This window comes from Octopus bimaculoides, chromosome 20, assembly GCF_046866305.1.
Source record: "Octopus bimaculoides isolate indiv1 chromosome 20, ASM4686630v1, whole genome shotgun sequence".
Taxonomy (NCBI): Eukaryota; Metazoa; Mollusca; class Cephalopoda; order Octopoda; family Octopodidae; genus Octopus; species Octopus bimaculoides.
In genome coordinates this window covers 46356140-46417835 of record NC_142947.1, presented here as the reverse complement: position 1 = coordinate 46417835, position 61696 = coordinate 46356140, and the positions used below count along the sequence as shown (strand labels likewise).

Below are 61696 nucleotides of genomic sequence, written 5' to 3'. Positions count from 1 at the left end.
CCAAGATGGCGGATTGGTAGAATCATAATAAAGTCGAACGGATTCGTTACGATATTTGTTGTGTGTCTCTGCGTTCTGTGTTCAAATCCCGACATGGGGAATGGGAGTCTATGGGGTTGGGGTAGACTTCATCCCTCATTCGGATTACGTCTACGCCACTAAATGACACTTCGGGCTATCTTTAGTAGAATCTATTCTGTTGCAAATATTTGGGGCGAATCTCCCTTCCATCAGTCCAGGGAAAGGGGCCCCGGTAAAGATGGAGTATGAAAATTGGTAAGTGAAGTTATGCAATCTCCCTTTTAGCTGCAAATAAGCGCGCGCGTGCACACATACACACACACACACACACACATACACACATACACACACACTCGATTATACATATACAGATAATGTTATAAACTGTCATACACACAGATTCACAGACACACAAAGGTAAGTATATACACAATACATATGTATATGTATACATACATATATATATGCGTATATGCGTGTGTGTATAGATAAATATACATACATACGTGTGTGTGTGTGTGTGTGTGCGTGCGAGAGTATCTCAGTGTGCGTATGTAATCCAAAGAGCTAGTGGCAACTATTTACATATTTAACAAGTGTGTACTGAATGTCGTACACGATAATTTCTTAATTTATTTCACTTTCTTTAATGGAGAGAGAAGATAAATAAAAGCCCAACGGCAACAAATGACATTACCATTAATTTCGCAGTCAAAGTGTGAAGAATCATCTATTCTTTATATATTCATCTGTTAGCGCTACTTATTTCCCATTTTCTATATTCGTTATCACCTTAATCAAAAGTCTCATTGTATAATTCTTTATTTTTTGTCGCTCTGGTCCCTGTTCTATTTGTCTGAGTTATAGAGCTTAATTACAATCTGTAACTTTTATTGTTAAATCTATAAGCTTAGATATACAATAATTTTTGTTTTCTTCTTTATTTTCCTATGCATGTCATTATCTTGTATCCTGCGTCGCACGCTTTCATTCATTTTGTATCCATTTCTAAACACTTCATTACTGTTCATAGTATCGTTATATCATAAATCTCCTGGCACTTTGAAGCGAGCAATTATGTTGTATACAAAACTTGCTCGAAGTATTTTTGTTCTATGAATTGCCTATATATGAATATAAATACCTTCCCTCTTTCCTTATAGATAAATTTGCAATCCGAGTCGTAGACGTGATATGGTTAGATGGTTAAGAAGTTCGCTTTGCAAACACGAGGACGCGGGTTCGATCCCACAGCGTCTCGTTTTTTGACGAGCAAATGGAATTTTTGTCAGATTTGGATCGACCTATAGAGGGATGCAGTCAGGCTGTAAAAACATGTAAGACACGTCATTGCGAAAACTCTATCTTGAGGATAGACTGTTAGCACTTGTATTCTTGTATTTTAAAAATATATATATATTGGAGTATGTTTATAAATAGGTTTGTCAGTGTATATATGTGGCTGAGTTCCGAAAAGAAAGTGCGCATTTACACACACACACACATGCGTGCTCTCTCTCACACACACACACACACACATACATCAAATACACAATACACACACGCGTATATGTACATATGCATATATATAGATTCGTGTGTATAAGTATGTATGTATACGTATGCATGTACGTATATGTATATATGTCAATAACTGTGAGTGTATGTGCGCGCTTAAGTGTGTGTCTGAGTGTGTAGGAGTGTTTCTTTGTGTGTGTATGTGTTTCTATGCGTCTATGTGTGTGTATGTTTGTGTGAGGGAGGGGTGAAATATTATATATCAGCTGTTAATCTATCTGTGGTTATATGCAAATCATTGTGTTGTGTGTGCGTCTGAAGGAGCATGTGTGCTCGTGTGTGGATATGCGTGCACGGCATGTGTGTGTGTATGTGTGAGTGTATGTGTGTGTGTGTGTGTGTGTGTGTGTGTGTGTGTGTGTGTGTGTGTGTGCCTGACGTTGGATTTAGTACGTGTTTCTGTTTATATATGTGAGTTTCGTAATGCAAACACACACACACACACACGCGTACACATGTATGTATTTATGTATGAATTTTATGTATGTATGTATGTACTATATATATACATTTTTGTGTGTGCGTGTGTGTGTGTGTCTGTGTGTGTTTGCGTGTGCGTGTGTGAATGTACACTGAAGAGAAAGGGAGTTACAAAGAAACAGAGACTGTCAGAGAATGTGAGGGTGAGTGGTGAGTGTGAGTGTGAGTGACGTCTATATATAACGGGATGTTATATGGAGTGTAGCTGGAGTGTTAACATCATTCTGCCTTTGTAGCTTTTCTCCACAAGATGTCTCCACTTGTTTATCTTCTTTTTGTCACTATCTTCGGTAAGTCGAACATTCTTCACAAAACATTTTCGTTCTTTTTTCATTTTCCAAAACTTTCTTCGTCACGGCCGTCTTCTTCGTCTTCGTAATCTTTGTCATCTTTTTTCTTCCTTCTTTTCTTTCTTTCTTCTTTTTTCTTTCTTCTTCATCATCATCATCATCATCATCTTCTTCTTCTTCTTCTTCTTCTTCTTCTTCTTCTTCTTCTTCTTCTTCTTCTTCTTTTCCATCATCATCATCATCATCATCATTTTCTTCTTCTTCTCCTTCTTCTCCCTCTTCTTCTTCTTCTTCTTCTTCTTCTTCTTCTTCTTCTTCTTCTTCTTCATCATCATCATCATCATCTTACTCTTCTTCATCTCCACCTCCTCCACCGTCCTCTTCTTTCTCTCTTCTTTCTTTTTCTTCCTTTATGTCTTCCTTCTTTACTTTTACTTTTGCTCCTTTTCCTTCCCCTTCTTCCTTCTTTTCTTCTTTTACTTTCCTTTATCCTATATTTTTCATCATGTTCTCTTTCTTCTTTTATTTTGTTATTGTTCTCTTCTCCCGCCTTTCCTTGTCAAATTTCTACCCATCCATTCTCTTTCTTTCATTCCGGTTCTTTCAAATAACTTCTTTATTTTCCATTCCATTGTTCTTTCAATGTTTTGTTGTTTTAATCGCTTCTCTCTTTTCTTCCTCTCCTTCATTTCAATTTTTTTTCCTTCTTCATTTATTTCATTCATTCATCTTTTCCCAAAATCTTTCACTGTATCTTTCTTCGTTGCATTCTGTTGTTGCCTTCGTTTAACTTTCTTCACTCTACTTCTCTATCTCTCTCCACTTTTTCATGTGTGTCTGTATGTGAGTGTGTGTGCGGTTATGTATTTATATATATCCATACAAATACATCTCTGTCTGTCTGTCTATTTCTCTCTCTCTCTCTCTCTCTTTCTCTCTCTCTCTCTCTCTCTCTCTCTCTCTCTCTCTCTCTCTCTCTCTGGCTTGGCGATAACTATTAATTTCCAGTACCGCTGCCGTAGTCTCCTTTAGAGAGACTTAGAAATATTAATAACTCTATATATATATATATATATATATATGCCTCTGCAACCAGCAAATCTTAGATGTTCAAATAACTCATTCGTTTTTGTAAGAGACATCTGAGATAAAGGTAGATTTATGTTTCATGTACATGTATATTTACATACACTAACTCATGTAGTCATTGCATGGCTCCATGTCTCCCCTCTCCATCTTCAACTACTTTTTACAATCGTGTAATTGCGTAACCTGTTGAGTTAATGTAATTAAATGTTCTTAATTAAATGTTCTTAAAGACTCCAAGTGCATTTTCAACAATATTTCGTAATACGTCTACTTTGTATATTTTTGCATATCGCATATCTGTGTGCACGTGTATCTGTATATGTTTGTGTGTGCGTGTGTGTGTTTGTGTGTGTGTGTGCACGCAGCAACAACTACCAATAGCTCTCTAATGCAACTTGCTATTTTGTCGGCGGCCGTCTTTTTTAGTTTGATGAAGTAAACGACAATAATATTGAATCCTGATATTGGCTGAAGTCTTAAGGTTCATAAAGAAGACTAGCCATGAGGTTGCGTGACAATCAGGCGTTGCTCTAAGGCGTTAGCGACGTTGGCAAAGAACAACGGTCGCAAGCCAGGTTCGAACACGCAGTAAAGAAATCGCGTGAAACAACACCCTTGAATGATGTATCCCACATGACATCCTCATAGATGTTTAAATGGATTGTCTTTAATTATTGGTGACGCGTCTCGTGAAGGGATGAAAATCGATGATGTTTTTACTACTTAAAGAGACGTTAACTATGATATATTAGAACTAGAATTCATTTTATGGCCGCCATGTTTGATAGGAGAAAGTTGTCCTTACACTGGCGAGTTGACACAAATGCTTCGACTAAGTGGACTCTGTTATAGCTACCCAATGACCACGAGTGCGGACACTGCATAGACACAATGAGAACGACTGTGTCTGGTTGGTTTCGTACAATCAGGCATACTATCGCTTTCGGAAGATGACAAACACGTGTTTAGAGTCTCGAGTGCGGTTCTTTTCTATCTTGAATTTGTGTATACAAATTTAATTAATTTAATTAAATTTACTTTAACGCTTATGTTTGACAATCTTAACTATTTTACTTTATTATGTATTACCAATTCAAGAGATTAATTTGATAAAATCTCAGACTAATTAACATGTGTGTACTTCATAGATTAATTTTACTGGCTCATTATCCCTCACTCATGATACCCCAGATAGTAAAAGAGAGAAGTCTTCTAGGTCTTAATGTCTTTGAACCGCCCCTAATTAATTACACTGTATTTTTCTGAAATAAGGCAACGCCATATAAAGCTCGTGGCTGAACTAAAAGACGTAATTAATTCAATTCTTCCTTATACGGTTGATAATCTTTTTTTCCGGAACACAGATATCCGAAAACTTCCAGAATCCGAAATTTCTTTTTTGGAGCAAAAGAAATGCAACAGATAGAAAAATTTAGAAAACGCTCTAAAGGTCCTCCGGACATTGCACGACTATTGTAATCCGTCCAATCGGTTTTTGGAGTTCCGTTGTCCATTCTGGATTGAGTGAAAATGTAACAGGTGGATGTTTTTGGGTGGAATGTGAAGTTTCCCAAAGCGAAATTGTTGCAGTGGACGAAACAGGAAAAACTCCATATTTATATGGTTTCAGGATATTTCCCTTCGTCGGTACTGGACACCTGTCTGCTAGACATGGCAGTCGTTCATCCTAACTCACAACATGTAGAAAAACAAGCGACATTCAGCGGCTGATTTTGCAACAAACAAAAATAGCTGGTTTTAAAATCCCCACAAAAGATGTAGGAGGAACAATTCTGAAGAGCGATGTTTATTGCCATTTCAACAGCAGACAAGTGTCCGGTACTGACGAAGGGAAACACCCTGAAACCAAACTGGTATAATGGTCTTGTCGTCGCTGGATGGTAGAGTTTCGCTCCCCTGCTTGTAATATATCGGACACGAGTCGTTTCGTTAACCAGCTGGAAGAGATATCCTCCTGGGGTTTAAAAAAAAATGGAAGTAACGTAGTTCCGTATGAAACAGCCATGTTGAAGTGGCAACGAACATTGCTTTTCAGTGTTGTAACTACTTTGCTTAACTCTATGTACTTTTCCTATTCATCTTACAAGAACCATAAAATATATACCAAAGTTCTAATAGTATAATTCAATTGATAATTTACAAAAAAAAAAAAAAAAACACGACATAAAATGTATTGCTCCAGCATGGTGACAACCTAATGCCAGTCAGAGTGAAACTATTTACCGACAATATATTCACTGGAGTTCAGTTATAAACATGACCTACAAACTATAACTGCGTCTTCCCACGACATTTTTCGTAAGATTCCTGATGACTAACAGCTTTCTCCTTCTGCACTATTATGAATTAGACATGTTGTTGTTGCTGCTGTTGTCGTCGTTATCCAAATTGTTAACATTATTATTGTTATTCTTTACTGCTTTTATTTCGGGGATGATTTTGCTGCTGCTGTTGTTGCTGCTGCTGCTGCTGCTGCTGCTGTTGTTGTTGTTGTTGTTGTTGTTGTTGTTGTTGTTGTTGTTGTTTAAGGCGGTGAGCTGGCAGAAACGTTAGCACGAATTGCTTAACGGTATTTCGTCTGTCTTTACGTTCTGAGTTCAAATTCCGCCGAGGTCGACTTTTTCCTTTCATCCTTTCGAGGTCGATAAATTAAGTACCAGTAGCGTACTGGGATCGATATAATCGGTTGGCCTCCTCCCCCAAAATTTCGGACCTTGTGCCTAGAATAGAAAAGATTGTTATTATTATTATTATTATCAATATTATAGTTGTTCCTATTGCCCTTACTATTTTTTATTATTGTCGTGGGGCTTGTTGTTGTTGTTGTTGTTGTTGTTCACTATTATCGCCACTTTCATCATCACCATTGTTTGTGTCGTTCAAAATTTCCCTGTTGTTGCTGTTTTTGTTATTAGAGGTGTTTTTGTTATTGTTTTATTATTTGGTGGTTGTCTTCTTGTTGTTGTTGATGCTATTTTTAGCAGCAACTTTAGTATTCAAGTTAAAAACTTTTCAATAGTCCCAAAAGTGAAACTTTGCATTTTACTTTCGAATTTGTCATGACGACGACGACGACGCCGACGACGATGATGATGACGACGATGATGATGACGACGATGATGATGATGACGATGATGATGATGACGATGATGATTATCATCATCATAATCGTCGTCGTCGTCGTTTCAATTGTCAGCATGATTCATAATGGATGGTCATTTATAATGTTCTCGGTCTCTTGTCATCTTGTCGCCGGTACCTCCCAACAAACCACACACACACACTCTCTCCCTCTTTCTTTTTCCTAATTCTCCCCCCCCTCTCTCTCTTTCTTTTTCCTAATTTCCTCCCCCCTCTCTCTCTCTTTCTTTTTCCTAATTCCCTCCCCCCTCTCTCTCTCTTTCCTTTTCCTAATTCCCCCCCCTCTCGCTCTCTCTTTCCTTTGCAAATAAACACAATCAATACTCACACACGGTCGTCCATAATCGTCCACTTACATAAACACAATTATACACAATCACTTTCTCACACACATACAATGGTGGTCGTGCACAAACACACACGCATACATATAGACACGATCACAGATAATCACGCACGCATACACACACACACATACATACATGGTGATGCATAGGCACATACACACACACACACACACACCATCAAACATTGTCACTCTCTGCCCCATACACACAAACACACACACACACAGAAGCACATCCATACACATCTACATATACACATACGCATATACGCATCTACACACGCACGGAGAGAGAGTGAGAGAGAGATAGAGAGAGAGGGGGGAGGAAACCGCCAGAGACCTCTAGTCTTTCATGCTAAACAGTTCATCTGTTTATTTAACCGGGATTTATTATACCCAAGGCATCAGAAGAACACAACCCAATTTCGCTTTATTGCATATTCACTAAAACATACCGTAATACACACACGCGCCCACACGCATACATCTACGCACTAACACGCACACACACACATATACACAAACACACACACACACACACACACACACGCACACTTCGAGGGGATATTTTCAAGGATAAAACACCACAAGAATGCCTATTTCGACATACAATAGAACTTTGAAAGTTTGATTCTTTCACACACTCACATCCTATTACTCGTTCATTGGTCAATGCTACCAAACTAATTTACATATTCATGAGCTTATAATATATTCATATGACGTTGTAATTTATGATAACTTAGCAAGGTAAATCAGTACGGATCACGCTTCCAGGCATTTATCGAGATTTGGTGTAGAAGAGGAGAGGATGAGTAAGCAAGGTCGTAAGGAGGTTGGAGAAAATAGCCTACGGTTCTTTGTTCTGATTCTCTGCATTGTAAGTTCAAATCCAGCTGAAGTCAGCTCTGCCGTTTGTTCGTTCGGGGTCGATAAAAAATTTTCCAATCCACAGCGATGGATTGGCAGAACTATTAGAAGATCAGGAAAGATACCTTGCGGTGTTTGTGTTGGTCCCTTCTGTTCTGACAGAAATGTCTGTGAAAACAGTGGGGTGAAGCTATGTTGGCTCCAAGTCGGCAGATTTTCCTTCCAGTAAACATCGGTAATCATAGAAAGAGGAGTCTTCCACACATAGACGGAAGTCTTATCCTGGGGCCTGTGCAGACATGCGCAGATGAAGGACCAACCATCATCCTCAGATTAAGTCTTTTTAATGTTTATCTTTCGTCTTTTTATTTTTTACTCGACTGACACCATGCTGGAGCATCACCTTGAAGTGGTTTTGGCGAAGAAGTCGTCCCCGGGGCTGTTTTCTCTTTTCTGGATGGAAGGCAGTCGATTACATCGACCCCAGTGTTCAACTGGTACTTATTTTATCGCCCTCCAAAAGATAGAAGGCAAAGTCGATTCCGGTAGAATTTGAACTCAGAACTTAATGAGTCGGATGAAATGCTGCTAAGCACTTTGTCCGGCGTGCTAATGATCCTGCCAGCTCGACAACAACACTAGTAATAACAGTGTTATAGATAACAACAGCATTAACAACGCCAACCACGATAGAACAGCAGAACTAACTTACGACAACACTACCACCAACAGCAACAACAACAACAGCAACGGGGACAACTACAAAGAAAGACTGATATCAACTGCTAGCAACAGTAATACAGCAACAACAATACTAACAAGGGAGTTTCGTGCTGTAGGTAAAGTGAACTACAAACGGGCTGCACTTTACTAACATCAATAAAAGTATCGCCATTAAATAAGACAATGGCAGAATAGTTTCACTGTCGTCTGCAACAATGAATTCATCCATTCAACAGCGATTCACCTTATTTGAACTCATTGCACAGCAGCTTTCCATTCCATTTCGTTTCAGTTTATCGCATCTCCTGATCTCTGTTGTGATTGTTGTTACTGGTGTTGTTATTGCTCTTATTGTTAACGTTCTTGTTTGTGTTTTCGTTTGTTTTTGCTTAACAAACTAAAAGGATTCTGATTAACAAAAATGAAGAGGAAGGTGTGGTGACAACAGCAGACTGCATTGTCCATTAACGTCCAGTAATGGTGGCCTGTAGAAGATTTGAATAGAGGTAGAGGTGGTGGTAGAAATTGTGGTAGAAGTGAGAGTAGAAGTTGTGATAAGGGTTGATGGTGGTGGTAGTGGTGGTGATGGTAGGGAATGTGGTGGTGATGTAGAAGTAGAGAGGCTCACAGCACAGTTTGTTTGACGCTAATTGATAATGGCTGAAGCGTAATATGAGCGTGACGCTGAAATATTCTACACACATGAATAAATTGATAAATGAGGGAATTGATAAATGATAAATAAGCAAATTAGATAGAGACAGTCTTGTGGATGTTGTCTAGGTAGACATCGTGTAGACATCTAGATAGACACAGTGAGTAGATGGATAGACAGTGCGTTGATGCCATCTCGGTAGATATAGCGCGTGATGTTGACTTGATGGTCGCATAGCATAGATATCTAGATAGGTACAGTGTGTAGATGTTGTGAAGTAAAGCACAGCATATAGACGTTGATGTAGATATATACACTGTGTCGAAATTGTCTACGAGGCAGACGCACAGTAGAGATAATCACTGCATTGATGTAGTGGACCGCTGTTGACTAGATAGACGCAGAGTAGATGTCTAACTGAGGCGAACTGGCAGAAACGTTTGCACGCCAGGTGAAATGCTTAGCGGTATTTCGTCTGTCTTTACGTCCTGAGTTCAAATTCCGCCGAGGTCGACTATGCCTTTCATCCTTTCGGCGTCGATAAATTAGGTACCAGTTGCGTAATGAGGTCGATCTTATCGACGAGCTCCCTCCCCCAAAATTTCGGGCCTTGTGCCTAGAGTAGAAAAGAATATGTCAATGCTGAATAGAAAGACATGAAGTATAGACATTGTCTAGGCAGACACGGTGTAGATGTTGTAAAGATAAGGACAGCGTTTAGTCGTTGAGTGTGTAGACTCAGTATGTAGATGTTTACTGGACGGACACAGTGACAGAATGGACAGTGCGTAGATAATGTGTGTGTGTGTGTGTTAATTGCGCATATACAGTGTCCAGTAGATGGATGGACCCAGTGGTTATATGTCTAATTGTTAGCTGTATAGTCAGACAGTGTGTAGATATTGACTGGGCAACAGAGATTTCGTTAGTTTTCACTAGATAGATGGAAGCCATGTCAAGATGCTGAATGGATAGATAAATACATCGCGCAAATATTAAGAGGAGAAGCAGACAAGTGCGTAGGTTGACTTGACACAATATATAGCTGCAAACCAGATAGATAGAGCATGATGGTGCTGTCTGTATACATAGAGACAGTGTGTAGATATTGACTAGACAGACTGACACAATATATATATATAGCTGCTGATTAGAGGGATATAGAGTGCGGATGCTGGCTAGATACACAAGCAGTGTGTGTAGGATGGCTTGACACAATATATAACTGTGAACTCGATAGATAGATAGATAGATAGATAGATAGATAGATAGATAGATAGATTATATAGACACTGATTCGATACACAGACAGCATGTAGATTTTGACTACACGGGTAGTCACAATATACAGCTGTTTAATTGATAGATAAAAGTGTATAGATACTGACTAAATACAGAGACAGCGTGTCGATTTTTACTGGATGGATGGACAGCCGTCGTGAACAGACCGAACACTGTAGTTATTGATTGAAGAGGTAGACATGTTGTGGAAATATTTGTTAGATGTATAGACAGAGCCTCCAGTGGAGAAAAACATACCAGTGCATCAACCATCAACTTGGGGATGCTGGTTCAATCCTCCTTGAGGTACTCATTTTAGTTTCATTTTCTCCATTCCCTCGTATTTTCATCCGCTCTCCATTTAAATTTAAATATCTTACCAACCGCATAGAAGGAAGCCATTGAACTGAGTCTTGTAAAAATATGGAAAGCTGAAGGTGAAGTTATCAACAAGAATTAATTAGTTCAGTTTTCGAAAATATCTCCAATCTAGAAGACAGATCAACATATTTATATTATCTTCTTTTGTATATAACTGTCCCTCGACAACTAGGCTATTGATTTGTCCAGATATCGATCTATTTATTTGATTATTACCAGCAGCAACGACTTCATAAATAAGCGGTAATATTGGTAGTAATAAAAAGATAAGATTAGCATTTTTGATGAAAAAGGAAATTATGTGTATGTGTGTGTGTACGTGTGTGTGTACGTGTGTGTGTATGTGTACATGAATTTATATATATATATATATATATATATATATATAGCAGTAATATATTTTTGATGAATAATGAAATTCTATGTGTGTGTGTGTGTATATATATATATATATATATATATATATGTTTGTGTGTGTGTGTGTATATATATATATATATATATATATATATATATATGTTTGTGTGTGTGTGTGTATATATATATATATATGCATTAATATAAGTGTATATATATGTGCTTGTGTGTATATTCATATGTATGCATACACAATACATATGTATCAACATGCGCGCATGTGCATATATATGCATCTACGTACGTGTATATATGTGTGTGTGTATCTATGTGTGCGTCTTTTGTGTGCGCGCGTGCGCGTTGTAAAATGATACATTGACTTAATGAGGTAATTTCCTTCACTTTGGTGCAATTCAGTGGCTCCACCTATAGATTTGGTAATGTGAGAAATATAAAATAAATTCTAATAAAACTCTTCCCTTGTGACCAATAACCCGACAATCTCAGAGCATTAACAATAAACCCCCAAAACACTGAGGAATTTATTAGCCTCGTATATACATCCTATATATGTAAATATTTATCTAACGTCTTCACATGACACAGACACATTTTCCTGTGTCTTCGGTGCTTTGAATAGCTTCGTTAAATCTTTTCATCAATCATTTCATTTTTTGCCAAAACTTTAAAAAGTTTGTACAAAACAGTGGATCCCTTGACACCCAGGCCACGTTCCTAGTGCCCCCACCCCAACTAACCATCACAAACATAGACCTCTTTCTGACGCAACTGTACTTCACAAATAAAATTTGAGGCGTAGGAATGGCTGTGTGGTAAGTAGCTTGCTTACCAATGACATGGTTCCAGGTTCAGTCCCACTGCGTGGCACCTTGGGCAAGTGTCATCTACTATAGCCTCAGGCCGACCAAAACCTTGTGAGTGGATTTAGTTGACGGAAATTGAAAGAAGCCCGTCGTATATATGCAAATATATTTATGTGTGTATGTTTGTGTGTCTGTTTGTCCCCCAATATCGCTCGACAACCGATGCTGGTGTGTTTACGTCCCCGTAACCTAGCGGTTCGGCAAAAGAAACCGATAGAATAAGTATTAGGCTTCCAAAGAATAAGTCCTGGGGTCGATTTGCTCGACTAAAGGCGGTGCTTCAGCATGGCCGCAGTCAAATCGCTGAAACAAGTAAAAGAGAGAGAAAGAGTAACGAACCCATTATTTTGTTGGTTTTACATGAATCGCCACCCCTTTATCTCTCATTTTTCTTCAACGCTCCCTTGGAACTTTCCACGGACCCCCAGTGGCGAAATACTGCCCACTTTGGGAACCACTGGTATAAAATAAAGAGCACTTGATTTAACTAAGTCACGGCTGATTTGTCCCTTATTTACAGACAAACGCTGGATATTTGGTTTCTTCTGGGGTTTTTTCTGAAAGTTGTAGCCCTTAAAATACTTTCATGTTCGATCGACATAAATTTACTTATGACAAATGTTGTTAATAAACTTAGGGGACTCACAAATGCCTTTACTTTTTAAATGATAGACATAATAATTGTTGTGTTCTTTTAGTACTTTGTGGCAATCTTGCTTTTATATATCTTTAATGTATTTTGCTGTTTTGCCGTGAATACTTGTGTGTGAGAGAGAGAGAGAGAGATAGAGCGAGAGAGAGAGTGGGAGAGACAGAGAAAGACGGTATCTGTTGTTGGTACTGAATGTGGACGAGATAGACAGACACAGTTTGTATTTATTCGGTTATGTTATTTGTTTGTTGAAATTTATTCTGAACGTTTTAAGGTTGTTTACTTGTAAAGGACTTCTCTCTTTTTCTTCCTCTTCCTCTCTCTCCCCCCTCCTCCTCTCTCTCTCTCTCTCTTTCTCTCTTGTGTACCTTTGCCACTGAATTTATCTGTAAAACTTGTGAAGGTCCTCCCAATAAACTCAGTAGAAATGAAAACAGCAAAACAAACTGCAGATACCTACATACGATCCTAACAGACAAATTCAACGACAATCAAAATAAGATACCAATCAGTAGAGAGAAAAGATAACCATTGAAGAGATGCAAAAGTAGCTACCAAACTGTCGATGCTAAAACAAATCAAACAAAATAATCTAATCGATTGACACTAAAGACCTATACTTAGGCTAAAATTTACAACTACACTAATTGCTGACAGTTCTTGCCTGAAGATTGCGGCAGCATAAAACTCTAGTCACAGGATAAATATCCACTTCAAATAAATTGTGTGTGCGTGTGCGCGCATGTGTGCATATGTGTGTGTACATGCGTGTGTGTGTGCGTGTGTGTGCTGTGCGCGTGATTGCACTGAATTTGAAGACAAATCTAATGACTTTGTAAATATGTAAAATAAACGTATATATTTCCTTATCATTTCAGGCAGTTCGATTTCATTCAAAATCGGAAGTCAGACATGCGCGAAGCGTTACCGAACTTGTCTTTTTTCGAGCCTCGTCAGAGCTGACGTGGCCATTTGGAGCGGCAGGAATCTTTATGGAGACAAATTAGTCGATTATCTTAAATTCTATTGCAAGTAAGTCAATTGATGTTTTAATTACTGAAAGATTGCAGGTTATTTTTGCTGGTGGAGGGGACACTTAAAAGTGTTTATTTACATTTTTTACATTTGACGGATATTTGTCCTCATCTAGTTTGGCGTAGTGGTTAAGAGCGCGGGCTACTAATCCCAAGATTCCGAGTTCGATTCCAGGCAGTGACCTGAATAATAATAATAATAATAATAATAATAATAATAATAATAATAATAATAATAATATCGAAAAATATCTTAGGAATGAGAACCCAGGTTCGAAATTTCCCCAAGACACCTGATGAAGGCTGGAGGGTATATCAGCCGAAACGTTGTGTTAACAACAAACAAGATGAGGACAAATATCCATCAAATGTAAATAATGTACACAATTCCTCATCTCTTAAATATGGAACTGTATTAAAGGTGTTTGTCGGTGTGGATTGCTGTGAAGTAGAGAAATGAGAGTGTGCCGTTGCGCGTTGTAGTGCACAGGGATACAATGTGGTGTGGAGTGATGCCTGTATTAGTGTGCGGTGACACGATGTGGTGTACTGGAGTGTGCACTGGAGTGTAACGGTACCGAGTGGGATGTAGTGTTGCCCTTGTCTTGTGTGGTGGTGTACAGAATTACACGGTAGTTTGTATCGGTGTTTCGTGATGTAGAGGATTAACGGTTGAAGTAGTTAGTAGCAGCGCCAGTAGTAGTAGTAGTATTAGTAGTAGTAGTAGTAGTATTAGTAGTAGTAGTAGTAGTAGTAGTAGTAGTAGTTGTTGTTGTTGTTGTTGTTGCGGTCATAAGGTCACGGTTTCGATTCCCAGACCGGGTGTTGTGAGTGTTTATTGAGTGAAAATACCTAAATTTCCACGAGGCTCCGGATAGGAGGGTGGTGGCGAACCCTACTGTATTCTTTCACCACGACCTTCTCTCACTCTTTCTTTCTGTTTCACTTGTACCTGTATTTCAAAGGGGCCAGCCTTGTCACCCTCTGTGTCACGCTGAATATCCCCCAAGAACTACGTATCTGTGGAACTACGCTCAGCGACTTGCACGTTAATTTCACGAGCAGGCTGTTTGGTTGATTGAATCAACTGGAACCTTCGTCGTCGTAACCGACGAAGTGCCACGATACATACATACATACATACATACATACATATATATATATATATATATATATATATATATATATATATATATATATATGTATATATATATACATACATACATATATATATATATATATATATATATACATACATATATATATATATATATATATATATATATATATATATATATATATATATATATATATATATATATATATATATATGGGAGAATGTACGAAAAAACAACAACAGACGAGGACAGGTGGTGTAAATAACAAAAGGATGTATTAGTATGACGCTCGGGAATACGGAAAGTCTTTGACGTTTCGAGCTACGCTCTTCAACAGGAAGAATACGGAGACAAGGAGAAAAACACGGAGAAAAAAATTGAATAGTGTTCAGTCAACGGTCAATCATAATAATGGCTGACCGGAAGTTAGAAATTCTTTTTTCAGGAGAGCTAAGAAAAGGGGGAGATAACAAACGGTGATCGAAGAACGAGGGGCTGTGTGTGTGGGAGATAGAATGCTGGTGATCTTGACGTATGTAGTGTGAAAATGGGGAAGGGAGAAAGGAGTTGGTCAGTTGTAGTGTGTGCGTGGTGTGATGCGAGGGTATTGGTGTGATGTGATGTGAGGGTGTTGGGAGGTGGGGAAGACATGGGTGGGGGTGGGGGTGGGGGTGGGGGTTAGGCTCAGGGTGGGGTAGAGGTAGGAGTATGTGGGTAGGGGTGGGGTATGTGGGTAGGGGGTGGGTGGTGGGTGTAAGGAATTGGATGGGGTGGAGTGGGAAGGTAGAGTAGGAGTGTGTTGGGGTGTGGTGGGATGAGCTTAGGGGTGTGTGATGTACAGAGAGAGAAATGACAAACTACAAACTCAGTTTCATGTAATATCTCATAATACGATAATACGGGTAGCAGCAGAGAACAGGTGTTTTGTTTGGTAAGTCATATAGGGGCAGTGAATATATTGCCCTGGCTTGTCTCTGGATCATGTCAATAGGACGGGTAGTGTCTGTGCAGTGTTGTGTAAGCCTCGTTGGCGCCAAAATACCAGGTTGCGTGATTGCCACCGAAGCAACTTTCCAATACTGGGTCCAGCAGGACGGCACCACGGCGAACATGGAAGCCGGGGACACAAGCCCCGAGTGAACCCGACCGCGGGTGGAATAATCTAATGCCTTGCTGACATTTTGCATGGGAAATAGTGATGATCTCCCTCAGTCATCACTGGACAGCCAACATATACAGACACTCTCACAGGGCGTCTATCTAAAATGGGCTTCACATTTTTATTAACTGACATAGTTCGTTTCTATTGCGCATATTTTTAAAGTAACCCCTCCTTTATACAACCGTGTTGTGGAGGCGCAATGACCCAGTGGTTAGGGCAGCGAACTCGCGGTCGTAGGATCGCGGTTTCGATTCCCAGACCGGGCGTTGTGAGTGTTTATTGAGCGAAAACACCTAAAGCTCCACAAGGCTCCAGCAGGGGATGGTGGCGAACGCTGCTGTACTCTTTCACCACAACTTTCTCTCACCGTTTCTTCCTGTTTCTGTTGTACCTGTATTTCAAAGGGCCAGCCTTGTCACACTGTGTCACGCTGAATCTCCCCGAGAACTACGTTAAGGGTACACGTGTCTGTGGAGCGCTCAGCCACTTGCACGTTAATTTAACGAGCAGGCTGTTCTGTTGATCGGATCAACTGGAACCCTCGTCGTCGTAACCAACGGAGTGCCAACACAATACAACCGTATTATTTAACATATATTCCATGACAAGCGATGTTTTTGTACTAACGTTGAGTCCCCTTCTCCAAATCCTTCGTGCGAACGTTGCACTTGTTAAGGTCGTCTTCTCCGTAAACAACTTGTAGCCTTCTGTGTATGTCAAGTAGACTGTACCTTAAGAACCCGCTGCTTCAGCCACGGATCCTTTATTTTCCTGCGCTGAAACAGAACAGGAAGAACAGTTAAAACAGGAAATGTTACATTAACAACATTTGTAATTTAAACTATAAACGTCAGTAAATAAAAATAGTTATGCTCTTTTTAACATCGCTTTTCTTACAATCCGCGTATATTATACATCTTTACCAATGTGTTTATGATTATCTTTCCTCGGTGAAACCACTGAGCAAGAAAGGGGACCAGCGTGGGGTGGAGGAATTTTCTGATTCTTTTGATAAATGATATCTTTGGGCCAACGAACATTTGGAGTTCTATTTTCCTTAGAACTAGTTAGTACTTAATAAATCATTTGTGTGTGCGTGTGTGTGAGTGTGTGTGTGTGTATACATATACATACATACATAAAGACATACATACATGCATACATACGTACATATATACATCTATATATACACATGTATATTCATTTATGTGTGTATATGTATACATGTGTATGTGTGTGTGTGGAACCTAAACGAAAATGAGGGAACGATCTTAACTCATTCTAGCCTGTGACATGTATTTGAACAAAAGATACGAGGCTAAATATATGCTCATATCAAATATACCAACGGTGAAAATCGAAAAAGGCTCTATAAAACGACACACAGCATAGATTCCTAATTCATTGCAATTATCTGCGCTTCCAGAAAAAGTAGACCAATGGCCTGGTCTCAATTGGTACCAGCTCTAAATACAAGAAGACAGGAGCAGTAAGCACGAGTTTCTACCTCAATAGTCGTCATCAGCACAACAATTTCTGAACCTTATATTTATCAGACTAGACACTTGTGTATGTATGTATGTATGTATGTATGTATGTATGTATGGATGGATGTATGGATGTATGCAAGTATATGTGTGTATGTAAATATATACACATATGATATATATGTATACGTGAGTATGTGTGTTTAATATATTTGCATATGCGTTAACTGAGAGACAGAGTGAGAGAGAGAGAGAGAAAGGGAGAGAGAGAGAGAGAGAGAGAGAGAGAGAGAGAGAGAGAGAGAGAGAGAGAGAGAGAGAAATACCGAAAGACAGATAGACAGACATACAGACAAACAGACAAATAGTTAGCTAATTTTACAGCATAACAACAAAAACAGTACTCAATACATGCGATAGCCGGTATTGAATTATCCAAACAACATCTGATAGCTGCGAAAATGAATGTAAACACAGTCAGTTCTGATAAGTATATAAATGCATAAATATACGGTTGTATGAGTCTATATGTTTCTATACATATCACTTTCTGTATTAAATCAATTAATGAACGTTTAATTGGAAACTAAACAGACTTACGTATTTTCTTAAACAATTTCCTATTTATCAGAGATGAAAAACGTGGTGCCGTCAGATATCTGGGTTAAATATGAAACCTTATCAAATGGTAGATATTTAATATGAAGAAGAAGGGAGGCGGGAAATGAGAACGCTTTTCTCGTTCAGACGGAACGCATAAAATTTCTCAACATTAATGAAACACTCGTGCATTATATGTGTGCGTGTGTATTCCTGCGCTCGTGTTCATATGACTTTTCTGTGTGTTCTATGTTTGCTTATGTCAATATATCTGTGTGTGAGAAAGAGAGAGTGTGTGTGTTTGTGTATTGATATGTACGGATATGTATATAAACCTTTGCTGTGTGTATATCCGGTGTTTTCACAACGATTCACCTTGTGTGAGGCCGAATTTTTCGTGTAACCGAGAGGAATGCAAGCGAAAATACAACTCAGGGAAATTTGAACCAAAACTCTCCTTCGCTACGCAGCGAGTGCATAAAAATCAACCCCATCCTTACCTTCTGTATATATACATATGCATGCATACATATATATGTGTATATATGTATGTATATATATATATATATATATATATATATATATATATATATATATATATATATATATATATATATATATCACACACACACACAGACACACACACACATATATATATATAAATATAAATATATATATCTGTGTGTGTGTGTGTGTGTACGTGTGTGTGTGTATGTATGTGTGTGTGCAGCTGATGATGGCAATGCATTTAAATTGATGCAATGATTGCATTGTTCAATTAAATGGAGCCGCTTGAAACGGTCGTACTGCGTCAGTACTTGATATCCTGTTGCTTATTTTGATTATACAAATATGTATATATATATATATCACGGTGGTGCACCAGCATGACCGCAGCCATTGGCTGAAACACATAAATAAATAAATATATATATATATATATATATATATACATATACACGCACACACACACACACACACATATATATATATATATATATATATATATATATATATATATATATATATATATATATATATATATATATATATATGTATATATATATGTACTATGTATTAGTTATTGGATTCATAAGAATCTATCTAGGCACATCAATGCGTAGGACGCCAAAAATGGCTAGGCACAATAACATATGGTTCACAGAGCGATAAATAAGAGGTAATTAGATTAATTAAAATAACTGTTTTGAAATAATAGTCTCCTCATCTCTTTGCTTCTAGCATGTCCGTTATGGACATTCCTTGTAATTTCTCCTTAAATTCTCATGTTATTTTTCAAAATACCGTTTATGCAAAAACGTCGGCAGGATCTGTCATTATCAAGGTATTATCTCACCTGTTTATACTTGTTTAAAATTTTACCTAAAGATGGTGGATTATATAATATGATGTCATCTTTGAATACATCAGTAACCCGCTACGAAACAGCTGTCGTGCATGTATACATAAATTCTTGTATACGTATATTAGAATTTATATGCCTACACACTCGCACAAATACACACACATGTATATATATATATATATATATATATATATATATATATATATATATATATATATATATATATACACATATATATATATTTATCTGTATGTGTGTGTGCATGTGTATAATACCTTTTATTAGCAACAGTTTGTCTTAAACTATGTTTGAAAAGGTAACACCCACTTTTTATTATTCTACAACAGGACTTGTTAGTTTATGCATATTAAATGTTATCACCAGAAATAGCCATTTTTATATAGTGTTTGGATACCACGCTGCATGGGTTCTTAATTGCTCACTTACACACAGAGATACACATGTGTGTCGAGGTATAATATATAGGTATGCATGTTTATATTTATGAAAATGTGCGTGTGTGTGTGTGTGTGTGTATGCATAAGGATGTGCACGCAAAATACACTAGGAAATGAGTGTATTAATTTTAAAATAACTATCAAATCACCTCAGATGCGGTGCTGTGTTTCGATTGCTAACTCAATTTCATCATCGAGGGAAATATTTGTATACATATTGTATCTTTTCAAAACAGCTTGCAGCTCTTCCATGCCGTTAATGGTGGAGTAGTAAGGTTGTTGTTACAACAACAGAAGCTGTGACTGCTATTCAATTGACTTCCAGTGTCAACAACCACTTCGTTTGTTATACGTACACAACTAATGTGTAATATATTCTATTCATAGATTTCTCGGTCGATTTTTAAAAATAAGATTAATACATATATTACTCAGTTCTATATTTAAGAGATGAGGAATTATTTACATTATTTACATTTGACGGATATTTGTCCTCATATTGTTTGTTGTTAACACAACGTTTCGGCTGATATAGCCTCCAGCCTTCATCAGGTGTCTTGGGGAAATTTGTTAACAACAAACAAGATGAGTACAAATATCCGTCAAATACAAATAATGTAAATAATGTATATATTACTAAATTTAAATTTTTATATAATTTTATAAAATAAATCTGAGTTCATAATCATCTTATGAAGTGGGTGAGGAATCGGTAAATGCAAAGTTCTATTTCAGGCTTGTTGGATCAAAGAAAGAAAGAAAAAAAACAATATTGAATGTTCCTCCTTTCTTTTAAGACTGCTGGGATGAGATTTGAGAGAGATCTATTTGCTCTATAATCCGGTTATGCGTCCACATAAAGGTCTCATCGATCACATGTGGGGAATGCATAACGTGTTCCCCGGATGTGTACTCAGATACGCATTGTGCTGTTTGTGGGGCTCGCTGTGTAATTCAGGTGTATATTGCATTGTTCAAGTGTATATAGTGATGATGTTCAGGTGCGAACAATGTTGTTCAGGTGTGTATAGAATTGTTGTTCAGGTGTATATAATGTTATTGCGCTGTATATAATGTTGTTGTTCAGGTGTATATAGTGTTATTAAAATGTGTCATAACATCCTTGTGGGTGTGGTTTAACAACTGCTTCGGTCATTATTTAACATCGATTATTTGTATTTATTGACATAATTGTTGCTATTATTGTTTGTTATCATTGTACTTGTTAGTGTTGTCATTACAGTTGTTGTTGTTGCTGCTGCTTTAGTACAACTAAAATTTAATTAAATCCTGCAGATATCAGCTTTTTTTTTACTAACAGATTTTTTTTTTTTTTTTTTTGTGAGGAGGTCAGTTTTTTTTTTTTTTTTTTTTTGTCTTCTGGTTTTCAATCACAGACATTCCGTGTCTTTCGGTTCGGAATTCCAAGAGAGTTTCAAAATACAAGAGGAAACTGAAGATGGCAGGAGAATACCTCGGCCAAAACGTTGTGACTGCAACGCTAAAGATGAAAACCTTGGCTTGAACACATCGCTGTATAACAGTGTCAATTTCACATCTTAGAAAGCCAGGCAAGATTTCGGTCCATGGGGTGGGGTCTTACTTGCAGAGATAGTGCGTTACCAACCTGTTTCTCTTTCATGAATGATGTGATATAATACGGTTGAGTGACACAGTTAAGGTGAGATGAATGGATGCGTGGGCTGATTGTGCAGAGGACTATAAAGCAGGTAATGCTGTTACCATCTGCAAAGAGAAGGCCATTAATACCCTCAGGCAAGAGTCTTGGGAACAAAACAGATCTCTGGGGTGCCCCCCCCCCCCCCGAGTTGATCGAATGTGGTTATGATAGGACCTCACCTGCTCGTGTAAACCATTGAGAATAAGAGAGAAACACAAGCAATTAGTACGCAAACAAAAATAATGTACACACACACATATATACATATATATATACCTACATATATATATATATATATATATATATATATATATATATATATATATATATAGAGAGAGAGAGAGAGAGAGAGAGAGAGAGAGAGAGAGAGAGAGAGCGATAGATAGATAGATAGATAGATAGATAGATAGATAGATAGATAGATAGATAGATAGATGTGAAAAATAAGAGTTTAAAATGCGCTGAATGTATAAATTTGAATAAAGCCAGTTTGTTTTTTTTTAATATAGGAGGGAAATATTCCTATTGTATATCTACGTATACGAAAATAAAAATACAAAATTATGCTTTCACATAACAAGGTTGATGAGAATGTCGGAATGTGTCTCATTCTGTCAATCTCTTTTTTTTTTTATCTCTTCTCTAACATTATGCTATTATGTGAGTGCACATCGCTACATGTGTTTTCATGTCGATATCTGTGTTTCTATGTCCATAATTATGCGTTTGTATCGCCTTGTCAAATCTGTGTCAAATATTATTGCTTATTGTGTTGTTGCAGGCAAGCGGTGCCAAAATATATTATGTGCGCTGAGTGTGGGTCGACGATCCCGCTGCAGCCCAGTGCAATGTGCATGAAAACGGAACCAGTAAATTCTTTTGTTGGAGGTAAATGTAGAACAATGAAATATAATTCCCTTTCCCTCCATATTGTATTCCAGCACCACCACCCCCGTATCGCCATTCCAATCAACACCCAACCTTCATTACAATCACCACTATTCTACAACAGGAACTATTTCAACAAAATGGTAACAACTCGCCAAAAGTGAAGGTCTTAATCCGATTCTTTTCTTGAAATAAATCAAAGAGTTCATAAAGCGGCAAACTGGTGGAGCCGGTGGAGCATCGGATGAATGGGCCTTCGGTATTTATTGCGGCTTTATACAACTGGTTTCAAACTTTAGCAAAGGGTCGACTATTTCGCGGGGGAAGGGAATATAAGTCGATTACATCGATCCCAGTGTTCATCTGGTGCTTATTTGATCGACCCCGAAAGGATGAAAAGCAAAGTCGGCCTCGGCAGCATTTGAACTCAGAACGTAAGAGCGGAAGAAATGACGCAGAGCATTTTGTCCGGCACGGTAACGATTCTGCCGGCTCACTGCCTTCCGACTTTGTACAATTTGAGATCAAATCCCGCCGAGCATTCGATTGCTTTTTATTCTTCCGGGTGCCATATATAAAGTGCCAGATTAAAGTAGTGGACTGGCGAAATCACTAGAGCGTTGGACGAGATGTCTTTTAGAATCTCTCCCAGAATTTTGTGTTCTGAGTTCAAACCTTGCTAAAGTCTAATCGTATAGTAGACTTAATCCATCGCCCAGTTTTCCACCACCACCAGTTGGCACATATGGTTCTGTTGGCAGAGGCCACGCTGTTGCAAGCATTCAGGTCATTGAATACTATGTAGAATGAGATCCCCGTTGACATGTCATTGGTTTGTTATTGTAGCTACTTAATTTAAGTGTACTGATGTAGGCGACCAAGGGTTGTTGGTTAACAAAGCTATACGTTTTACAGCAGACGTGGAGTTCAAATCCTGCAGGTATTATTACATTTTCTGCCTTCTCTTCTACATTCAACATACACACATTAATGTATATGCTTACACACCCACACACATACATTTATATATGTAAACTGAATATTCATTTCATGCCGCTGTCATCTTCAGGCGAGAACTGTTACAACTTACCGTCCATTTATTCCTTGCGGTTTATGACTGCTGACATTTTTTTTTTGTATGTTGGTTGTCTGTTGTTTTCTTGTCTCTGGATTGACTACTTTGTAGTTTAACGTTTTCCTTGAATGTGTTAGGTAGCCATGTTGGATGTTTGCATGCGTTCTGTTATGCTATATCTTTTACTGAACTTACTAAGAATGAATTAGTTTTTTCCATATCATTTTTATTTGTTGAATCTACACATTAAACTCGTTAAGGTCATTTGAGATCAATATGTGCTTGTGTATTTCGGTCAAGATTTTCTTTTATTAAAATATATTTGTTTATGGGAAAAAACATTATTTTAGGAGAATTATAGATTCATGGTCGAATGATTTTGTAAGCGATTGTGTGTGTGTGTGTATCTGAATACTAATTAAATAATTCAAGGCAGACAAATAAGCACTGATTAAAATAAAGTTGCTTAGATTTATACTTAACTCGCTTCAGTGCATGCGTGTGTTCTTCAGCAAAACACTTCATTTCACATTACTCCAATCTACTCAGCTGGCAAAAATGTTCAGCGACGGACTGGCATCCCGTCCAGTGGGGGGTGATACACACGCCACAGAATCCGAGAAACCAGCCTTATGAAACTATAACTCAGGGCGGACTTTTGATCCTTTTTTGAATTTCCGAGAGTAATGTTCGTTGATATGAACATTCTAGGTTGAACTCTTTGGAGACATTTATTAGGGTGTTTCTGAATCCAATTTTAATTCGTGTTTATCCATATTTTGAGAAATAGTTACGCCATCGTTTCTTTATAGATCTATGGACATTTTATTCGTTTATTCCTTCACCGACATTTAGTCCTGTTTTTTCACGTTTCGCTCCGTTGTTGCATTTCATGCTAAAGTTGAAAGATGTACATCATCTTCTTTTTTCACTGGGTTGAGTTATGGAAGAGACGAGTATTTCTATCTGGTGATTTTAACTATGCACGTGTTGTGTATTTATTTCTTTGGAGATTCTGCAGAAACGAGTAAGGCAAAAATCATCTTACCATAAATAATTGCTATAACATATCCCATGATATACAAAATGTACACACAAACAATTCTTGAAATTGTTTAATCTTGACCAAAACAGATTTAAAAAAAAAAAAACTATATCCATATCAAAAGATATAACTGAACCACTTCGCCTTGTTGTAACAGTCTCCGCCTGAAGATCGATGCGGCATAAAACTTGAGTCGCGCGATAACTAACTAGTTTAAAGGAACCATATACTTTACATGTATTGAGTACTCTCTTCTTCATGCGTCCGATACACATCAACGTTTGAAAAATATGAGCGTAAGCATGTGTGAGTATATAGACATACAAACACGCAAACATATATAAATGTAGGTTTATATACGAATTTATATATGTATAATCCTCTTTCTCTTTCTTTCACTTTCTCTCAGTCAATGTCATAGAATTAATTATAATGATTTAATTAGTGCCATTCTGTAATTATCAAATCTGACTCTTTCTCAATGTGTTATTATTTGCAGCTGTGTTATCCGGGTACTTCACTGATGTCAAGTGTGTTCGCTTTTGGATGAATTACCATGAACACTGCTTGGTTCCCTTATATGAACCTCCAGAAAATACCAGGTCAGTTAATATATATATATATACTTTCGCTGCTACTGTTGACGATGATGATGGTGATGATGATGCTAATGCTACAGCTGATGGTGATGATGATGATGGCTGTGTAGAGCACACAAAAAATAAATGACATGTATAGGTGCAGGAATGGCTGTGTGGTCAAGAAGCTTACTTTAAAACCACAGGGCTTTTGGGTTCAGTCCCACTTTACAGCACCTTGTGCAAATGTCTTCCCCTATAGCCTTCAGCTGACTAAAGCACTGTGAGTGGATTTGATTCTTTCATAAAAGCGTTTCGTTGTGAAACTGGTTTGTTTCTCTTTAATAGACGGTCACCAAAAGAGTCAATGTTGACCCCTAGGGACACATGTGACCATCCAAGGAGTCTCGACAAAAGCACCTGAAAAGACTTTGAACGTTAAGGGTACTGGATTATTTAGTGAACAGAATTTTAAAGAGGGCGGTATTTTACCGTTAAAACTCACTAATTTCTAATCAAAATATAGATGCAGTAATTAGTATTCACCAAACACATATTTCACATTAAGTATTCTTCTGATATCATTATAATAGGACTGATAGTTTTATTGTTTTTTTTTTCAATTTTGTTAAGTATTTTCATTAAATTTCTTTAAATATTTCTAATAAGAAAGTGTTCAATTAGTATTTATTTTATCGACCTCGAAAGAACAAAAGGCATAGTCGACCGCGGCGAGATTTGAACTCACACGCAAAGTCGACTCTGCCAATACGTGTGTGTCTGTGAGAGAGAGAGAGAGAGAGAGAGAGAGAGAGAGAGAGAGAGAGAGAGAGAGAGAGAGAGAGAGAGAGAAAGAGAGAGAGAGAGAGAGAGAGAGAGAGAGAGGATGCAAGAAATGGCAGAGATTTCAGTTAACAAGTAATAATCCATAAATGAAGTTTATTTCGTTAGCTCTCTTTTCTGAAAAGCATGAACGCCACATCTTCCTTTCCATGTCGGTGACACTTTTTATAAACAAACACTTTTTTTCTATTCCAGCGTTCTGACAGCCATTGTTGAGTGTTACAGTATCTACAGAACCGATTTTGACAATTGTGGTGAAAACGGTTTCATTGCCATGATAATGAGGGCAACTCATTTCGCTCCGATGGGTTCAACGCTTGACGTAGATCTTTCAGTAAGTATCTATTGATATTATACAGATTATATGGTATTATATTGAACAGAAGGATTAACCATATTAGTTAAACTGTAATGCATTTTGTGTTGTGTTTTAAAAGGTTTTTGATGATGGGTTCCTAAGACTTGCAAGTGCTTACAATCTCTGTGTAACTAACTGCGACTCCGTCGGTTACCACAACGAGGGTTCCAGTTAATCCGATCGACAGAACAGCTGCTCGTGAAATTAACGTGCAACTGGCTGAGCACTCCACAGACACGCGTACCCTTAACGTAGTTTTCAGGGTATTTCATCATGACATAGAATGTGACAAGGTTGGCCCTTTTGAATTACAGGAACAACTCATTTTTGCCAGTGAAGTGGACTGGAGGAACGTGAAATGAAGTGTCTTGCTCAAGGGTACAACGAGCTGACCGGAATCGATCTCACTTACCTTACAATCGTAAGCCTAATAGCTGAACCACTAAACCACGCGCCTTTATAAACTCTATGTGATTACAAAGAGAGGGATCGGTTCGATCAGTTTCAATTGAAGGCAGGTTTAGAGAGGGCACGGGCCAAAACTACGTGCCCATCTCCTCCATTGGTCATTTGAAGCTTAAACAGTGTTACGTGCTGGCTGCTGGTGCCTACCGGCGAGTATTTAAAGGGAGATTTGGCAGGATGGTCATTCGCCCGCTGACATTTGTTGGCGCTGCATATCGTGATTCTCTGAATGAACATTTTCCAGAGAGATGGCTCGGGTCTCGTGGGCCAATTGAATGGGCACCACGGTCACCAGATTTAACTCCCGTGGACGTTTTTTCTTCTGAGGCTACATTAAATCCCGTGTGTATTCTGAAAAGATTCGTGACCAAGCACATCTTCAAAGAATTATTGAAGCGTGCAAACAAGTCAACAGCAACGAAGAGCTATTTGAGAGGGTTCATTGCAAGTTCAAATTCCGTATGAACACTTGTTTAGAGCTACATGGCCATCACTGAACATTTGTAATGAATTACCTACTATCAAAAAAAGCATATTTGATATCTCCCATGGTGCATGGCTCTGTGGCCACTCCGTATAATACTTTATATTATAATATAATATTAGTACCAAGAATTATAATATAATTTAATATTAGTATTAGAAGGCTAGTGGAATCATTAGCACACTGGGCGAAATGCTTAGCGGTATTTCGTCTGCCGTTACGTTCCGAGTTCAAATTCCGCCGAGGTCGACTGTGCCTTTCAACCTCTCGGGGTCGATGAAATAAGTACCAGTTATGCACTGGGGTCGATGTAATCGACTTAATCCCTTTGTCTGTCCTTGTTTGTCCCCTCTGTGTTTAGCCCCTTGTGGGCAATAAAGAAATAAATATTAGTATCAATACAAAACATACTTCTGACATAATGACATAATTTATGATATTTAATAAGATTAGATTTACTCCTGAGTTCTAATCCAGAGTGAAGCTTATCTTTCATATTGAGTGTATAGATACCAGTAATATATTCAGGCTTTCCGCTAATCCACTAGAGACAAAGCTTCTGAAGAATTTGTTGATATTGTTTCATTCAATTTGTTTTTCTTTCTTTTTACTTATTTATCTTTTCTTCGTTTTGCAGAAAATAACGCAAGAAGGTAAAAACGTGGAATAAGATTTACGCAGATATAAAGAGTTGATTTTTTATATATATATATATATATATATATATATATGTATTATATATATATATATACACGCACACACACACACACATATATATATATATACATACATATAGACATACAGATATACATATATATATATACATATACACATACATACATATATACACACATATATATAGACATATATATACATACATATATATACCTGTACACACACACACACAAAATTGATAACACATCATTAAACTCTAAACTTTATTACAATGCAAGAAATCCTGAAGGAACAATTTGTGTGTATATTCAAAATTAGATAAAACGATCGCTGAGAACAGCATATTCTGAATAAAAAGCAATTTCCCAGAGAGATCATAGTTTCTCCTCTACAGCTGTTTCGATAGCGTTCACTAATCGTAACATTAAAACAACTGATGAAGAGAATTAAATAAGGAATATATGCTTTTTACTTTATCTATGGTACTTGTTTGATGGAGGAGGGACATAAGTAAAATGGCTGACAGAGCGATCTGCTTGCTTAACTATTAACTGGAAACAAAGGATATGTATATTATATTGTCTCAAAAATAAAATTTTACAAATTACAAAATAAACAAGCAATTACAAAATTGGTTTTAACGAACACACCATGTAACTAAATGGTTGTTTCAATTTTCTTAACTGTTTGAAGCCAAATTTCAAGCCTCCACCCCCACTCCTCATATGAAACGCTTCTTATTCAGCCATGTTGTTTTTTCTTCCCCCCCACCCGTATTAAATATTGTTTGAAAATAAAGCAAATATAAATTTTGGAGTTTCTTTCTTTCTTTCTTTCTTTTGTTTTCGTCATCATCATCATCGCTGATTTAATTTCTTATTGATTAGCTTTTGTTTCTTTCAAATATTAGACTGCGGCCATGCTGGGGCACGACCTTGAAGAATTTTTAGTCGAATGAATCAACCCCAGTACTTATTCTATTGGATCTCTTTCACTGAACCGCTAAGTTACAGGGACGTAACCACACCAACACCGGTTGTCAAAAGGTGGGGGGGGGGCAAACACACACTCATATATATATATATATATATGTATATATATATGTATATATATATACGACGGGCTTCTTTCAGTTTCTGTCAACCAAATCCATTCACAAGGCTTTGGTCGGCCCAAGGCTAAATTAGAAGACACTTAGTCAAGGTCTCACAGTGAGCTGAACCAGAAACCATGTGGTTGGGAAGCAAGTTTCAAAACCACACAACCATGCCCGTGCCTCTCTCTCTCTCTCTCTCTCTCCCTCTCTCATATATATATATATATATATATATATATATATATATATGTGTGTGTATATATATTTATTTATTACATAAGGCAGCAGGCTGGCAGAAACGTTAGCACGCCGGACGAAATGCGTTGCTGTTGTATTTGTTTGGAATACCTGACTTCCTAGACAGGTAGCCTTCATTATGGATGAAAAGGAAACCTGTGGCCTCATATAAACCAGAAGAATCTATGCTGATAGTTGTAGGAAGAGAACCAGGAATAAAAGTTGGTGCATTTAAGTGAAGGGAGAGAACTTATGGCATCATAGATTATGGGAATGAAGTTCTCAAAGACAAAACAACACAAAGTTAACAGAAGAAAGTAAGTTTATTAAGTGATAAACTCGACCAAATGTAAAAAGCCAATATTTAAAGAAGGTGAACAATAGCTGCAGTGAATACGAAAGATAAACCAACCACAAGGTAACCACTCATGTACAGAGTGTTCAGTTTGAAGCCAGTTGCCCAGTCCCAGGCCTGAAACAGAAAAAAACAGAATCACATTCAGCCATTGCAAAACATGGGAGATTAATTCTGGAAGTCCTGTACTTCACATTCTTGTGCAGGGGTTCATGATTTGGAATCGACAAAAGTAGTACTGGGGCTTCCGAAACAGGGTTTGCAATTTTAAAACGGTGAAGTATAAAATATATAATTACCTAGTTACATGTAATTAGTCAAATACAAATGCTTTTAATTGACATTGAAAATTAGGGAAATGTGTTCCTTAAACCCTTTATTTCTGTTGAAATACACAGCGCTTGTAGCAATTATTTTTGAAAATAATAAAGAATTTAGTAAAATAACTGGTATTATTAAGAATAATGAGAAACTTTGATGGAAGTTTTTACTTAAGATCACCTTAGAAAAGAAGGTTTGTATCACAGAATTTGGTGCAATCTCAGTCGACATTAAAAGGGTTAAAATCAGAATATAGTAATCCCTTGCCATATCAAGGTTTACCTATCACACACTCAGCACATTGCAGATTTTTCTGGCTAATATATTCTTTTATTTGTTTCAGTCATTTGACTGCGGTCATGCTGGAGCACTGCCTTTTTAGTTGAACAAATCAATCCCAGGATTTATTCTTTGTAAGCCTGGTATTTATTTTATTGGTGTCTTTTGTCGAACCACTAAGTTATGGGGAAGTAAACACACCAACATCGGTTGTCAAGCTGGTATGAAAAAGGGTTCTTGGTAGTGAAAAAATGAGAAAATAGGGCACCAGTGACTCTGTCAGGGAAGTGGAGGCAAGTCGATCAAAACGAAATTCAGTAAGGATCAATATAAATGAGTGAGAAGAAGAAAAAGGGGCGAATGAAAGGGAGAGAAAGTGTGGGTTACAAAACAGGAAATGTTTAGGGACTTACCAAATGCCTGAGGCCATTGAATAAGTGATATAACAGAGGAAATATCACGGTGTACTTGGCAGCTATGATTAAGGCTGGGTTCAAATTCATCTGTTTCACCATGTCAACATAGTAAGGGAAGTCATGGGGTAAAACTAAGACCCCTAAGGCCAGGCCAGTCATACCTGCAACAAAACATAAAAATCATTTGATAAAGGGTCTTTGATCAACAGTTTTGGCTCCTAGTTTTCTTTTCAAACTTTGTTTACTCTTTTACTTGTATTAGTCATTGGGCCGCGACCATGCTGGGGCACTGCCTTGAAGAATTTAGTTGATTAAATCAACTTATTCTATTAGGGATGTAAATAAACCAGCTGTCAATCGGTGGGAGACATACATACACACACACACATACTCTCACATGCATACAAACACACATGTATTTTCTTACACATGTACACACACTCACACATGCTCCAACATGCATACAAACACATACTTTCCCATGATATGCTTTTGCAGTTTCCATTTACCAAATTCCTTTACAAAGCATTGGTGAGTCTGGGGCCAGAGCAGAAGACACTGTGCAGTGGGACTCAACTGGAGACCAATGGTTGGTGCAAGTATGGGTAAGGGGCAGGCATGACTAGGAGACAAAATAAGGGATTCAGTGACTCAGTGACAATTGTCAGGTTAACGTACCATTCCCAAAGAGGTGAAAAAAGGAAATGATATTTGCAGACAAAACATTAGAGAAATTAATGTTTTGAGGTGAGAGATGGACTGTGTAGTTTGGGAAAGAGAGTCATCATTGGAAACTTCACCTCTCTCATGCCACATGGTTCCCAAGTTCAGTTCCACTGCATGGCACCTTGGGCAAGTGTCTTGCTGTTATAGTGCCAGAGCAACCAAGCAAAGCTTTGTGAGTGGATTTGACAGAGAGAAACTGAAGGAAGCCCATTTGTGTGTGTGTGTGTGTGTGTACGTGCGTGTGTGAGTGTATATACAAGTTTGTATGCCATCATCATCACCACATCAGTTTTCCATGCTGGCATGGGTTGGACGGTTTGACTGAGGACTGGCAAACCAGGAGGCTGCACCAGGCTCCAATCTGATCTGGCAATGTTTCTATAACTGGATGCCCCTCCTAACGCCAACCACTCCGAGAGTGTAGTGGGTGCCTTTTACGTGCCACTGGCACAGGAGCCAGTCAGGTGGTCCTGGCATCGACCATGTTCGAATGGAGCTTTTTACATGACACCAGCACAGAGAGCTAGTCAGGTGGACCTGGCATCGACAATGTTCGGACGATGTATTTTGCGTGCCACCAGAACGGGAGCTAGTCAGGAGGCACTAGCTACAGCTACGATTTTGATTTTACTTGACTCAACACGTCTTCTCAAGCATATTATATCACCCGACACATCAAGGGTCCTCTTAAATGGGCTGGACATGCAACCCTGGCATCGACCATGGCTGTGATCTCACTTTCGTTACCAAGTCGTGTGTGTGTCTTTGACTGGTCCTCAAATGACTGTTGTAAATGAATGCCATTTGTTTCCAATATTCTGCAAAAGACATCCAGGTTGAGTATGATGAAGAAATTTTTTACTTACCAGCAGAAAGGACGATTCCAGTTGCACGGTGAGCCACGGACAAAATAGATGTCAGCTGCGGTCTGGAATGGAGGAATTCGGGGGAAGAAAAACGTGAAATCTAAATAACTGAGAAACTAAAATGATAAACATTTATTTTTAACACGGTACTCTTCTCTTTGTTTCAGTCATTGGACTGTGGCCATGCTGGAACACAGCCACGTGGAGTTATTTCTAAGCCTACTACCTGTTTTATAACTTTAGTACCTTTGCTAAGTTATGGGGATGTTAACAAACCAACACTGGTGTCACGCAGTGGGACTGAACTCATAACCATGAGGTTGGTAAGCAAGCTTCTTACCCCACAGCCACTCCTGCGCCTATGTACGAAAATATAAATAAGAGAAAAAGGATCAAGCAGCAGGTGTATGGGATTCAGTTAGAACTGCAACAGATTGGCCAAAGTAACAGAAAAGCAGTCTTTTACGGCTCGCAACAGAAGACCCAAGTCTAAGAAATAAAAACTGTTTGACATTTGCTGCTGTATATTAGATCGGAGTCCTAAAGGGAAACCCTGGTCTAAATGGTGCAGCTTTGGCACCAATAGATATAAACTGTGGCACCAAACACAAAAAGTACCAATTAATGCAGGAAAATATTTCACAGAAAAGAGACAGGTGAACTGAGACCAGAGAGAGTTATGGGGAATATAAACATGAAAGGGCATTTGGAAGCAGAATGCCTTGTTTCGTAAACGTGGAATGCAATAATATTATTTACTTGTAGATGGTCAGATGAGGTGACATTGGCCTCTTCAGTCGTTTATTTTTCTCCCAAAAATATTTCATGTCGTCATACGATCGTTCAGAAGTGGAGGCCATCACAGCAGGAATTCTGAAAAGGCAAAAAGCAAAAATATAATAGAATTAAAAATCAGATTCATAATCAAAAATATCAGGTGAGTGACATATACAATGTAAGATTCAGATGGGAATTGAAACTGGAACCAACGATTAATTATACAACAGATATTCTTTTCTACTCTAGGCACAAGGCCTGAAATCTAGCTGCATTGCAAAAGTCGGCATTACTTGGAACTGCATGTATATTGTGCAAAGTACAGTCTGTCTGAGGTCTTTGTTGTCATTTGACAAACAGTACAAATCCCCGGTAGACACAATATCTTCAATCAACAACCTCACAATATCGGATACTGTATCATATTTATAATGATGATAACGAGACACAAAACCAGCAATTTTAGGAGGGGGGGGGGTAGTCAGTTACATCAACCCCCAAAAAGATGAAATGCAAAGTCAACCTCAGTGGAATTTGAACTCAGAACATAGAGATGAAATGCCACTAAGCATTTCTTCCGTGTGTGCTAATGTTTCTGCCAGCACACACCACCTCAATAATGCAAAATTATGGAAACACAAATTTACTATGTTCTTTCACTGCCACTCCATGGTTTATTTCCGTATGGAGGCAAAGTGGCCGAGTTCCTTTTGAGTGTTGGGCCCCATGGAGGCAATGACTGACACCTTTGGCATTATGTCATGCTTGAGAAGAAAACCCATCAAGCAAAGCAAAGTTGCAGCTGTGACACATACAGGTGTTATGCAAATTGACACCCGTGCCAGTGACATGTAAATGCACCCTGGTGTCACATAAAAGCACCCATTACACTCTCGGAGTGGTTGGCATCAGGAAGGATATCCAGTCGTAGAAAACCAAGCCAAATCAGGCTGGAGTCTGGTGCAGCCTTCCAGTGTGCCTTAAAACCCAATTCAGTACGTATAAACTTCACTTGTAACTTACCTTGTATTAAGGAGAGCAAATGGCCGCTGGAACAGACACTGCTGTTGCACAACTGACCTGTTGTAGAAAATAATAATAAAATAAGGGTATTATTTGTGACATCAGGATGATAAAGGAAGATTAAACCCAGCTAATCCATTTGCTAATCTACAATCAATGTTTTTTTTAGTAAAGTTAAAAGCAATTTCCCAAAACCTCTGTTAATGTCAATACTTCTAAAAGCCGTGTCAGGCCAATAACATTGTATATAAGTAAGGCCTGAATCCTAAAAGGTGGCTGACACTAAGTGACTGAAAGCATTCAAGACTCCATGGTATGGCAAGTTCTGTGAATCAGTTTGACAGCATGTAGAATGAATCCTTAGGTACTGGAGGGGATAGGAGTGGAATGAAAGTTGGTGATGGCAGGCAATGTAAACTGCATCAGGCCCTAAATATTCACATGCACACCTTTAGATATACATACATGCATACACGTTTGTGTGTATGCTTATATACACAGAGGCAACTTCAGGCACCATGTACATATATAGAGACCTTTAGATACTATAGATACACATATACACCTTGGTAATTTATACACACACAGATCATATGTACACACACACACACACACACACACACACACACTTTATTAATAAAGCTGCAAAGACATCACAAAAACTGCTACTCAGAGTTTCATATTTCTGTTCGTCGGACAGAAAAGCTGTCTAATGAACAGGAACATGAAACTCTGAGTAACAGATTTTGTGATGTCTGACCAACTTTATTAATAAAGCATATTACTCTACCTCCGGTATTCGAGTACTATTTTTTCCACCTTGTTTCACATTTACATGCCTACTCTGGTATATATATATATATATATATATATATATATATATATATATATATATACATACAAAGATCAAGTTTCCATACACAGTTCTTGGTGAGCTATACCTAAACAGCCCCCAAATGCTACAGACGTCCACAAACACATGTACTGTCTACTTAAAGATATGGCCTCGGTTGCTTAGCAACAGTTTCAGATGCTATATCCATACACAGCCAGTGTTGTAGATACTTGAGACTACAGCATCGATGCTACATGCTATATATATATATATATATATATATATATATATATATATATACTACAACACAGCCAATTAATTCAGATAAAAAGAAGCTAATATAAGAGATAAAGAAGAGAAACGGAAAATTTCATCTGAAGAATGTGTTAACTAATTCTGTGGAGTATTTTTCTCATTGAGAAGACATTCAATACAACAACACAAACCTTGACCTTACTTCGATGAGTGGCAGAGTTAGTACACTTCCTGCAGTGAAGTTGTTAGATAACTGGCAAGGTGAATGACCTAGCTTAGAACGTAGCCTGGCAGCAGTATTAGAGATAAAAGAATGTATATATATATACATATATATATATATATATATATATATATATATATATATATATATATAAACATGGCTGTGTGGTAAGAAGTTTGCTTCCCAACCACATGGTTCCAGCCTGGGCAAGTGCCTTCTACTTTTTAGCCTCAGGTCAACCAAAGCTTTGAGTGGATTCAATAGATGGAAACTGAAAGCAGACCATCATGTGTGTGTGCATGTATATATATACATATATATATATATAAATATATATAATATAATATAATGTAATATAATATATATACATATATATATAATATATAATATAATATAATGTAATATAATATATATACATATATATATCTACAGCAAATAAGTGAAGGTGCATGGCTCAGTGATTAGAGTGTTGAGTTTACGATCATGAGGTTGTGAGTTCAAATCCCAGACCGGGCTGCATGTTCTTGAGCAAGACACTTTATTTCACATTGCTCCAGTTCACTCAGCTGTAGAAATAAGTTGCGACGTCACGGGTGCCAAGCTGTATTGGCCCCTTTGCCTTTCCCTTGGATAACATCGGTGGCGTGGAGAGGGGAGACCGGTATGCATGGGCCACTGCTGGTCTTCCATAAACAACCTTGCCCAGACTTGTGCCTTTGAGGGTAACTTTCTAGGTGCAATCCCAGGGTCAATCATGACCGAAGGGGATCTCAGTACAGCAAATAAGAAAATGGAGAAGAATGATGAAAATAATGAAGAATTCAATAAAATAATTTTGTCCTTATAAAGCAGATATTTGGAACATAAGCAACCAAGAGATTTCAATGGAAATCTTTAATTTAAATCACTTTAAATTTGTATCATAAAACCAGGAGCAGCCTCAAGCAGGTTGGTACCCCACCCCACCCCAAAAAATAGGATATATTCTTAGGTATAAACTCATTTAGATTTTTATCAGTCGAGCAAATCGACCCCAGGACTTATTCTTTGTAAGCCTAGTACTTCGTATAGTGTACTCTTTGGCAGAACCGTTAAGTTACAGGGGCGCAAACACATCAATATCGGTTGTCAAACGATGGTGGGAAAAACATACACACACATACATATATATATATATAGGACGGGCTTCTTTCAGTTTCCGTCTATCAAATCGAGTCACAAAGCTTTGGTCGGCGCGAGTATATACAAGACACTTGCCCAAGGTACCACGCAGTGGGTTGGTTGTTTATCTGTTTTGTTTTTTTTTATCAGAAAACATTGCGTTATGAGTTCAAACCTCACTGACGTCAACCTTGCTCTTCATCCATTCGGGATTCGCTAAAATAAAGAAAGCACCGGTGCAGGGCGAAACTTGGCTGAATTGTAAGAGCATCATACGAAGTTCTTCGCAGTACTCTTTCCAACTGTTCGCTCTCGAAATTCTTGGGTCATAGAATAATTCCTTTACCGAGTTTAACCCTGCCAATACCAAAACCACTCTGTCCTTTGCTTATCTGTAATAAAGCCCACCCTCTGTACCAGGTCTCTCCGACATGAAGATAACTAGCTTCTCTTCTTTTCGCCCAAACCCTGAATAATAATAGAATTAAAGGTCCGTGGGTGGGCGCTGGCCCTCCATCCATGACTTAACTGGAAAATAAACAGAAAAGCCAACGAAGCCAACCTAAGGCTATCGATTTTGCAGCAAAACTTGACGAAGGTCAGGGAGATCAATTAGAGGACGCGGTTAATTGCGTTTAACTAAATTAGCGATGGGAGGTGCTGTTATTAATAAACAGGGTGGGAATGTGAGTGTGTGGCTGTCATACCTTCCTATTAATGTAATCTAAATGAGACAATACATAAATAAACAACAAATGTAAACAAATAATCAGTTTCTTTACCTCAATAACAACGACATGGTCGTTTCCTTTCGGTTGGAGCACGCTTATCTTCTGCGCATGCCCACCGGAACTTCTACAACCTGTTCGTTATTCCGTCATTCTTTTATAGGCTTATTTCCCTGAGATTCCGTTGACGTGGTTAGTTTACCTGCAAGAAATAGCAGTCAAATCCTATCCTACTGTCTGTAAAAATAGAAGGATTCTCTTACCTGTTTGTTTATTTCTTCATTCTGTCATTCTATTCCACCATTCTTATATCGACTCACTTACCTTATAGAGACAAGACTTCTGACGTGGTCAATCGATCTGCTAGAAATAGTAGTCAAATATCTTCCAACTCACTCCCTAATTCCTTTAAAAATAGAAGGACAAGGCATTGCAGCCTATTCGTCATGCTATTCTTTATTTTGCTTCTATTTTTATTTTTACTTTTATTTTATGTCCATTTTACTTATTTTGCGTCTTTTTTATTTCTTCTTTTTTCTATTTTCTTTTTGTATTTATGTTTCTGATCTCGATAATTATGTGGAAAAACCTATGTTTTTATTTCACATAATAATTTCTTTTTTAGGAAAAGTAATTAGTGTTATTTTCATAATTAGAATTAGTAGATTTGTTACACTTTCGTAGACTGAGAGTGAGATGTGGTGAGGAGCTAACGCAACAGTCGAAGTAGTTCGGCTATTTCCGGCATTCTTCGGTATTTTTTAACCAATTGAATCTTTTTTTTATCTTTTCCTTGTTTCAGTCATTAGACTGCGGCCAAGATGGGACACCGTCTTGAAGAATTTTAGTCGAACAAATCTACCCCAGAACCTATTTTTTTAAGCCTGGTTCTTATTCGATCGGGACGTAAATATACCAACACCGGTTGTCAAATGGCGGTGAGGGTACAAACGCACGCACACACACACAAAGGCACGACGGGGTTCATTCAGTTTCCGTCTACCAAATCCACTCACTGGGTTCTCGTCAGCCCGAGGCTATACTAGAAGACACTTGACCAAGGTGGCTATGTGGTAAGACGCTTGCTTCCCAACCACATGGTTCCGGGTTCAGTCCCACAGCGTAGCACCTTGGGCAAGTGTCTTCTGCTATAGCCTTGGGCCGACCAAAGCCTTGTGAGTGGATTTGGTAGACGGAAACTGAAAGAAGCCCGTCGTATATATATATATATGTTTGTGTTTGTGCTTGTCCACCCCACCATCACATGACAACCGATGTTGGTGTGTTTCTGTCCCCGTAATCTAGCGGTTCGGCAAAAGACACCGATAGAATAAGTACCGGGCTTACAAAGAATACATCCAGGGGTCGATTTCGTCAACTAAAAAGCGGTGCTCCAGCATGGCCACAGTCAAAATGACTGAAATAAGTAAAAGAATAAAAAAATAAAAAAATGAATATTATTGATGAAGAGAAATATTTATGGAAATATTTAGGCATAGAGAAACAGAAATAAGAATTACAGAACCCGGCCGCTAATTTTTTTTCCCACGACAGTTCCGGACCCCAGTTATGAACTCATTTGCATACAGCCAATCAGAGCTCAACTATCAAACTAATTTATGAGCACATAAGTGATGGGCGATTAAGATAAGGTCACGTGGGTAGGGAATGACCATGCTTCTTTTCTCTTTTAAGAATGCTTATTGTTCTTGTTCTTGTTCCAACCATGGCTACCTCTGCGTAGTTATTTGTGTTCTTGTTGTTAACTTTGTAAAACAGTAACGGGAGAGGGTTACGAGCACATCACCCTCTACCCACATTTTTCCCATCTGTGCACATACGAAACCAAAAGAAAGAAGAGAAAGTGTGTTTGGTATTTCTTCATTTTGTTCGAGGAGTAGCGTAGCAGGTAGCGTGGCCGAGCGGTCTAAGGCGCTGGTTTAAGGCACCAGTCTCTTCGGAGGCGTGGGTTCGAATCCCACCGCTGCCAAGAGCAGTTTTTTTTTCTTTTATAACAGATGCAGTCGTGTCAATACTGTAACAAGCTTGTTTCCCAACCACGTGAATCCAGGTTCAGTCCCACTCTGCGGCAACTTTGGCAAGTAGTCTTATACTATCCTTGGGCTAATCAAATCCTTGTGAGTGGATTTCGCTCACGGAAGCTGAAAGAAATATATATATATATAGAAATGGGTGTGTGTCTGTTTGTGCCCCATTGCTGCTTCACAAGCGGTGTTGGTGTGATTACGTCCCTGTGATTAAAAAGTGGGTACTGGGGTCGATTCATTCGACAAAAAAATTCGTCAGGGTGCTAACTAAAACAAAAAAAAAGTGATAAAACAAGTATACATAGTTAGATAATAAGCTAGGGAAATAACTCTGTAAAAGTACAGTAGAGTTACTCCCATAGTGTAACTGTTTAAAAAAAATTTTTTTTTTTAATTGATGTAGCCATTGAATGTGCGAGAAATAATGAATTAATTATATATACATTGTTATATTTCGGGATGGACTTCTTTTTTTTTTTTTTGCCAAAAAACGCAGTTGATTGAGTAGACCGTGATTTTAGCCAATTCAAATAAATAAACAATTCAAATAAGCGAATAAAAACGCAAATAAAAACGATTGTGAGTACGTATTAGCTTGTATAAGATATATATTAACTTGAAGAGAGAGTTTGACGTTACATATATATATAAAACAAATGATTGAGATGGATCCCATTTTACCCCCTATCATTTGTTATTTACTAAACGAACAGTGACGAATGCCTGAAATAGATCCAGCGACAGTTATGTAAATGCCGTGGATGACGTTAGGTAGCCATAGGCAGGGTTCGGACTAACTTTGGCGACTTTTCATGTTTTCTTTATTTCAAGAACAGCTGGATTAATTGGTGAAAAGTCAACGGCGTTGGAGAGCATAAAGATTAAAGTTATAGTCGAGAAAAAGTTAGATGACATGAAAGACTGGAATCCATCTGAATACTGGGAAAGAATTATCTGTATCATGTTGAATCGCAGCGGGTATCAAAATGGCTGAATGCTTTGTGAGCATTGTAAAGTTTGTAAGACATGAGATGAACATTATGAAAACCAAGGCACCCCAGACTGTAATAGTCTTTGGGTGTGTCTTCGGTGAGGGTGATAATGATGTCATGCCGCGCCACATCCTTGTAAAGGACCTTAAACTCAATTCGGGTGGCTATGTGAAGCTGATGGAGACTGTGGTCAAACTGGTTGGAGAAGTGTTACTGCTGGAAGACCATATGTGTGGCAGTAGGATTCGGCTCCTTATTATCATACCTCCGGAAAGAATAAGAAGTGGTTGTCGGAGAATTTCTACGACTTCTACGAAGGCCCCAATTTCTGGCCTTCTAATTCCGCTGATTGTAATGCCATGGATTATTATGTGCGAGAAACGGTTGAGCAGGACCAACGCTCTGCCCGTAATACCAAAACCGAGCTGGTGGCCAAGATCAAAGATGTGTTTGAAGATCTTACGGACACACTGAGGGTGCATATTCCCAGGTTCCGGAGCCGTCTTGAGGCCCTAGTGGAAGTTGAGGGCGGCTACTTTCACTATACTGTTATCTCCCAGCCGTAAAGCAGGTGATGTTTTTTTGTTTTGTTTTGTTTTTTTTATGATTTTTAAAAATTTTAAATACTTTTATTTTTGGATTAGATACTGTGATTTCTTTTCCTTTTATGCAAACTGTCGAATTTAGTCTGAATAACCGGTGTGAAAACTCATGGCTCAGTTGGTAGAGCGTCGGGCTCACAATCACGAGGTAGTGAGTTCAATTCCCGGACTGGGCTGTGTGTTGTGTTCTTGAGCAAGACACTTTATTCCACGTTGCTCCAGTTCACTCAGCTGTAGAAATGAGCTGCGACGTCACTGGTGCCAAGCTGTGTTGGCCTTTGCGTTTCTCTTGGATAACATCGGTTGTGTGGAGGGGGAGGCCGTTATGCATGGGCAACTGCTGGTCTTCCATAAACAACCTCGTAGCTCGTAGGGGAACTTTCTCGTATGCATACATACATACTTCCCAGAAGTTTGTCATTTAAGTATATATGAGCATGTCTAGACATGCAACTATATGCATGAGAATATATATATAATGCAAATCTACACACACATACACACACGGACGGATGGATGGATGGAGTATATGTGTCTGTGTGTATACCTCGACTGTAGTTTTGGGGTAACCAATGTCTTTTGCGAGGATATTTGGTCAAAAGAAACTACAGAAACACGCCAGGTAAGCAAAGATGCGTATATTTGTGTCTGTATTTGAAGGTGTAAACCGATGTGTCAGACTGCATCCCTTATGTCACAATGTAACTTGGCCGATAAAAATACGTACCAAGTCAAAATCGTACCAGAGCCGCTTTGACTGCTTAAAAGACGAAAAACTTTGATCGTAGAGTTACAGCATGGCCGCAATCCGATGAATGTAACTAGTAACAGGAAAGTACGGAGAGGAATATATTCAGTAATTTTGAGGTTTACACCGTAAAATTAAAAAAAAAAACTGCTCATGGCAGCGGTGGGATTCGAACCCACGCCTCCGAAGAGACTGGTGCCTTAAACCAGCGCCTTAGACCGCTCGGCCACGCTACCTGCGATGAATGCCTGCCTAAATATAATCTAGTAATGCATGGTGCATGACTGCTATCTGTCTGCTTAAGTGGCTGACTACTAAGCAGGGAGCGAGTTGCGCCCCTTGACTATTATAGTTTTTTTGTTTTTTTTTAAATATATAAATATAGATATAGATATAGACTTACATATACGTAGATAGAGAAATAGTTGTCTCTCGGTCCGCATTTTTTGAACAGTTATATATTATGTCAACGGAACAGCCTGGCCATAAAATTAGGATGCAAATGGCTGAGTATTCCACAGACACACACACCCTTAACGTATTTCTCAAAGAGATTCAGCGCGTCACAGAATGTGACACAGCCGGCTCTTTTGAATTACAGTAATCCATCGCCATATCGCGGTTCACCTATCGCGGTTTATCATTTAAGCTTACGTCGATTCCTCCGTGATGTTGTTTCGCATTTATAACAAGATAAATATATACAAATTATAGAAATAATAATAATAATAATAAATATACAGTAGAGTACTGTTTCTACTTCGCGGATTTTCACCTATCGCGGAAGGGATGCGTAACACCCGCGATAGTCGAGGGATTACTGTATAGGTACGATTCATTTTTGCCAGCTGAGTGGACTGGAGCAGCGTGAAATAAGGTGTCTTGCTCAAGGACACAACGCATCGCCGGGAATTGAACTCACGACCTTGCGATCGTGAGCCGAATACCCTAACCACTCAGCCAGCGCCTTCCCAGTATTTTATGCATCCTGGGTCACGGCTGGTCAGAAGGTTACCCTTGGTCTCACGTTTAGCATTAAATTGTTTTAAATTAGCGGTGTGTTAACTGTGGTTCGCCTCATTACCTTATTTCTTTATTGCCCACAAGGGGCTAAACATAGAGGGAACAAACAAGGACAGACGAACGGATTGAGTCGATTACATCGACCCCAGTGCGTAACTGGTACTTAATTTATCGACCCCGAAAGGATGAAAGGCAAAGTCGATCTCGGCGGAATTTGAACTCAGAACGTAACGGCAGACGAAATACCGCTGAGCATTTCGCCCGGCGTGCTAACGATTCTGCCAGCTCGCCGCCTCATTACCTGTTAAGTGGTAGTAGGGAACAAGCACAGACACATACACGTACAAAAGCAGACATACATACTGAAACACACACACACATACACACACACACACATGCATATATAAGATAGGCTTCTTTCAGTTTCCGTCTACCAAATCCACTCTCAAGGCTATGTTCGGCTCGAGGCTAAAGTAAAAGGCACTTGCCCAAGGTGCCACGCAATGGGACTGAACCCCAAATGAAATGATTGGGAAGCAAGCTTCTTACCACGCACCCACACTGACATTTACATGATTTCTACCAAATAATCGCAAAAAAAAAAGAACGAAATTTAATTTACATTTATTTATTTAATTAATCAGCATGTTTTATTTTTATTAATTATACAAATAATTAGGCGATAAATAATTGGATACAATAAGAACTTTAAATTTTATGAAACGCAATTCATTGAAAATATTTTTTTTCTCTCTCTCTTTTAGTCGTGAGGGAAGGCAGTGCTCCTAACCCTTTAAAGGGACCCTGTGACTGGTAGCAGAGAGGGAGAAATATATAGTGAAAACAGTGACCTTGCTCGAATGAATGTAACAGAAAACTCGGTTAAAAGTACCCAAGGCGCCAGGTTACGGGGTTATATCAGATGGCAGATTATGTGTTCTGTCTGTCGGAAATTTGATCAAATTCTTTGACGGAAGTCAACGATACTATTGAGATACTGTCCTTCCGCTTCCGTTTACTAAATGTAGTTACATTGACCGAGGAAAGACGGTTACTCTGCGACCGTCCTGTTGTTAAAGATTCCTCCCCACGACAAAAAGAACGGAGCTCTTTACGAAATGTCGGTCCACTGGCAGAATATAAAACAAAATTGATGCTATTTGAAATATAATACAACACATCTGTGATGCTCAGAGCAATCATCATAACTCTGTTGCCCGGGATAAGTCTCATGATGAAAACCATGATGCCGTATGGAAGTACTATCAGGAAATATACCAAATTGATTAAGAAGAGGATTCGGACAGCATCGTTCGAAGCTTGACTTTGGTTAGCTTTCTTCTGTTGGGAATCTTTGACTAAAAAACGGGTTCTCAGCTTTAAAATTATTACAAAACTGCAGATCACTAACAATACAGCCGGTAAAAAACTAAAGAAAACGCTGTAGGTGAATTCATAGAAAACTGCGTAGTCATCTGGTCCGGTATTGCTACAGAATATGGCGTTACTGAAGGGTTTTGAAATTAATGTTCGATAATACAGGTTTAATGCAGTCAAGCAGGAGATAAATAAAAACGTGGTTATCATGGCGATAATCTTTAGTTTGACTTTCAAATTGATGCTACTCCATATTGGGAAACTAACGCAGACCATTCTCTCCGATGTTATCAGAACGGTCAACCAAGAGGCATAAAGCACAGATGTCTGGGAGAGATACGAGAGGAACTTACAGAGGAATATATGTTCGGAGTAGAGAATGATGCCAGTCAATACAAAGACCACTTTAGGAACAGCGTCTGAGAGAAGAACAACCAAATCATTGGAGACTAAAGTGATGAGGTAGACAAAGACCTGCATAGCACGCATGCGCGGTCGCAGTAGAATGATAATGGAAAGAATATTTCCAATGATTCCGAAGCAAATCAAAGGGATAGCAACATAAACCCACATGAAATTGCGTGTCTTCCTGTAAAAATCGAGTAAATAGTCGGTGTCATTGGCCATACTTCAGGGTTTTAGACAAATATTAATAAAAGGCAAAATTGTCTTTTTTAAAAAATGACTTGGCTTTTTTCTGCTTCTTCTTTCTTTCTTTTCTTCCTTTCTTCGAATTGTGTCTTTTGTATCTGATTAATCTAGTAAATTAGACATAAAATACAAATTTAATCAAATGTACACATTTTAATTAATAAGGATCTCTCTCTTTCTCTCCCCTCTCTCAATGTATGTATGTACATGTGTGCGTATGTATGTGAGTGTGTATACATACATACAAACATACATACAAACATACATACATATACACACATAGACACACACACACACACACACACACACACACACACACACATATACATATATATTTACATGATTACATACATGCTTACATACATACACACATACATACATCCACAAAAACATACATACATATATATACATGCTTACATAAATATATATACATACGTACGTACATACATCCATACATACATCCATACATGCATACATACATACATACATACATACATACATAAACGCATACATACATACATACATACATACATACATACATAAACGCATACATACATACATACATCCATACATACATCCATACATACATACATACATACATACATACATAAACGCATACATACATACATACATACATACATACATAAACGCATACATACATACATACATACATACATACATACATACATACATACATACATAAACGCATACATACATACATACATACATACATACATAAACGCATACATACATACATACATACATACATACATACATAAACGCATACATACATACATACATCCATACATACATACATACATACATACATACATACATACATACATAAACGCATACATACATACATACATACATACATACATAAACGCATACATACATCCATACATGCATACATACATACATACATCCATACATACATACATAAACGCATACATACATACATACATACATACATACATAAACGCATACATACATACATACATACATACATAAACGCATACATACATCCATACATGCATACATACATACATACATCCATACATACATACATAAACGCATACATACATACATACATACATACATACATACGCACATGGACCAAAAGTCATGCACTGTTGCAGAGTCCAGCTGATGTGTATGTCCTGTCAAAAGTCCAGGAAATACAAGACATTTATGGTGAATTAATGCAGTCCTTACAACTCTTCTACCCTGCCTCTAAATCCACTTTTGTACCCATCATCACAGGCGTATTAAGCTATGTAACTACAAATTTACACAAAGACCTAAAAAGACTAGGTTTTTCCGAGAAAGAGCAAAAGAAACTCTCGCGGATTCACCAAGTCCAATCTATAAGTGGCATAGTGAAGATCTGTAAGACATTCCAAAGATTTTTCCATCTGAGATTCTTTAGGTGCATAGATGCACATCGTGGGGTGTGTGCATCAACGGCTCAGCCAACACACCAACTCAACCGTATATTTACAAACACCGAGAAATCTCTTGACTCAAAAACTCTTGCATACATTCAATTGTGGAATTCTGGAGTTGTGGGATGCGTGGAGTCACCCCTTTATTACTCGTAATCCCACATTCGTTCTGACCCGGAACGGTAGTAGCTGTCAGGGTCCCACCAGTGGGTTAAGTAGATTTCCCAAGGGTGGAGGACGTTCCTTGAAGAAAGTCACTCTGATATAAAACGAGCAGTCAAAATAATTTCTGTCATTTTGCAATGCTTGTCATTGGACCCTACTATGAAAACCGAAAGCGGGGCCAAAGTGCAGCACAAGGATTTGTCACCTTATATCCAGTGACGTACAAGGATCCCACGAACATTAAGAGGGTGAATAGGAGACGGCAGGTGAGGCAATCATCATGTGTGTGTGTATGTATGTATATGTGTGTGCGTGTGTGTAATATATTATAATAGGTATGTATGTATATATATATATATAATATATATATATATATATATATATATATATATATATATATATATATATACATGAATGATAAAGTATACATACATACGTATATATATATATGAAATCATGGTAACACCTTAACATCAAATGTATGGTTTTGCAACCAACACAATGCGACAGTTGACCACATTAACTCCGGTTGCCAAGTCCTTGCTAAATATACACGGCATGATCATGTTGGAATCTACATGCGCTGGGTAATAAACCGACACCTTAATGTAAAGACAAATAAGAAGTGGTATAAGCATGTACCAAACATGGTACATGACACGGACTTGGACACAATAATCTGTAATATGGCCATCTAAACTGAGAAAGATATCACGGCTAACCATCTCGACCTAATAATAAAAGACTTATAAACGAGCTTATGCACACTGATAGACATCGCAATCCCTTCTAATGGAAATGTTAGTTGAAAGGAAATGGAGAAATTGTCAAACGACAAGGGCCATGACATGGAAACAATAAAGATGTGGGCCATGAAGGTGCAAACAGTACCAGTTATTGGAGCATTAGGCATGATTATAAAAAGATATGGAAAGAAACATGGCAATTATATACCAGAGCTCCCAACAATACTCGCTGTCTAAAAAGAGCCCGGTTAAGAACAAACAACATATGGCCACCGATAGACATCGAAATCCTTTCAGATTGGTTGTACTCCAACGTCCAATATTTAGAGGTTAAATTAGAGTTTTTGCTTACCTTAGAGTGATTGTAGCTCTACGTTCGGCTTTTCAGGATTAAATCATTCTGTGGTCTCAAGATGTCTGTAGCCCAGCATTCAGCACTTGCGGGTGAGATTCTGGTTTGCAATGACCTCAAAATGACTGCATTTGAGGGTTAAACGTTTCTTCTGCAACCTTCAAAGTGGTTGTAACCTAAAATTCGTCATTTGAGAATGCATAGTTTATTGTTCTCCTCAGTGTAGTTGTACCTCAATATTCGTCATTTGAGGATTAAATGTTTCTCATGATAACCTGAAAGTGAGAGGTTCGTCATTTGAAGGTGAAATATCTGTTTATGTTTCCTCGGAATGGTTGCCCTGCAACAGTTGGTTTTTGAAGATTAAATCTTTCTAACGTGCTCTAAAAATTGCTGTACTCCAAGCCCAGCATGTGAGGGCAAAATGGTAGTTTATAATAGTCTCAGTGTAGTTGCACCCCGAGAGGTTTGGTCGGTGAGGGATATGGTCACCAGTGAGGTTTGGCCGGAGAAGGTTTTTGTTATGTTGTTCTCAGTGTTGTTGTCCCTCAAGATTTGTTTCTTTTTCTTTTATGAGGAACTAAGGAAATACGGACATCAATTTCTTAAGGAATTGCCAAAAACTTCTCTTCTTGCCGTAGATGTCGTTGTTGCTAATTCCATAATTGTTGTTTTTGTTGCTGTCATTGTTGTTATTGTTGGAGTCACTATCGATGTGTTTGTTGTTGCTGTTGTTGTTGTTGCTGTTGCTATTCTCGCTGCTGGTGTTGTTGCTCTCGTTAAAAGAACTACTGCTACTATTACTAATGTCCGAGACGGTGCTGGTGATAAGGGTGCTGGCAGTGGGGATGGGGATGGGGCTGCTGCTGTTGGTGGTGTTGGTGTTGCTGTTGTAGTTACTGGTGAGGGCGATGGTGGTGGTGGCGGCGCTAGCACCGCTGCTGCTGCTGCCGTTGGCTGTTGTGATGACAATGATGATGATGATCATAACCAAGAGCAAGAAGATGATGATGATGATGCTGATGATTGTGACGTTTGTCTTAAATGAAGCATTTTGCCTTTGCATTATTATTATTATTATTATTATTATTATTATTATTATTATTATTATTATTGGTGACGGTGGTGGTGATGGTTGGTGTGGCGCAGACAAAACTAACTTGGATGCTCCAGGGACCCTCACTGTTCTGAGATCAAGTCACGTTGCAGCCTTCTTCAGGCAGTTCGCTTTAGAATAAATTGCTTAAGGTTTCAAGACTACTTGAACGTAGACTTCCTCGTGTCTTGGCAAGACATATACAGAAATCGGAACACTTCCGGTCATTATTCTACCAGAAAAAAAGTTATTGTTTTTGTAGTTGTTGTTGTTTGTTGCAACATAGAAGTCCATACGTAAGTGCTTGGTTGATTCTTTCCTTTATCTATGTCAAATTTCTTTTACATTCCGTGGCAATATTTCCGAATACCGCATCTACGGTCAACGTACGTAAACAAACTTGTCAACGTCCGACCGTTTCGTTCCTGTACCACAAGCAGTCATGTGAGTGTTTGGTTCATCCCCTCCTTCATTTATATACAGCTTTCATCTCCCATGAGAATATTTCCAACTACGTTTTATTATTATCATTATTATTATTATTATTATTTATCTGCGTCTACATACTTGAAAGATCTTTCTCAATCTCTGATCGTTTTGTCTTCGTATCTCTACCAATCCTACGAATGCCAAGTCGATCCGTTATTTCGTTTACGTCTAGCTTATATTATTCATAAGAATATTTCCAAATTCATGTTTCATATATATATATATACATACATATATATATATACTGTCGTCGACATGTTTAATAGAGCTTTCTCTCAATGTCTAACCGTCACGTCCTCAAATCACAACCAACCGTGGAACACCCTGTGTTTATACTGAAGTGGATGTTAGCTAAGTGATGGTGGACAGATCACAAAGATCGATGTAGCTTTATGTCTGCTTCCGACAGATTCTTTAGGGTGAAGTGGTACTGGTGGTGGCGGCGGCGGTGGTGGTGGCGGCGGTGGTGGTGGCGGCGGTGGTGGGTGTTTGGAGACAAAATATAATTTTAAAACACACTCAAAATGGCGGTTAATGGTGTGATCTGTTTTTGTTTTTGTTGTTGTTGTTTATTTTTATGTGTGTGTTTTCTGGGTGAGATTAATGTTAATGGAGAAACTCAATTCTTCTAGCCACGAACTGGATCGTTCTGATTAAATAATACGAAAACTTAAACAACAACAACAACAACAATAATGATGATGATGATGATTTCTTTTAATAATAATAATAATAATAATAATAATAATAATAATAATAATAATAATAATAATAATAATAGCAATACCATTAGGAAACAACACCATTACTAGTTAAAGTTCTACGTGAACATATATTGGTATTGTCGTTTATAACATGAAATGTTGTTGTTGCTGTTGGCATTGTTTTCGTAACCCCTGTCATTAATTGTTATTGTTTCGTTGTTGCTGTTGTTGCTGTTGTTGTTGTTGTTAATAGATATCGTGTTGATGCTGCTGTTGCCGGTGGTGGTCGTGTTAATGGCCATGGCCAGTCAAAGCAACGAATCCTTTATTGTCATTAGTGGTAAACGAAGGTTACTGCTGCTGCTGCTCTCGCAGCAAATAAGATGGCGGTTGTGGTGGTGGTGGTGGTGGTGGTGAAGTTATTGCCGCAGTTTTTCTAATCACTCCTGTATGAATGCATATATATATATATATATATATATATATATATATATATATATATATGTATATATATATGTATATATATATATATATATATATATATATATATATATATATATATATATATATAATAATTTTCCCAGAGGATGTAGCAACCGTTACCAATATAGCATAAGATATATCGAATTTGAAGTCTCTGTCTCTTTTGAATATGAAAATTTAAAAGTTTAAAAACCTTATATATATATATATATATATATATATATATATATATATATATATATATATATATATATATATGCGTGTGTATACATATACATACATACATACATACATACATACTTACGTATGAAATCCCAGATGAACCCACATCGCAGCAGGAGGCACAAAGATGAGCAGCTCCCTCCAACTCGCTTCTTCATCTAAATTAGTACCGAAAGGAGACCCCAAAACACCGAAAGGCTCTGCTCCAGCATGACTCCAATCTCTGACTGAGACCAGTAAAAGAATAAAAGAATAAAAGAATATATCAGTTCTTTAATGGCACTTTGGAATGTTCTTTAATGACGACACCAGTTTCATCAGCCACCCCAGTCTTCATGTCCACCCTTATGTCTCATAACAACGATGCAATCATTCGATCTATACCCCATACACGCACCTGTCTAAACATCCACCTTGATCTTTAATGACAACGATGTCATTAATCACCCCACACCGCACGTCTACCCTTACCTTTAATGTCAACCAAATCACCCACCCCTGTCTTCACAGCCACCCCGGCTTCGACACTCAGTCTCACCTTTAATGAATACAGTCTCTACATCCATCCTCATCTTAAATGACAAAGACGTCATCATCCACCCCAGTTTTCACATGCACCCTTGTCTCCACATCCACTTCAATCTTCAGACCCACCCCCTGTCTTCACATCCACCCCTACTTCCATTTTCATCTTTAATGGTAACAACCTTGTCGCCTACCCAAGTCTCCACACCCTCTCACATAAATAATTATCAATTACTCCATCAGCTCCTAAACATCCGACTCCTCTCTATTAAGATACCCTAACACAACACTTACCACCACCACCACCACCATCACCACCACCACCACCACCATCACCATCACCACCATCACCATCACCACCACCACCACCACCACCACCATCACCACCACCACCTCTGAAACAGGTACATTCTAATGGTAATTAAAACTATTTGCCATCTACTTAATGACGTCTTTCAGTAAATCAACGGAGAAGGGAAAGGGAGAGAGAGAGAGAGAGAGAGAGAGAGAGAGAGAGAGAGAGAGAGAGAGAGAGAGAGAGAGAGAGAGAGAGAGAGAAAGAGAGAGAGAGAGCGAGCGAGTCGATTATCACTTGTTTACTTCTCAGACAGTGGACAGTCTGTATGATTCGTGTATAGATACAACTGTTTGGATGGATGGATGGATGGATATGTGTATATGTATTTGTATATAGATGGGGGGGGTGTATGGGTGTATGTATATGTGTATATTTACAAATGTATGTCATTATACAGTTTTATTTAAAGATTTCTTGCCAATAGTGAAAGAGTCGGTTTCTAACCTAGATCCAAAACTCCTTCATTGGAATTTCAACATCAACAGGGCCTTTGTGCATGTTTGCATGCAGATGTGCCAAAAACAAAACAAAAAAAATGGATTCAGTGCATGCGCAGATTTGTATGTTTTGCCTTTTATGCATGTATCCTCATGCATATAGTTGCATGTCTAGACATGCGAATATGTACTTAAATGCTAAACTTTTAGAAAGCTTTACATATTTTGACAGTTCCAGTGATTGCTTGAATCTATAATATTCTAATTAATTTCCTCCTTTCTGGTTTTGAAAAGCCTAATTTTCCAAGACTGGTGCCGTGACAGTTTGTTACACATCCTAGCACTCCAGCAATTACGGTTATAAATTTGAACTTCTAATCCGCAATTGTACCCAGTTTCTCTTCTCTGTCCCAAATCAAAATGTCTGGCCTATTACGATTGCATTTTATTGAGGTTTTCAATACAACATTCTACAAGTGCTTTTTTACATAATGAGTGGCCAGGGCCTCTACGACACTGTGGGTTCTCATCTCTTTGGCTGCAAGACTATCCTTCCGAAAGATCTCACTGTAAAGTGTCTTGACCAGAACATAATCTCCTATCAGTTGGTAATAAATGAAATGGCATCTACGTATCTGTAAATATGTATGTGTGCGTGTATGGATGGGAAGTGATATATGTATATATATATATATTTATATATATATATATACAGATATGCAGGAAGTGAATAGACAGCTTTAATTTTCAAAATCTTTTAGTCAATATGCAAAGCGAATAATTGAAATATAATCGATTGGTAGGACTTCATACTTTAGTATTTAGTTGATATTCCCTTTGCAGTTTTTAATTCAGAAACCCTTTTTGGCATTGAACTGATGAGCTTTGCGATTGTCTCTTGTAGAATTTCTGCCCACTTTTCACGCAGCAATCGAAACAATTTATCTTTAGATATAGGTTTCTGTCGAGTTTTTGGTTTAGCTTTATCTGGTATGCTCTAAAGATTTTCAATTGGGTTCATGCCAGGAGATTGTGTGTCTTAAAGATATATATATATATATATATATATATATATATATATATATATATATATATATATATATATATATATATATATATATATATATATATATATATATATATATATATATATATATATATATATATATATATATATATATATATATATATATATATATATATATATATAAGATCACTGGTCAGATCAACGGAACAGCCTGCTCGTGAAATTAACGTGCAAGTGGCTGAGCACTCCACAGACACGTGTACTCTTAACGGAGTTCTCGGGGGAGATTCATCGTGACAAGGCTGGCCCTTTGAATTACAGGTACAACAGAAACAGGAAGAAAGAGTGAGAGAAAGCAGGGTTCGCCACCAACCCCTGCTTGAGCCTCGTGGAGCTTTAGGTGTTTTCGCTCAATAAACACTCACAACGCCCGGTCTGGGAATCGAAACCGCGATTCCGCTGCCGTAACCACTGGGCAAGTACGCCTCCACAATACACACGCGCGTGCGCGCGCATAAATAGACACATATACGCATAACTACATTCATGAATTAAAGCAGCGATTAATAGATATTTTAAATGCGCATTAAGATAAGCCTAATGTTTATTCTGACTTACCTTAACTGCTATTTAAGATAAATATATATACACATTTATATATATATATATATATTTATAGTCATACTCTCTCATACATACATACATTCTCCTATAAAGGAATTAAGTACCCTAAGCTTTATCGCAGAAAACCTTCATTGTCAGAGAATTCTTAAATGCCTTTTGTGAGAAGTTGTGAGAATTTCGTTCCACTTGGATCTCCGTTGTTACGATAAGATCCAGCGTGATTATTTGCTTGTCCCCTGTCATTAGGACTTGTAACGATTTTGTTACGTATCGAACTGTAAAATCACAGGATCAATAAGCAGTGAGGCGACAAACAATGGATTCTTTAGAATTAATACTGACGGCTTTTGTTGTAACGGACTCCAGTTTACTTTGCTTAATGGGTAAAGTAACATTGCAAGTTTTATACACACATACACACATACAGACAGACAGACAGCAGACAGACAGACAGCAGACAGACATACCCTCTCACACACACAGACACATAAATATATATATATATACGTATATATATATATATATACATATAATATATATATATATATATATATATATATATATATATATATATATATATATATATATATATATATATACGTGCGCACGACACACACAAAAACATACATGCAAAACAGGTATTCAAAATCAAAGGTGCATATATCATATGAACTGCGTATATATATATATATGTGTGTGTGTGTGTGTGTGTGTGTGTGTGTGTGTGTGTGTGTGTGTGTAGGTATATATACATATATGTATATAGGTATATATACGTATACATATATAAATATATATACATATATATATACATATATATATACATATATATATATATATATATATATATATATACACATACATACATACATACATACATATATATATGCATGTATATATATACATATATTTATACATACATATATATACATGTATATATATATATATATATATATATATATATATACATATATTCATATATATATATATATATATATATATATATATATATATATACGACGGGCTTCTTTCAGTTTCCGTGTACCAAGTCCATAAGAAGTTTGTTTTCCAACCCCATGGTTCCGGGTTCAGTACTACCGTGTGGCACCTTGGGTCGACCAAAGCCTTGTGAGTAAATTTAGTAGATGGAAACTGAAAAGAAGCAATCAAGTACTGGGGTCGAAAATATCAACTAACCCCTGCCACCGAAATTGAGCCCTTATTGGAAAGCACTATTACATAGATCTGAAGGCGGCGAGCTGGCAGAATCGTTAGCACGCTGGACGAAATGCTTAGCGGCATTTCGCCCGTCGCTACGTTCTGAGTTCAAATGCGGCCGAGGTCGGTTTTGCCTTTCATCCTTTCGGGGTCGACAAAATTAAGTACCAGTAAAACACCCTCCGCCAAATTTCAGGCCTTGTGCCTATAGTAGAAAAGATTATTACATAGATTTGAAAGGAATGAGGTGGTAGAGTGCCGACAAAAATGCCTTGTAGTATTTCTTCCGGCACTTACGTCAAAATCCGGAAGCATTAATTTTACGTTCTGAGTTCAAATCCTGCCGAGGCCAACTTTGTCTTTCATCTTTTTGTGATCGATTAAATAAAATTTCCTTTTCTACTCTAGGCACAAGGCCCAAAATTTTGGGGGAGGCGGCCAGTCGATTAGATCGACCTCAGTACGCAACTGGTACTTAATTTATTGACCCCGAAAGGATGAAAGGCAAAGTCGACCTCGGCGGAATTTGAACTCATAACGTAAAGACCGCTAAGCATTTCGCCCGGCGTGCTACCCTTTCTGCTAGATTAAATAAAATATTGATCAAGTACTGTTTTCTGCTTGTTTTCTGCTTAAATCTGACGACGGGCTGGCAGAATAGGTAGAGCGTCGGGAAAAAAGCAAAAAAACAGCTTGTAGCTTTTGTTTTGGCTCTTTACCTTTCAAGTTCAAATCGCCACTGCGGTCAACTTTGATTTTTTTTATCTTTGACGGGATAGAGGTAGCGGTAAAATCAAGTACCAGTCGGATACTGGTAGGTTTCTTCTGACTGTTGATCTCTGCCAATACTTGGGCTTCTATGTTGCTTCTATATTGTATTGGAGTTCAAATTCCATCCACACACGCTCGCACACATGCGCATGCGCACACACACGCGTGAGCAAACCGTGGGATTTTTCCAACAGGTGAACTGAGAACTGATTTACAGGTTGAACCAGGAGGCCGTCACATCATCTGCAGCCCGCTGTAGAACAGTCAACACAAAAGCAGTCACACATACAACCTATCATTCACACACACATATACACACACATCCTTTCATTCTCTTATACATACACAGCCTTTGTATATAAAAAAAAAAGCAGGTCCCATTGAAATGGGGAATTGCTAAAAAGACAAAGACGAAGAGAAAGAGGAGTGCTTAAGGTTGTCTGTGTGTGCTAATATGGTGGACGTATGTACGTGTGAACCTTCTTCTTCTTCTTCTTCTTCTTCTTCTTCTTCTTCTTCTTCTTCTTCTTCTTCTTCTTCTTCTTCGTCTTCTTCTTCTGTCTTCAACCTCTACATACCATAATTTCTTTCTTTTACATATTCTTTCCTTTCCACCAACACCAACACCACCACCAACACCACCACCACCACCAACAACAACAACAACGACAACACTGACAACACCACCACCGTCACTACCACCACCACCACCACCACCAACTAACGACAACAACAACCTCCTCCGCCATCACCACCAAAACCATATCTGTCGCCAATAGCAGTAACCACCGTCACCACCACCCGTTCGTACCCCCATCCTTGTCCAGACCCGCCCAATACAATTCTAAGGAAAGGTCTTCAAGTGCAAAGACATGAGAGTTTGTGTGAGTTTGTGACTGTCATGTCGTGAAATCTCTGAAAATCTCGATGTCATCCAGTGAGAAGCATTCTCTTCGCGTCCATCGCCACACTCCGATGACTTTCTCCTCGCTTAAAAGACTCACCCAGTTCCCACACCCTAACCCCTCTCCAGTTCCTTCAACTTTTTCTTCTTCCATTTAGATTTCTTCTCTCGGGAAACGGTATCCACGAACACACACACACACACACATACACTCATACTGACATACATACATAATATACACAGACACATGCACACATACAAATAGAAGCGAGGATATACGCATGCGAGATTTTATGGAGTATACGTGTGTGTGTATACATATATTCATACACATACATACAGGTAGTGAAGGTGCATGGCTCAATGGTTAGAGCGTCGAGCTTACGATCGTGGGGTTGTGATTTTGATTCCCGGACCGGGCTGCGTGTTGTGTTCTTGAGCAAGACACTTTATTTCACATTGCTCCAGTTCACTCAGCTGTAGAAATGAGTTGCGACATCTCTGGTGCCAAGCTGTATCGGCCCCTTTACCTTATCCCCTGGATAACACACACACACACATACATACATGTGTGTGTGTGTGTGTGTATGATAAAAGCTAATAGGACGAAACTTCGAAGTCACTGTCACCCGTCTTCTTGTAAAAGTATGATAGAGAAGTACTCTACAAAAAGTACTAATTGTTCAGCTTAATGTTAAATTGATTTTATTGCAACTCAGCAGAAAAACAAATACAAGTACATAGATGCAAAAGATGGTGGAAAACATTGTACTCGAATACCAAAAGTAGAGCAATATACTATTTCTTAAGGCCGAAAAACAAAACAAAAAAAAACGTCTTTTCAAACTGCTACTCTGAGTTTCACGTAACAAACAGTTCGTCAGACATTTTCAAACGTTTGATGAACGGTCACGTGAAGTTCTGAGTGACAGTTTGTGAAGATATTTTTCGGCTTTAATAAATAGTGTACGCATGTATATGTATGTGTGTGTGTGTGTGTGTGTGTGTGTGTGTGTATAAATTTGAATATATACACACATATATATATAATCATACCTAACACATATACGCAGAGATAGATAGATAGATAGATAGAGAGATAGATAGAGAGAGAGATAGATAGATAGATAGATAGATAGATAGATAGAGAGATAGAGAGATAGATAGATAGATAGATAGATGCTAACTCACTGCCCGTAAAAACACTCAACCTTATTATTAGTATTATTTCATATGCATATCTTCTTCTTCTTCTTCTTCTTCTTCTTCTTCTTCTTCTTCTTCTTCTTCTTCTTCTTCTTCTTCTTCTTCTTCTTCTTCTTCTCCTTCCATTTCCCGTCTATTCAACAACAGAGCAGTTTTATTGGGTACACATCTATACACATACAACTACCGAGACACTATAAATCCTGTTACACATCTCGCACCAACTCAAACCCTTTATTCTTCTCACTCACAGATTCTGGAGCTATTATCAGAAACCAGTTTTAAATGCCTATTGTTACCTAAAGTTCCCTCAAGTGTTTTATTCTTAACATTTATATTATTCTTCTCTTTCCTTTTTTTTTTTCTTTAATATTTACCTCAGTTTTTTCTTTGTTAACAATGTCCATATTTTGTTGACCTGATTTTATAGAAGTATTTATTCAGTTATAAAAGGGAATAGAATTTATATTGAACTGCATAAATGATAATATTTCGAATAATAAAAAACCCAAATAGGGTGAAGAGATTTGTTCTCTCATCAGAATGAATTGTAATTCTTCAATATGGCCGCTTTGTTACATTTGGTTACTGGGTTTACTGTTGTTGATCTCTTTTTAGAGCAATTTGTGTGACTTTCATCGTATTTATATCCATATTTCTTAGTTAGACTAATGCCTTAAACTAACCTAAATCAAGGTTTTTCACTTTTCCTCCACCGCTTCCCCTTCCGGTCCTTCCACAATGTAACCTCGTGAAATCGGTGGCGATTTTTTCTTCCTCCGTTTTTCCCTTCTTTGGACTTTCCTTGTTTCCGACGAAGAGCTCCGCTCGAAACGTCATATTCTCTCTCTTTCCTTTCCCGAGCGTCTAGTAACATAATCTGTATCACGTCCTCGTGTTGTCTTTTGTTGTTGTTTTCTTGTCTTTTTCCTTTTTTGAACTTATATATATATATATATATGTATATATATATATATATATATAATACACGAACACACACATTTGCAAGCTTAAAGCTTATAAGCGATCACCGCGCAATGGTTAAAGAAAATAGTCTAAGAATGGAGCATATAAGCCCTCGACGGAAAAAAGTAGGTTTTTACGTACGCATGGGACTCGAACCCATATTTTTTTTTTTTCACGAAGAACTGCTTAGTTATGTAATGGAAAAATCATGGCACCATTTCTGCCATTATTTTTATTGTTGTTATTGTTGCATTCATTTATTGTTATCCTTGTTGTTATTCTTGTTTTTGTAACTATTGTTCTCCTTGTAGATCAAGATTAAACAGACAAACACCCGTTGTAGACTCTTCATATTACATCAATTTCTCTTCACGATGTATTTCAATTTGCGATATCTCTCGACAGAAAACCTCTATAACCTTCATATTAATCTCAGAGATAAGATATCTTAAAGTCTGTCTAGATGGCAGATTAAGCTAGATGACATCTCTCACTTATGACGTGTCCTACGTTCATATCCCATTGTAAAGAAACACTTTGTATTTAGCCTACTTGGCTTATCTACATGTAAAAGAACGGAACTTATCAACAGATATTACGGTTACAGCTCAAGTAAGTCCAAAGCAACAGTCTTCGGTGCCAATAGTGTTAATAAGTGATAAGAAAAACAACATGGGAGATGCTTTGCTCCAAACAAAATCAATAGAAGTTACTGAGAATAATTGGAAGCTCTTCTTCTGAATCCATCGCAATGTCAGAAAACACTTCTGTAACTCAGAGTCACAAGAATTTCGGTCCTTAACCGACATGCTTCGCTTGAGTTAGACAGCGAGGACGGAATTAGTCATCGCATGCGAAAGTGGCCCAGAAGAATATGCTTCAATATCAAAAATATCCAACTCGCCGGACAAAATGCTTAGCGACATTTCGTCACTAATTCCGCCGAGGTCGGCTTTGCCTTTCAGCATTCCGAGGTCGATCAAATAAGTACCAGTTACACACTGGGGTCGATATAATCGATTTATCCCCTCCCCATAAATAGCTGGCCTTGAAACCAATATTTAAAAAATCCAACCTTATATTTTTTTTCTCATTTTCCCCAGCTGGGTATAAAATGCCAGGGTTATTTAGAAAGTTATCTACGAAAGACTAGCAACCTATCCTGGTGAGAAGATACGTGTATCTCACATTCTGGATGCTATACACAGATAAAAGATCAAGAACACAACTACTCACAGCTTGATTCTCATGAATCCCTGGGAATTGGAAAAATATAAAAATTGTCTCTTTTAGCATTTCTATGGTCGTAACACTTTACAAAGATCTCGATTTTATGTTCCCATCAAAAAAAAAAAAAAAATCTAAGGTGGTTTGAAAGCCACAAATTAATCTTCTGAGGAACCACAAGGGTGTTCCTACTTTTTTAACATTCACAGATGATAGAAAATCTAAAAGGAACTAGCAAATGAGACAAGAATTAAGGTGGAGACAGTCGGTCAGAAGATAAATTAGGGATTGGAAAATCTCATTACGAAAATATATTTGTTGGATGACGGCGGGTGGAGGTGGGTTACCGAGAACAGCTGCAATCTGTAGGTTATTTTTTAACGATTCAGACAGCTGAGGATTGGGTTGGGGGAAGGGGGAGGTCCTTTGAAATGGGGGAGGGGTGGGGAGGAAGAAATGTAATTGTGAAGTGGACGAAAGAAACAGTAAGGAAAAGGAGGACGTGTGAAAGAATGGGAGAGGAGGGGGAGAGAGGGGAGGGAGTTGTATATATATGCGTGTGTGTGTATATATGTATATATATATATATATGTTGGTATATACATATCTATGTATATATATCTATAAATATATATATTTATCTATATCTCTCTCTCTCACTCTCTCTCTCACTCTATATATATGTGTGTGTGTGTGTGTGTGTGTGTGTGTGTGTGTGTGTAGGTATATACATATATACATAGATATATATATGAGTGTGTGTATGTACATGCATGGATATATATCTATATCTATCTATCTATCTATCTATCTATCTATATATATATATATATAATATATATATATATATATATATATATATATATATATATAGATAGATAGATAGATAGATAGATATAGATATATATACATGCATATACATACACACACTCATATATATATCTATGTATATATGTATATACCTACACAGCTTTGCCTTTCATCCCTCAGGGATCGATAAAGTAAAGAACCAGTCAAGTACTGGAGTTCATGGTGTGAACTAAGCCCCTCCCTTCAATATTGTTCCTAAAGTAAAAACCAGAATAGAATCGTTTAGAGGGTGGCACCCCGGCAGAAATCGCTGCAGCGCCGGAAAAAATACCTCTTGGTATTTCCTCCAGCTGTTTACATTCTAAATTTAAATCCCGCACCGCCAAGGCCGATTTCGACTTCCAGCCTTTGATGATCCAAAATGATAAAGTAAGCATTGAAGTGGTTAGGTTGATGTATCGATTAATCTCTTCCACTTGGTTTCATGCCTATATTAAAAGATATATTTTTACATTCTGAGATCAAATCCCGCCGAGGTCAGCTTCGTTTTTCTTCACTCCGAGGTCGATAAAGTACCAGTCAAGTACAGAGGACGTTGCTAAAAATGAACGTCCCAACTCCCCGAGAATGATGAGATAAATAGGAGGAAATTATTCTCTGAGCAGTGAATTGGTCTAAATGTTGGCAACAGACAGGACTCAGCAGAAGGTAGATAAGACCCCGATGGTAGCTTTGGTTAACATAAGGTTATTGTAGAAAACACCCCCACAAAAGGCCCAGTCGCTGAATTGCCTTAGGAAACCCGTAGTTAGGATGCGTACTTTTTAACCACACTGCCACGCCTTAACCAATAGATATCTTCATGTTGAAGAATTTCTGACTTGTATATTCGCCCATAAATTCAGAGCAAAACAAGAATAATTCGAGTAGAAATGATGTCAGTTGAAGTAAACAAATTAATTTGTAAAATTTGCTAACAAAGCAGAGAGGATAATATTACTGAAACGTGAGAGAATTGTAGATCTAACATAATGAAATGTTATCATTATTAGAGATCAATTGAGTGCGTATCCGTCACGCTAAACAACTCACTCCT

At 37.9% G+C, this 61696-nt stretch overlaps 3 protein-coding genes and 2 non-coding genes across 5 annotated transcripts; 2 read left to right on the top strand and 3 right to left on the bottom strand.

The window, feature by feature from the left end:
* The first annotated feature begins 2214 nt into the window (after positions 1 to 2214).
* Positions 2215 to 28899, top strand: LOC106870274 (uncharacterized). The gene is made up of 6 exons (XM_014916295.3): positions 2215 to 2369; positions 13648 to 13801; positions 22457 to 22563; positions 25183 to 25285; positions 26300 to 26438; positions 28049 to 28899. Exons 1-6 carry the CDS (start codon positions 2330 to 2332, stop codon positions 28079 to 28081), a joined length of 576 nt encoding a protein of 191 aa, XP_014771781.1. The 5' UTR covers positions 2215 to 2329; the 3' UTR covers positions 28082 to 28899.
* Positions 28900 to 29723: 824 nt separating this feature from the next.
* Positions 29724 to 37595, bottom strand: LOC106870459 (succinate dehydrogenase cytochrome b560 subunit, mitochondrial). Its single transcript, XM_014916564.3, has 6 exons — positions 37439 to 37595; positions 34183 to 34239; positions 33142 to 33255; positions 32383 to 32444; positions 30788 to 30951; positions 29724 to 29891 (listed from the first exon to the last, which is right to left on the bottom strand). The coding sequence occupies exons 1-6, from the start codon at positions 37453 to 37455 to the stop codon at positions 29784 to 29786; spliced, it is 522 nt and encodes a 173-aa protein (XP_014772050.1). The 5' UTR covers positions 37456 to 37595; the 3' UTR covers positions 29724 to 29783.
* A 1697-nt stretch (positions 37596 to 39292) lies between these two features.
* Positions 39293 to 39374, top strand: Trnal-aag (transfer RNA leucine (anticodon AAG)). The gene has a single exon. It is a non-coding gene; the product is annotated as a tRNA-Leu (tRNA).
* Positions 39375 to 41928: 2554 nt separating this feature from the next.
* Trnal-aag (transfer RNA leucine (anticodon AAG)) lies at positions 41929 to 42010 on the bottom strand. The gene has a single exon. It is a non-coding gene; the product is annotated as a tRNA-Leu (tRNA).
* A 1447-nt stretch (positions 42011 to 43457) lies between these two features.
* On the bottom strand, positions 43458 to 44801 carry LOC106870150 (C-C chemokine receptor type 3). Its single transcript, XM_014916153.3, has one exon. The coding sequence runs from the start codon at positions 44799 to 44801 to the stop codon at positions 43728 to 43730; it is 1074 nt and encodes a 357-aa protein (XP_014771639.1). The 3' UTR covers positions 43458 to 43727.
* Between the last annotated feature and the right edge of the window lie 16895 nt (positions 44802 to 61696).

Coding starts and splice junctions, on each gene's coding strand:
- LOC106870274 (XM_014916295.3), top strand. CDS start 2,330: ATGTCTCCACTTGTTTATCTTCTTTTTGTCACTATCTTCG. Junction 13,802..22,456: donor TATCTTAAATTCTATTGCAA/GTAAGTCAATTG, acceptor GTGTTGTTGCAG/GCAAGCGGTGCCAAAATATA. Junction 25,286..26,299: donor GAACCTCCAGAAAATACCAG/GTCAGTTAATAT, acceptor TTTCTATTCCAG/CGTTCTGACAGCCATTGTTG.
- LOC106870459 (XM_014916564.3), bottom strand. Junction 32,445..33,141: donor CCTCATCTGACCATCTACAA/GTAAATAATATT, acceptor CCTCCATTCCAG/ACCGCAGCTGACATCTATTT. Junction 30,952..32,382: donor TGGAATCGTCCTTTCTGCTG/GTAAGTAAAAAA, acceptor GTTTTGTTGCAG/GTATGACTGGCCTGGCCTTA.
- LOC106870150 (XM_014916153.3), bottom strand. CDS start 44,801: ATGGCCAATGACACCGACTATTTACTCGATTTTTACAGGAAGACACGC.